The sequence below is a fragment of the Chiloscyllium punctatum genome, chromosome 10, assembly GCF_047496795.1.
Source record: "Chiloscyllium punctatum isolate Juve2018m chromosome 10, sChiPun1.3, whole genome shotgun sequence".
NCBI classification, from domain to species: Eukaryota; Metazoa; Chordata; class Chondrichthyes; order Orectolobiformes; family Hemiscylliidae; genus Chiloscyllium; species Chiloscyllium punctatum.
The window spans coordinates 14,120,509-14,175,680 of NC_092748.1; the positions used below are offsets into that span (position 1 = coordinate 14,120,509).

The following is a 55,172-nucleotide window of genomic DNA, read 5'->3' on the forward strand; positions in this document are numbered from 1 at the left end:
AACCAAACTGGAGTTTTGAAGATGGTTAGTGTTAACTAAAGTCTGAAACATCTCTCTACCCATCAGTATGTTGGCATTCCTCACTTGTGAAATACAAGGCACAAATATGCAGTGTTTCTTAAATCTACTTTATAAAAGAAAATTTCTTCACAGACCCTTAAATGCTTAACATGTACTGTCCCTGTTTTTCCCTTCATCAAACCTGGCAAAAAAAAATCTCCACTCAAAGTGGAAACCATCTTTTCTTTTCCCAATGCTGTCACATTTCTCTATTTTCATCATTTTCTGATTTCAGTTCAGAGCTTCAGGGTTAAGTTTTTATTCCTTATTTCATCAAATTCCATACCTCAGCTGTAAAAATCTCATATATAAAAGTGGCATTTAAACATCTCTCAATTTCCTCAGAAACTTTTCACCTAACCTCCTAGGAATGATAACTCAGGCTAAGTACAAGTCCGATGGCAGTTGACTTCAGTTGGAAGAAGAGGAGAGGTAGAAGAGGTAAGCGGGGTAGGTCAGAGCATCACAGAGCTGCTGTTGCCTTAAATATTCTGAGGAGTAGTGCGATCAGAAACTTCACTTCTTCAGAAGACCCCTTTCCAGGGAGGTGATCAAAGAAAGGTTAGTCAGTCTGTAGATAATGTCTTCTTCAAGCTGGTTACTAAGACCATAAATCATAGATGAAGTAGGCCATTCAGCCCATCAAGTCTGATCTGCCATTCGAAGAGATTATGTTTGATCTGATAACCCTCAACTCCACTTTCCTACCTCTTCCCCATAACCCTTGATTCCTTTACTGGTTAAAAATCTCAGCCTTATATATACTTAATGACCCAACTGCAACAGCACTCTGCGGTAAAGAACACTACAAATTTACTGGCCGCTGACAAAAGAATGTCCTCACCTTTCTCTTAATGTTGTGGCTCCTCATTCTGAGATGATGCCCCTCTGGTCCTGGACTCTCCCAAAAGGGGAACCCACCTTTCTGCATCTACCCTGTCAAACCCCATAAGAATCTTGTTTCAATAGGGTTGCGTCACATTCTTCCATACTTCAATGAGTATTGGTCCATCCTACTCAAGCTTTCCCTACAGGACAGCACCTGATATCAACAAGTCAACCATTTCTGAATGGCCTCCAAAGCCGTACCTTAGATAATAGACCCAAAGCTGTTCACATGTGGTCAGACTCGTGCCTTGTATAGTTTTAGGAAAACCTCACTACTTTTATATTCTATTCCCTATGAAATAAAGGCCACCATTCCATTTGCCTTTCCTATTACCCACTGAACTTTGCTTGCTAGCTTTTTGCGATTCATGCACAAATATTCGTGAATCCAATGAAGGGTCATGTAAAGTTGGAACGTTAGCTTGCTCTCTCTTTCCATGGATGCTGCCTGACCTGCTGTGATCTCCAGCATTTCTTGTTTCCAGTACAGATTCCAGCCTCTGCAGTAATTTGCTCCTACTCCTGAATCCCTCCATCCTGTAGCTTTCTGCAGAGTTTTGCCATTTAAATAATATTCAGCTCCTCCTGCCAAAGGGAATTACCTCATGTGCACCCACATTACATTCTATTTGCCAAATTTTTGTCCACTCCCTTAACTGTTCTATACCCCTCTGCAGACTCTTTGTGTCATCCTCATCACTTGCCTTCCACCTAATTTTGTGTCATCCAAAATGCTTGAATGCATTCACTTTCCTCATCCAGGTCATTGATATATATTGGAGATAACACTGGCCCCAGCACTGGTCCCTGTGTCACACCACTAGTTACAGGCCAAAAAGCCTCCCCTCTCCCCCTCATCCCAACTCTCTATCTTCTATTAGTTAGCCAATTCATTATCCATTCTAATGTACAAACTCAAACATGGTGGGCCCTTACCTCAGTAGCCTATTGTGCGGTACCTTATCAAATGCAGACATCCTATGAAAATCCAAAAATATTACACCCGCGGCTACCAGTTTATCTATCCTGCTCGTTACCTCCTCGGAGAATTCTGGCAAGTTTGTCAGGCATGGTTTCTCGTCCATGAAGCCATGCTAACTCTGCTTGGTCATACTATGTAGAGGCCCAATGCTGGCAAATGGGACTACATTGATTTAGGGTATCTGGTTGGTGTGGACAATTTTAACCGATGGGTCAGTTTCTGTGCTATACATCTTTATGACTGTGTGACTATGTATTTCTAAGTGGTCTATTATTACATGTTTTGTAATGGACACTAACACTTTCCCAATAAAAGACATCAAGCCAACTTGTCAATAGTTAGCTTCTGTTTGTTTTTTTTAACCTCCTATTTTAGATAAAGGTGTTACATGGCAGTTTTTCAATCTTCTGGGACTTTTTAAAATCCAAGGATTCTTGAAAGATTACTCTGAGGGTGTCTACTCTCTCTGTAGTTACTTCCTTTAATATCCAGGGATGCATCCCATTGGGTCCAGGACACTGATCAGGTTGTAGCCCCATTACCTTCGTTTGCATTTTTTCTCTACTTGTTTCCTCTCCTGTTAATTATTTAGTAATTTTAGAATGTTTTTAGTGTCTTCTACTGTGAAGACTGACACAGAGTATTAATTAAACTACTTTGCCATTTCCTGGTTTCCCATATTATTATCACCATATTATTCCCCATATTATCCGCTCCACCCTCCTCTCCGACTTGTCACTATCACCCCCACCCCCCATCTACATCTACCTATCGCCTTCCCGCCTACCTTCCCCCAACCCAATCCCCACCCTCCTATTTATCGCTCAGCCCCCTTGACCCCACTCCACCACATTCCTGATGAGGGGCTTATGCCCGGAACGTTGATTCCCCTGCTCCTCGGATGCTGCCTGACCTGCTGTGCTTTTCCAGCTTTTCACCTCTGATCTCCAACATCTGCAGTCCTCACTTTCCTCATATTATTTCCCCAATCTCATTCTTCAATATTCACTGATGTTCGCTTTGTCTTCTCTCTCATTTGTTTGGATAATTATATATGTTTATCTTCTCTGTATTATCATTTTGTCATCTTTTGCTGATTTTTAAAACTTTACGAATCCTTTTGACTCCCCACAATCTATTTTTGCTTCGATGCTATGCTTAACTGTGATTGGCTTATCCCGTTCCTAGAATTCTTCATCCTCAGGGGATATCCTATTTTGCTAGATCAATGTAATAACTTCTCCTATGGCCACCAGCAGACAAAGGAAGTTGTGGAAGGCCCTATAGGCTGTTGCTATAGCATGCATCTCACAGGTTCGGGTTCTGATTCACTTCACTCATGTAATACTTGAGTAATAAGCCAGTAACTTTCCTGTGCCCAAAAGGCTAGTGTAGTGACTGTAATGAGGTCCGCCAGATGTACCTCGGAGAATATCGGTTCCCTGATTGGGGCTGTTAACAGGGAGCTCTGGCTGACAGATATAAACAGGAGTGTCAGAGGTTCTGTTCACTCTGACAGCTGTCTCTGAGGGAGCTGGATCAGTGTCAAAGTCTCTCTGTGTGCAAATGAAGGGTGGCTTGGTGATGGAATACTGGTCTCTGTGGAGTTATTTCAGCAGTGATGAGAGTGGGATTAATGATGTAACCGTACAAAAGCACCTACTAGCTGAAGCCCAGCTGGACTTCAAACAGGCACTACAATTGGCTTTATCATGGGAAAATGGGAAAAGTGGAGCTAATGAGTTGCAGGGTGTTCCAATGGGAGTGGACACCCTCACCAGTCCGACAGAGCTTGGGGAGCACCACTTGGGTAAGGGCAATTGCATAGCCTCACTCAGGATATATCCTGAGCAGAGGGACTCTAGGTCAGCCCGCAGCAAAACCCCAAAACAAAGCCAAACCTCAGCCAAACAGTTAAAATGTTTTCAGGATCTGGGACAGCAGGCCATCATAGTTGCTGCTGGAATGCAGACCCTAGACAGCAAAAGAGTCCCATAAGCTCTAAATTGAGTAAGAGAACACATAGGCCAGGAGAGTGCACAGCCTGGAAAGCCCACCTACATTTGGTTTGGAACAGTTAAATTGCTTAGCAACATGCAAACAGAACTAATCACAATAAACATCTAGTTCGATGATTCTAATGGAGATCGATACATGTATAGCTGTTTCAGTGATTGCAAAACCTGTCTTTATAACAAAATTCACTTTGGACTCTAACCTTTCAAGTTTGCGCAAGACCTCAGCCAGACTGAGAACCTACATTGGGGAACCCTTAAGCGTACAACTTTGGTTCCAGTCTCATATGAGAAGCAGCTGGTTACCACTGATTGCAGCAAAAAGGCTTGGACCCAGCTTTATGGGGTTTTTCAGGAAGGTCTCAGGACTATCAGGGGAGCCAAGGCCACCTTGCATGTTGGCAGGAAGCAATTCCATGATTCTGTAAGGCCCGCCCAGTGCCATTTACTTTACGGACAAAACCAGGGGCAGAAATCAGGAGGCGGGGAAGCAGAAGAATGATCAAACCCTGTCCAGTTTGTGCATTGGGCAGCACCAGTCGTACTGAACGTGAAGCCTTTGTGGGGATTTGAAACAAACTGTAAACTGCTTTTCACAGCTGGATAAATACCCAGTCCCTCACATGGAGGATTTGGGGGGGGGCGGGGGTGGGGTCACAAAGCTGAACATGACCCATGCATATGGCAATTGCAGATAGATGAGGATTCCCAGAGGTATATTATAATTAATATCCATTAGGGTTTGTGCCAATATAGTAGACCGCCATTTGGGGTATCATCAGTCTGTGCAATTTTTCAGTGGACAATGGAGAACATTTTACAAGGTCTATCCCAGGTTGCCATTTATCTGGATGACCTGATTGGTAAAACCAATCAGGAGAGCATAGAGAACTTGGACATAGTTCATAGACCTTAGGGGTACACCTTAGAAGGGAGAAGTGTGTGTTCCAGGCACCCCAAGTGACCGAGTTGAGCTGCAGCGTCGACAACACCGGGTTACACCCCTGTTGGAAGATAAAGTGAGGGTGATCAAAAGTGCCCAACTCCCACGTCTGAACTGGACAGCTTAGGCATTCCTTGGGCTGGTGAATTAGTGTGGAAGGTTCATACAAAATTGCCTACTCATGGTTTCCCTTGAGAAGGTGATGGTGAACTGTCTTCTTCAAATGTGACAGTTGATTTGCCTTAGGTACACCCACGCTGCCAAGAATGGGCAGATAAGCATTCAGGACTTAGAATGTTTCAAGCAGGAGATGAAGTATTGTTCTGATTGCCCAGACGGGTAGATCAGTGGCAGATAGGATGTAACCGTGATAAATGAGAGGGAAAAATAACAAGGGAGTACTCAATGAATGGCACGACATTAGGAAGCTCAGAGGAATAGGGTGCTTGTCCTCAGATCCCTGAAGATGGCAAGGCAGGTTAATAGGATAGTTAAGAATGCATACAGGGCACTTGCCTTCATCAGTAATAGCATAGATTATAGAGCAGTGAGGTCCTGTTGGAACTGTACAGAACTTTGGTCAGGCCACAACTGGAGTACATGTGCAGTTGTAGACACTGTACTATAGGAAGGATATGATTGTACTGGAGGGAGCACAGTGGAGATTCACATGGATGGAGCAGTTTGGCTCGGAAGAGAGGCTGGATAAGCTCAGTTTGTTTTCTTTGGAGCAGAGAAGGTTGGGTTGGGGGACATGATAAAGGGGTATAAAATTATGAGGGGCATGGACAGGGCGCATAGAAAGCAGCTGCCGCCCTTAGTTGAAGGGTCAGTAACAAGCATAACGTCAAAGTGAAAGGAAGCAGGTTCAGAAAGGATTTGAGGAAAAGCTTTCTCACTAGAGGGTGGTGAGGGTCTGGAATGCACTGCCTTGGAGAGTAGTTGAGGCAGGCAACCTCACAACCTCTAAAAAGTATTTGGATGAGCAGTTGAAGTGCCATAACATTTAAGGCTATGGGAGTGTATGTTTGGCAGTTTCCATCTGATGGGCCGAAGGCCCTCTACTGCATCTGTTTCTATGAGGGATCTTGTGAGACTACTTCAGAAGCTAATGTTATCAGTAACTATATACATGATGTACACCATTAGCTGGTCATGATATGGGCACTGGGGAGTCACTCCCAATAAAATAGTATTCTTATCAATTGAGTCCAGGTGGAATCAGAGATTCATGTAGACAATCATTTGACTTCTGTTTTATTCAATCGTAGATGACAGCGTTGCTGGGTGAGTCAGTGTTTATTGCCCATGCCTAGTAGTGCTTGAGATGACAAGGTTAGGTCACTTTCTTGAATCCCTGTAGTCCACTTAGTGTAGGTAGACCCATAATGCCACGTATCTGCTCCCCTGTCCCTCTAGTTCCTAGTGGCCATGGGTTTTGAAGGTACTGCCAAAGGAGCTTTGGTGAATTTCTGTAGTGTATCTTGTAGACCGTACACACTGCTGCAACTGAGTGTTGGTGGCGGAGGGAGTGGATGTTTGTGGATATGGTGCCAATCAAGCAGACTGCTTTGTCCTGGATGGTGTCAAGCTTCTTGAGTGTTGTTAGAGCTGCACTCATCCAAACAAGTGGGAAGTATTCCATCACTCCTGACTTGTGCCTTGTGGATGATGGACAGGATTTGGAGAGTCAGCAGTGAGTTACTGCAGTATTCCTAGCTTTTGACCTGTTTTGGTAGTCGCAATAATATATGAATAGTCCAGTTCAGTTTCTGATCAATTGTAGCTACCAGAATGTTGATAGTGGGGGAATTCGATGATATTGATACCATTGAATATCCACAGATAATGGTTAGATTGTGTCTTGTTTCTGAGAAATTCCTGCAGAGATATCCTAGAGCTGATATTCTTGATCTCTAACGACTATCTTCCTCAGTTCTGAAGAAGGGTTACAATATCCAAAACATTAACTCTGACTTCTCTCCACAGATGCTGCCAGACCTGCTGAGATTTTCCAGCAATTTTTGTTTTTGTTAACACAGCAGATGTTGTTTACTTGGACTTTGGCAAAGCCTTTCGAAGGTTCCGCATGGTGGACTAATTCGTAAAGTTAGATCACATGGGATTCAGAGTGAGCTTGGCAATTGGATGCAAAATTGGCTTCACAGTCGGAGACAGAGGATGGTGGCAGACGGTTGTTTCTCATACTGGAGGCCTGTGACCAGTGGTGTTTCACAAAGATCAGTACAGGGTCCACTTTTGTTTGTCACTTATATAAATTATTTGGAGAAGAATATTTGCATGAGGCATGGTTAGTAAATTCGCAGATGAGACCAAAATTGATGGACAGTAAAGAAGGTTAACTAAGATGATAAAGAAATCTTGATCAATTGGGTCAGTGGGCTGAGGACTTACACAGTTAAAAGTAGGACCTTGGGTAGTGTTGTAGAACAGAGAGACGTAGAGTTTCAGGTGCATCATTCTTTGAAATTTACATCACAGCTAGACAGAGTGGTTAAGGCATCGTTTAGCTCACTTGCCTTCATTACTCAAACCCTTGAGTATAGGGGTTGGGATATCATGTTGAGGTTGTAAAGGATGTTGACGAGGCCTCTTCTGGAGCACTGTGTCCAGTTCAGATTGCCCTGTTATAGAAAGGATGTTATTAAGTTGGAGAGGGTTCGGAAAAGATTGGCCAGGATGTTGCTGAGATTGGACGGTTTGAGTATTTAAAACAATAGGCTGGGATCATCTTCTGTAGGAGGCTGAGGGCTGACTTTATAGAGGTTTTTAAAATCATGAGGGACCTAGATAAGGTGAATAGCGGAGGTCTTTTCCTTAAGGTAGGAGAGTTCAAAACTAGGGGGCATATTTTTAAGGTGAGAGGGGAAAGAGATTTAACAAGGCCATGAGGGGCAACATTTTACACAGAAAGTGGCTCGTGGGTGGATTGAACTCCCAGAGCAAGCGGTGGATGCAGGTACAGATACAACATTTAAAAGACATTTGGATAAGTACATGAATAGGAAAGGTTTGGAGGGATAGGGGCCAAGCGTAGGCAAGGTGGGACTAGTTTAGTTTGGGAACATGGTCGGTGTGGACTGGTTGGACCAATGGATCCGTTTCTGTGCTGTATGGCTCTGTGGTGGAGGTGTCATGTACAGGGGGAGATTGTTAGACTGAGGTCCTGTCTGCCTTTAGTTACAAGACTCCATGGAACTATTTCAAAGGAGAATGGGAGAGTTCTCTTCATGGTCGTGATTTTTTTTTATCCTTCAGCCAGAATCCCTATAAGACAGGTCATCATCACATTACTGTTTGTGGAAACCTTGCTCACAGGATCAGATTTACGAGAGATGAAAAACCAACAGTCAACTTCCTGGAGGTGATAGTAGAAAGAACACAGAATGGTGAATGAACCACAAAAATGTACAGAACAACCACACACACCGACCAGATCCTGGACTACAAGAGCAACCACCCGAACACACACAAGAGAAGCTGCATGAGGACCCTGTTCAAAAGGGTCAAGAGTGTGGTGGTGAAAAGGCACAGCAGGTCAGGCAGCATCCGAGGAGCAGGAGAATCGACATTTCAGCCAAGAGCTCTTCATCAGGAAGGTTCTTTCCTGATGAAGGGCTCTTGCCTGAAACATCGATTCTCCTGCTCCTCGGATGCTGCCTGACCTGCTGTGCCTTTTCCAGCACCACACTCTTGACTCTGATCTCCAGCATCTGCAGTCCTCACTTTCTCCCTGTTCAAAAGGGTCCTAATGCAGCACACTGCAGCACTGCCGACCTGTGAAGAGAAGAAGACGAACAGCTCTACAGAGTCTTCGCCAAGAACGGATATCCCCGCAACTTCATCCGCAGATACTGAGCAGACAAACAGCATGACGAGGACATGCCTCGACCCAACTCACTGGCCATGCTAATTTGTCTAAAAATTGTCTCGGAACTGATGGCCAGACTTCTCTAACCACATGGATTCATGACAGCCCTTAAACCGACAGGTATGCTCAGACAACAACTCACCAGGACAAAAGACCTGATACCCATCTTGTGTAAGACTAACGTAATTTGCAGGATTACATGCAAAGACTGCATAAAACACTATCTAGGATAAACAGGCAGAAGTCTAGCAATCTGTATCCATGAACACCCACCGGCCACTAAACCCCATGACCAGCTGTCCCTGGTAGCCCCACACGCAGATGACAAGGACCACAAATTCAACTGGGACAACACAACGATCATAGGACGAGCTAAACAGAGGACAGCCGGAGAATTTCTAGAAGCATGGCACTCAGCCACGGACTCCATCAACAAAGTCACAGACCTAGACCTAATATTCCGGCCACTACAACGAACAACCGGAACCGGCAACTGGAAGCAGCAGGAATGGACCCAAATGAATTCCAGAAAACACAGCAGCGCCTCACAGGAGGTTCCAAAGCACTGAAAATGTCATCTAGACAGGGGATGAAGCATCTGCAAATCAACTTCCCAGCTCAGTGAACATACCCACAACTACTGCAAACTTGCTGTGCGTAAATTGGCTACAGCATTTACAACCGTAAAGTATTTTGCAGAATCCTGAGTCTACGAAAGGTGCTATACAAATTCGGGTTAGTGTGGAGACAACTCTGATATTCTCCTCCCTATCCAAATACATTAACTTGTTCCTGTACATTAAGGAGGTCCACTTGGTTGATTCTGGAGTTGAGGGGATTGTCTTATGAGGAAAAACTGAGGAGACTGGGATTATATTCATTGGAATTTAGAAAAATGAGGGGGATCTTACAGAAATGTATAAAATGATGAAGGGAATAACTCGGAAGACATGGAGAGGAAGTTTCAACTGGCAGTTGAAACATGAATAGAGGGCATAGCCTCAAAATTAGGGGGATCTAATTCAGAAGGAATTCTCAGAAAGGGAGGCATCGAGGAGGGTTTGTCTACAGAGTCATTATGGGGGTGCAAGTCAGAAACAGGAAAGGAGCAGTCTATTGGGAGCTTTCTATGGACGCCCCAACATCAACAGAGACATGGAGGAACAGATTGGGAGGCAGATTTTGGAAAGGTGCAGAAGTGACAGGGCTGTTGTAATAGGTGACTTTAACTTCCCTAATATTGATTGGAACATCCTTAGTGCAAATAGTTTGGATGGAGTAGACTTTGTCAGCTGTGTCCAGGAAGGAGACCTGACGCAATATGTAGATAGGCCAACTGGAGGGGAGGCAATATCGGATTTGGTGCTTGGCAATGAACCATGCCAGTTCTAGATTAGAGATTAGATTCCCTACATTATGGAAAAAGGCCCCTTGGCCCAACAGGTCAACACCAACCCTACGAAGAGTAACCCACCTAGACCCATTCCCCTACATTTACACCTGACTAATGCACTGAACACTGGGCAACTGAACATGGCCAATTCACCTAACCTGCACATCTTTAGATTGTGGGAGGAAACCGGAACAAACCCACACAGACACAGGGAGAATGTGCAAACTCTACACAGTCACCCAAGGCGGGAATCAAACTCATGTCCCTGGCGCTGAGAGGCTGCAGTGTTAACCATTGAGCCACCGTGTCACCCAACTGGTACTGCTATTCCATTTTGCCCCTCAAGACATCCCCACCATTTAAGATATATCCCAATAACCCTCAATTCCCCTACCCAGCAAGAGTCCATCTAGTTAATGACCCTTTCTCCACGACCTTCTTAGGTAGAGTGTTTCAAGAACACACTTTGGAAAAGAAAATTTCCCAGCATGTGTCTTGGAACAATGGCCCCCAATTTTTAAACTATGCCCTCTAGTTCCAGGCTGCCCCACAAGAGGAACCATTCTTTCGACATCCACCTTAAGAGCAACCAAGATCTTCTGCACTTCAAATCAAGACAACCCAGTCTTTTAAATCCTTGTGGGGAAGAGCCCAGTCAGTCAGATGATTGCTCAGGATATAAACAATGGAAGAGAATGAGGAAAACCTTAAATCAGAAGGGCAGAGACTTCAGAATGAGAGGAAGAAGCTAGTTTGGAATGTAAAAATGCATTGCAAGAGATACTATTAATATGTTTAAAAAAGGAAGAGAGTAAATAAAGTAAGTTTGTTCCTTTTAAAGGGTGTCAGATCTCTCGGTAGGAGAGCATTTTAGTGATAGTGATACAACTCCCTGATGTTTACCATAGTCATGGAAAGGAATAGGAGCAGACAGTATGAGAAAGTATTTAATTAGAGGAGGGGGAATGACAGTGCTATTAGGTAGGAACTGGGGCACCTAAATTGGAAATAGATGTTCTCAGAGAAATGTAGAACAGAAATATTGGAAGATGATAGTGGTGGACAGGTTTGTCTCACTGAAGCAAATGGTAGGGTGAAGGAACCTTGGATGACAAGGGATGTGGAACATCTAGTCAAGAGAAAGAAGGAAGCTTACTTAAGGTTGAGGAGGCAAGAATCAGACAGGGCTGTAGAGGGTTACAAGGTAGCCAGGAAGGAACTGAAGAATGGACTTAGGAGAGCTAGAAGGGGGCATGAAAAAGCTGCAGTGGGTAGGAATAAGAAAGCCCCAAGGCGTTCCACACTCATGTGAGGAGCAAGAGGATGGCCAGAGTGAGGGTAGGGCTGATCAGGGATAGTGTAGGGAACTTATGCTTGGAGTCAGAGGAGGTAGGGGAGGCCCTTAATGAATACATTTCTTCAGTATTTACTACTGAAAGGGACGTTTGTGAGGAGAGCATGAAACAAGCTTTTATGTTCAAACAGGTTGAGATTAAGAAGGAGATGTTCTGAAAATTTTGAAAAACGTAAGGATAAATAAGTCCTCTTGGCCAGATGGGATATACCCAAGGTTACTGTGGGAAATGAGGGAAGGGATTGCTGTACCTTTGGCGATGATCTTTCCATCCTCACTGTCCACTGGAGTAGTGCCAGATGATTGGAGGGTGGCAAATGTTATTCCCTTGTTCAAGAAAGATAAAAGGGATAATCCTGGGAATTATAGACCAGTCAGTCTTACATCTGTGGTGGGCAAATTATTGGAGAGGATTCTGAGAGACAAGATTTATAATTATTTGGAAAAGCATAGTTTGATTAGAGATAGTCAGCATGGCTTTGTGATGGGCAGGTCTTACTGAATTCTTTGAGGATGTGATGAAGGTAGAGCAGTGGATGTGGTGTATATGGATTTTAGCAAGGCATTTGATAAGGTTCCCCATGGTGGACTCATTCAGAAAGTAAGGAAGCGTGGAATACAGCGATATCTGGCTGTCTAAATACAGAATTGGCTGGCTCATAGAAGACAGAGGGTGGTAGATGGAAAGTATTTAGCCTGGAGCTCAATGAGCAGTGGTGTTCCGCAGGGATCTGTTCTGGGACCTCTGCTTTTTGTGATTTTTATAAATGACTTGGATGAGGAAGTGGAAGGGTGGGTTAGTAAGTTTGCTGCTGTCACGATGGTGGATTGATGGGTAGTATAGAGGGCTGTTGTAGGTTGCAATGGGACATTGACACAATGCAGAGCTGGGCTGATCAGTGGCAGATGGAATTCAACTTGGAAAAGTGTGAAGTCATTCACTTTGGAAAATTGAATTTGGATGCAGAATACAGGGTTAAAGGCAAGGTTCTTGGCAGTGTGGAGGAACAGAGGGATCTTGGGGTACATGTCCATAGATCCCTCAAAGTTGCCACCGCATGTGAATGATTTATTAATGTACTTACTCACAGAAGGCGTCATCACCACTGTGAAGATAGAAGGTGTCCTGTTAAAATCAACATTGCCTTTGTGTTGTCAAGCAAGTGCTCACTTACCTGTGAGTGGAGCTGGTGAGTAAGTGGAACCGAGGCCACAAAAAAGATCAGCCATGATCTTATTGAATGGTGGAGCAGGCTGGAAGGGCCGGGTGGCCTAGTCCTGCTCCTAGTTCTGATGTTCTTATGTTCTTGTGTTATGTAGTCTTATCACTAGCTATGATGTGCTGTGCCTTGCAGTTCACATTTCATATTAAGAAATATTAAGTATTAAAAAAGCAAACATATCCAGGAAAATGCAGCTAAGAAATGTGAACTGCAAGACACAGCTCATGGTAGCGACAGTAATAACACTCCATAACATAAGAACGTAAGATCTCATAGGGCCATCCGACTCTTTGAGCCTGCTCAACCATTCAATAAGATCATGGCTGATCTTTTCATGGCTTCAGCTCCACTTACTTGATAGGTTTGTTTAGAAGGTGACTGGCGTGTTGGCTTTCATTAACAGGGGGATTGAGTTTCAGAGCCGCGAGGTTATGCTGCAGCTCTATAAAGCCCTGGTTCGATCACACTTGGAATATTGTGTTCAGTTCTGGTCCCCTCATTAGAGGAAAGATGTGGAAGCTTTTAAGAGGTTGCAGAGGAGATTTACCAAGATGCTGCCTGAACTGGAGGGCATGCCTTATGAGAAAGGTTGGGGGAGCTAGGACTTTTCTCATTGGAGCGAAGAAGGATGAGAGGTGACTAGATAGAGGTGTACAAGATGATGAGAGGCATAGATAGAGTGGATAGCCAGAGACTTTTTTCCCAGGATGGAACTATCATGAGGGGGCATAATTTTAAGGTGATTGAAGGAAGGTTTAGAGGAGATACCAGAGGTAGGTTCTTTACATAGAGAGTGATGGGTGCATGGAATGCACTGGTAGTGGAGTCCAATATATTAGGGACATTTAAACGACATTTGGATAAGCACACAGATGGGAGTAAATTGAAGGGTCTGTAGGTTAGTTTGATCTGAGAGCAGGATAAAAGGTCGGCACAACATCAAGGGCCGAAGGGCCTGTACTGTGCTGTACTGTTCTATGTTTTATGAACCTCTTCACCCAGAGGTTTGTGAGTCTATGGAATTCCCTGCCCAGTGAAGTCATTGAGGCTTCCTCAGTAAATGTTTTTAAAGCTAAGATAGATAACTTTTTAAACAGTAAAGGAATTAAAGGTTACGGCAAGAGGGCAGGTAAGTGGAGCTGAGGCCATGAAAAGATCAGCCATGATCTTATTGAATGGTGGAGCAGGCTCAAAGGGCCAGATGGACTAGTCCTGCTCCTAGTTCTGATGTTCTTATGTTTTTAAATTCTTATGTTATGTAGTCTTATCATTGTAGCTACGATGAGCTGTGCCTTGCAGTTCACATTTCTTAGTTGCATTTCCTTGCTTCTTTAATACTTATTATTTCTTTAGAAATTACAACAGGTAAGTGAGCACTTGCTTGACAACACAAGGGCAATGTCAATTTTAACAGGACGCCTTCTATCTTCCACAGTGGTGATGACGTCTTCTGTGAGTAAGTACCTTAATAAATCATTCACATCGAGTTACACATGCCTGAACTATTATCGGGCTGTGGTGTTAAAGGGTAAACAGTTTGTAGATACCTTGCTGCTGTCTCACCCTTAATCCACATGGCGAGAGATAACACATTTAGTGTGAAACTGAGAGAGCCACATAATGACGACAGGAGTCCTCAGGAACTGAAGTTAATCACCATCGGCCCTGTGAGCAGCCCACACAGAAGTGAAAAAACAATTGATTATTTTTCATTATCTTTGATTCTTTATTGAATCTACCATTCATTAGTTGTAAAGAAAAACATTGGATTCGCATTAGGAAGGTTGTCTGGCCGGTGAGGCGGGAGATAATGTAATGGAAAACACCCACAAATGGACCCACCCAGAATTGCTGCTTTTCCAGTGGGTTTGAATTTACTGATCTGTTCCCATGTCCACATGTGTGTACATGGACATACCAAAAAAAACCATCAAATTAGCCATGGCTGCTGAGAAGCGAAAAAGAATGCACTGTTCTGTTATGATGTAGCGATGCTGGTGTTGGACTGGGGGTGGACAAAGTTGAAAATCACACAACACTAGATAATAATCCCGTTGGACTACAGCCTGGTGTTGTACGATTTTCAACTCTGTTCTGTTATAGGAGTGATAGAGTTTCTCATGAAGGACCCATTGCTTGCTGGTCTTCCCAACTATCCCCAAGTTTGGAAGAGGACAGCAAGATATCAGAGCGCATCTCCCACGTTCCAGATTCTTAGTGATGTGACTCCTCTGCACACTTTCACCACCCCCAACTTGTTTCTTATCAGTTTATGTAATCATTTTAAGCTCCAGTGTCAATCTGTCAAGTCTGTGCCATGCCTTGTCCAAGGTTATTATACTCTTGGAGTAGGCACAATAACGAAGGATATGGACCCATCTTCCACCGATGGTGATTGAGTTATAAACACGACTCTGCTCCTAAATGAGGTGGCGGTTGAGCCTGGGATCTTTCTGTTCTCTGTTCCCTCTTCAGCACTGTATCTCTGTCATGTCTTATAGACCAGTGTCTTCAATCCCTCTAACTCCAATAACAGTTTCTATCTCTGTAACTTCCTCCCGTCCCTACAATCCCTCTGTACATTTGAAACCTACTCCCATCCCTACAACACTCCCTGTCTCTGTAACATCCTTCAGACACAGCAACCTTCCTCCTTTCTGAATCCTCCTTGAACCATTAAAAGGCTCAGTTTCTATCAAACCTCCTTCAGTCCTACTCCCCTCCCATCTCAATAACATGCCCTATATCAGTAACACCCTCCTCTACTCCCTGGTCTGTGTAGACCACTCCCATCCCAGCCAATATGCTTATCTCTGTGAACTGTTTCAGCCCTCCAAATCTCCCTATCTCCATGAACTGCTGCAACCCCTACAGCTCTCCATATCTCTGTAACCTCCACATGTCTCTCCTAAACCTGCTCCAGTCGCTACAGACCTCCCTATCTGTCGGTCGGAGGAATTGTAAAACCTGCAGGATGTCACTGAGGTAGAAAGGGTTGTGAAATCTGTAGGATGTTACAATTTTCTTACTTTGTGGATGGGGAGTTGAATTATGGATCTTCCCAATCAGACCACGGGATTCTAAAGCAGCTGCACAAGCCTGGGATCATGCTCGGTTTTGAAGATCATTTCTCGAAGCACAGCTTCAGGTTCTCAGGCGGGGAGGTGTGAGTTCAGATGTGAATCTGTTTGCCCATTTTGTCTGTGTGCCTGACACTGACCTGGTGCTGCTCTGGGGAAAAAAGCACCCTCCGTGCATCTGATGAACTCCAGATCTACAAGACTGACCAGAGTTCGGCTCGTCAAATACTTCGTTTGGAATACGTTTTTTTTCTCCCCCTAGTAGTTTGGGAGAAGCAAGAATTAATTTCCAAGTGGAGGCAATGAAATCTTTATCACTGACCCTGCCCCATGTGGAGGGGTTTCATGGTTTCTGTTGGTTTCTACAGAATGTCAGTAATAGGATTGTGTAAGCAGGGCATCTGAGTATGGATTTTCTTTGCTTGGTAGAGTTAATTATCATGTGAATTTTATATTTTTGCCCTCTGCTAGGACACAGTATTCCTGGTCAGTCTGTACCAGATTAAATACCTATACAACTGGTTCAGAGTTACTGCATTGGGGCCTGAGCAACAGGAACTGGGAAACCTCACGTTCCTTGTTTGTGGGACTTGGCACCAGATCTCAACAAGACCAGCTTACTGAGTAAATGACAGGTTGGAAGCTTGGGATCTTCCTGTTCTTGTGTAGCCCTGTGCCATGGAGTTATCTACCTCTCATTAAGTGAGCCTGTTAGATCCTGCAGTCCTTACGATACACCCTCACTGTAAGCTCCTCCAGCTGCTGAACATCTATCTAACCACCTCCAGCCCGTACAGTGAGAGGGAAGAGGGCATTGAAGAGGGGTTTATTGTTTGACAAACGCTGAAAAGAAAAGTCCCACAAACCCCTCTTCGAAATCAGTCATCCCAATGTGATTGTTCCAGACTATGTGAAGATTGAACTCTCCACAATTATCACAGTGTCTTTGATACAAGTTCCAATGATTTCCTGTCTAATGTAGTGCCTAATAACGCAGTGCTGTTAGGGGCCTAACTGCAGTCCCACTTGGGTTTTCTAACACTTCTTACTGCTAATTTGCATTCATACTGATCCTGCTTCATAATCTAAGACCAAATCCTTCCTGGGTAATGTCTTTATTATCCCTAGCTATTACGTTTATCCCTCCTGTTTTCCCACACAGCCCCTACAATGTTGTGTGGTCCCATGTTGATGTCCAATCTTTTCTTCACCCTGTACACACCCGCGTCTCCCTGATGATGATTTTCTCGTAATCATTTACCCATCTGTGTCACAAGTATACCTTTCATATTACAGCTGCTTGTTCGTTCTAGTAAAGAACATAATAGTTTAATTTTGACCCCATTTTCCTGTCACAAACTTATTTGTTGATTTGCTGATGTAGAAGTTTAATTAAGCTCTGTGCTTGTCCTCACCCACATCAACATGCTGTTCTAATGATTCAACCTAATGCTTTGGATTTGGAAATCTTGTTTCACCTGAACCCTATCCCCCCTTCCTCTCTGTCAATTTAAAACCCCATCCTTCAACCCACTTATGTGACGGCCAGGTCACCTGTCCCAGCTGTGTCCTGCAACACGGTTTCATCCTGAAATCTTCCTGCATTCTGGATGAAGTGGTAAATTTTGATTTTGATTAGCTTTGGTTTGATTTATTATTGTCACATGTACCCAGGTACAGTGAAACATTTTGTTTCGCTTGCAGTTCAGGTAGGTCATACCATACAAAGTGCATCAAGGTAATAGATCAGAGTGAAGATTGCAATGTTACGGCTGCAGAAAGAGTGAGATCAACATTACGTTTGAAATTTGAGCGGTCCGTTCAGAAGTCTGTCCTTGAATCTGTTGGTACGTGTGTTTAAGCTTTTGTATCTTCTGCCTAATGGAAGAGATTATAACTGGGGTGGGAGGGGTCCTTTGATGATGTCGCTGCCTTCCTGAGGCAGCAAGGAGTGTAGATGGAGCCAATGGATGGAGGGTTGGCTTGTGTGATGGACTGGGCCGTGTTCACAACTCTCTGTAGTTTCTTATGGTCCTGGGCAGAGCAATTGCCGCACCAGGCCGTGTTGTATCTGGATAGATTGCTTTCAATGGTGCATCTATAAGAGTCTTGGTAAGAGTCTTGGTAAGATTGGGGTACAGTTTCAACACTTGAAAGACATTTGGAAAGGTGCATGAATAAGAAAGGTTTAGAGGGAAGTGGCACCAATTTAGTTTGGGAAATTGGTCAGCACGGCCATGTTGGACCAAAGGGTCTGTTGACTGTATGACTGCTTTGTAACACCTTTGCTCTGTCCATAGGAATGACCCTGACCTTCCAGTTGCTTGTCATTTCAATAAAACTACCATTTTTGTACAAAACTCAGCACAAGCTGGATGAGCAATGCTTCATTCTCTGTTTCAGGATTTTACAGCATTGAGGACCCAATGCAGAGTTCCACAACTTCACGGCATTGACTCTTTACACACTCCACTCTTTTCCCTCCCAATCCTTGACTCCCCCCCCCTCCCCCGCCCCACTCTTTGCTGGTGTATCTTGTTGACTCTGCTAGCCGTAGAGTGGATCCATTTTCTCTTTTCACACCATTTTGCATCTCCATCGCTCCTATCCCATGTTGGCTTTCACTTTCTGCCTTTAGCTTTTGCCCTGGCTATCCTCAGCATCTATTTCACTTGCTGATGCCACACCCCCTGCCAAAAGCACTTTCTAACCCCTTTCAGTTCTGAAGGAGTCAGGCTGGACTTTGAAACGTAAACTCTATTCCTTGTTCCACAGATGCTTCCAAATCTGTTGAGTTTCTGCAGCATTTTCAGTTTCTATTCATGCTCCCTAAATGATCCAGTTAAGCATATAAACTTTTTGTTTCAAATGGATCCCATTCCACCCATTTCTTGCTAACTCTTCATAAAAAGAAGCATTCAAAGACACTAGCTGAGCTTTCTTCTATTATTTGTAGATAAGTTTTAGCCACATTCCTTTACTCGACTTTGAAATAATGTCTCGGGATCTTTTACATCCATCAGGGACAGCACAGTGGCTCAGTGGTTACCACTGCTGCCTCACAGTACCAGGGACCTGGGTTCGATTCCTGTCTCAGCTGACTGACTGTGTGGAGTCTTCACATTCTCCCCGTGTTTGCTTGGGTTTCCTGTGGGTGCCCTGGTTTCCTCCCATAGTCTGAAGGTGTGCAGGTTGGGTGGATTGGGTCATGCTTAATTGCCCATAGTGTTCAAGGATGTGCAGGCTAGGTTGGTTAGCCATGGGACAGACAGGATTACATGGTTAGATTAAGGAGGTGGATCTGTGGTGATGCTCTTCGGAGAGTCAGTATGGGCTGAATGGCCTGCTTCCACACTGTAGGGAACCTATGATTTTACGTGAGAGGACAGAGGGGGCCTCCACCAAAGGTAATTCTTTCAAATATGGCAGCACTCCCTCGATGTTTCAGTTTTATTGTTTCATCTCTAGAGTGGTGAGCATGGAGGTTGATGAGAAGACAAGAAATGTGGAGAGTATAGAGCTTTGATTTATTTCTGACACTTTGAACCAAGTACTGTATTACAAGAGTCCCCTGACTGTAAACCCTGTTTAAGAACAGCTGGAGCTATTGATCAGAGCTGCACAACATTCGTGTGGGATAACAACAGCAACGTTATTGATAGATTTATTGTTGTCACATGTACCGGGATACAGTGAAAAGTGTTGTTTTGCTATACAGGCAGATTGTACCACACAAAGTGCGTCAGGCTAGCAGAGCAGAGTGCAGAATACAGTGTTACAGCCACAGAGAAGGCACAGAAAGAGAGAGAAAGAGATCAGAGTTAATGTTTGAGAGGTCTGTTCAAAAGTCTGATAACAGTGGGGAAGAAGCTGTTCTTGAATCTATTCACACATGTATATAAACTTCTGTACCTTCTGACTGATGCAAGAGGGTGGAAGAGAGTATAACCAGGGCGGGAAAGGTCTTTGATTATGTTGGTTGCTTTCCAGGGCAGTGGGAAATATAGATAGAGTTAATAAACCTCCCGAGATGCATCACAGGAGCGTTATAAAACAAAATTTGGTAAAAAACCTGAAATTGAGACATTAGACACAGGGAACAAAAACACTTGACACAACGGACTGTCTTAAATTGAGAGGTAGAGACGGAAATGTGGAAAAGTTTAAGCAGGACAGTCTGCCCATTGGAAAGGTTTAGATAATTTGACTGAAACTAAGGACACTTAAACTAATTAACATACGAAACAATTGCTTACAGGGCTACTTACCCATGAAGACTCCTGTGAGAGGCCACCAATTATGGGTAACTCGACAAGTAAATTTAACAATATCAACATCTCTTGAACAAAGGCCCTAGACAGTCAAAATGAGGTCAAAACAAATAACCATCCAGGAATTTATGTACCGTGGGTGTTAAATGAAATTGGAGACTAAATCGACTGAGTGCTGATGGTTATCAGGAACGAGTCAGTGCAGACAAGGGAGATCAAATGAATCCTATCTTTTTTTGAAAAAATGGTGACGAGAAAAGCCTAGTTAACTACAGCTCCCAGAATATTGATTATGTTTCTCAAACATTGATGGTTGTTATAAAAGCTGTGGCAGTATAAGTTTTACAAATAGTGGCTTAAAATACAAAGTAACGAGATAGTGATAAAGGTGCAGGCTGTAGCTAAGTAGGTAGTGCTCCTATCAGTTTGTCCGAAGGCTGAGTTCAAACCTCACTGCAGAAACCTGACGGTAAAGTCTATGCTGACACTCCCAGTGCAGTAGCTGTGCTTCAGGTGGGATAGGAAACCAAGAGCCAGTCTAACCTCTCAGAACCTCCCAGTTGTCTATTTCAAAAAAGGCCACAAGAGTTCTCTCTAGTGTCCTTCATTATGTGTCCCACAAACAACATCAGGAAAGGTGTGAAGGTGCCTGTGTTGGACTGGGGCAGACATAGATAAAAAATCACATAACACCAGATTATAGTCCAACAGTACATCCAAATAAACCTGATGGGCTTTAATCTGGGGTCGTGTGATTTTTATCAACACCAGTAAAGTTCTGCGATAGCAGTGTTTCTTTAATGTGAATTGGCTTTAACACGATTGAAGAATTTAGACTTTTATTTGCAAAACCCAACTTTTCCTTACCTGTATTGGCTATAATGCCATTCTGGCTCATTAGTCTGGCTATTGTGTGATATTCTTATAATGTGAGATTGCACAAGAAGGGAACTAACTATCGCATTCTATCAGAACTGACTGTATCTGCTCAAGAGTATATTGCTGTTTGCCTGAGCATAAAGCATGGAAACAGACCCTTCAGTCCAACCGGTCCATGCTGACCATGTTCCCAAACTAATCTAGTCCCGCCTGTCTGCGTTTTGCCCATATCCCTCCAAACCTTTCCTATTCATGTACTTGCCTAAGTATCTTTTAAATGTAACTGTACTCTTTTAACTGTACCCAAATCCACCACTTCATCTGGCAGTTCATTTCACATGAGAACCATTCTCTGTGTAAAAAGGTTTCCCCTTCAGGTCCCTTTTAAATCTTTCTCCCCTCACCTTCAAAATCTAGCCCCTAGTTTTGAACTCCCCCACCCTAGGGAAAAGACTCTGCTATTCACCTTTTCTCTGCCCCTCATGATTTAAAAAAAGCTTTATAAAGTCACCTGTTGTGAGAAACGAAGCTCACTGTTTATTAATTTCAGTCTGAGTCAAATTCTGAAGCAGTCTTTATTCATATGTTCTTGCAAGCCAGGTGACCATAAAGCAGGCACCTCAATCAAGAGGTTACATTACAATTTATACAGTTCAGTTGAATCTCTCGATACTCCCCCTTTAACTTCATATCTGATAGTTGTATTGCTCCGTGCAGTTGCTAATCTAATCGGCTTACCACATCTGTCTGTGGTCTGTTGTTGGTGTGCAACTACCCCCCCCACCCGCCTTGATAGCTGGGTCTTGTTACTTTTGCTGACACAACACTGGGTCTTATTTGGTTATCTTGTTCATACTAACTCCCTATGTGCATGACAATTGCAACTGTCATGTCAATACATCTGTTTCTATCAGTCGACCACCTCCCTTTTTGGTTAGTTATTTCTTGGTATATACTCTCATGATTCCACCTTGTGATTTTTGCAGAAGCAAGATACAGTTACTTGTAACTGCTTGCAAGTATATCTAGCTTAACATATACCCCCCACCCCATGACTCAGTCTTATGATTTTTGCAGAAACAACAACCATTGCAAGGGCCGCTCACACCCGTCGACCTCCTACCCTCCAGTGAAAAACACCCCAGCCAATCCAACCTTTCTTTTATAACTCAAACCCTCCATTCTCAGTAACACGCTAGTAAATCTTTTCTGAACCTTCTCTAGTTTAATAATGTCCTCTTAATAACAGCGCAATCAAAACTGTACATAGTACTCCAGAACGGTAGGCACAGTGGCTCAGTGGTTAGCACTGCTGCCTCACAGCACCAGGAACCCAGGTTCGATTCCAGACTCGGGAAACTGTCTGTGTGGAGTTTGCACATTCTCCCCATGTCTGCATGGGTTTCCTCCGAGTGTCCGGTTTCCTCCCACAGTCCAAAGATGTGCAGGTTAGGTGCTAAATGCTAAATTGCCTGTAGAGTTAGGCGCGTTAGGGGGAATGGGTCTGGGTGGGTTACTCTTCAGAGGGTCAGTATAGGCTAGTTGGCTCAAAGGGCCTGTTTCCACACTGTAGGGAATCTAATCTCATCTAATCTAATAGGCTTCACCAGCATTCTGTACAACCTCAACATGACATTCCAACTCCTACACTCAAAAGGTCTGAGCAAAGAAGGCTAGCGTGCTAAACACCTCTTAACCACCCTGCTTACCTGTGACATAAATTTCAAAAAAGTGCGTACCTGAACACCTAGGTCTTGCTCATCAACAACACTATCCAGGGCCCTACTAGTAAATGTATAAGTCCTGCTCTCGTTTGTTTTACCAAAATGCAATACCTCACATTTATCCAGATTAAACTCCTCAGGCCATTGCCACAACTGATCAACATCACTTTGCAATCTTAGATAACCTTCTTCACCATCCACTATGCCACCAATTTTGGTGTCTTCTGCAAACTTACGAACCATGTCTGCAATATTTGCATCCAAATTGTTTATATACGTGTAAATGACAAACAAAAGTGGAACAAGTACTGATCCCTGTGGAACACCACTGGTAACAGGCCTCCAGTCCAAAAAACAGCCCTCCACCTTTTCCTGTGCAGGATAATGCATATCCAAAGTAATTCATGGGCGGCACGGTGGCACAGTGGTTAGCACTGTTGCCTCACAGTGCCAGAGACCTGGGTTCAATTCCCGCCTCAGGCGACTGACTGTGTGGAGTTTGCACGTTCTCCCCGTGTCTGCGTGGGTTTCCTCCGGGTGCTCCGGTTTCCTCCCACAGTCCAAAGATGTGCAGGTTAGATGAATTGGCCATGCTGAATTGCCCGTAGTGTTAGGTAAGGGATAGATGTCGGGGTATGGGTGGGTTGCGCTTCGGCGGGGCGGTGTGGACTTGTTGGGCCAAAGGGCCTGTTTCCACACTGTAAGTAATCTAATCTAAAAAAAAGGCAATATAAAATGCTGTTTTTCCCACCATGTAAGTTTTGAGTAATAAATGAGTAGAAATAGCAGTTTTACTTCAGAAAGAAGCATTTAGCCAGAGGAAACTCCAGAACCTGTCACTCACAACGACTGTGGAAATGAAAGGTCAATATGATGTCATCTCTCCTGTAAACTGACCGCTAATGACGGTAAGTTTTACCACTAAAGAGTTTTACTTTTCATGGTCAGTCCAGTCGATGTTTTCAGGATGTTGTTAAACTTGAGAGGGTACAGAAAAATATTTACAAGGATGTTGCCTGGACTGGAGAGTTTGAGTTATAAGGAGAGACTGACTAGACTGGGGCTTTTCTCCCTGGAATATAGGAAGCTGAGGAGCGATCTTGTAAACATTTATAAAGTCATGAGTGGCGTGGATAGGGTGTATAGACAAGGTCTTTTCCCCAAGCAGGGAAGTCCAAAACCGGAGGATATAGGTTTAGGGTGAGAGGGGAAAGATTTAAAAGGGACCGGGGGGAATCTTTTTCACACAGAGGGTGGTGCATGTATGGGATGAGCTGCCAGAGGAAGTGGTGGAGGCTGGTACGATTGCAACATTTAAAAGGCACCTGGATGGGTATATGAATGGGATATGGGCCAAATGCTCACAAATGGCATTTTTGATAAGGGAAAGCATTACAGCTGTACAGATGGAGGATATTCCTAGAAATACATCCAGGGAGGTTACTTGGGTGGAACTGAGAAATAAGAAAGGGATGATCACCTTATTGGGATTGTATTAAAGACCCCTTAATAGTCAGCGGGAAATTGAGAAAGAAATTTGTAAGGCAATCTCAGCTATCTGTAAGAATAAAGGATGGTTATGGGAGAGAGGTTTTTAACTTTCCAAACATAGACTGGGACTGCCATAGTGTTAAGGGTTTAGATTAGATTAGATTAGATTAGATTACTTACATGTGGAAACAGGCCCTTCGGCCCAACAAGTCCACACCGCCCCGCCGAAGCGCAACCCACCCATACCCCTACATCTACCCCTTACCTAACACTACGGGCAATTTAGTATGGCCAATTCAGGTGGAGAGGAATTTGTTAAGTGCATACAAGAAAAGTTTATGATTCAGTATGTGGATGTACCTACTAGAGAAGGTGCAAAACTTGACTTACTCTTAGAAGTAAGGCAGGGCAGGTGACTGAGGTGTTAGTGAGGGAGCACTTTGGGGCCAGCGACCAAAGTTCTATTAGTTTTAAAATAATGATGGAAAAGGATGGACCAGATTAGAAAGTTGAAGTTCTAAATTGGAGAAAGGTCAATTTTGACGGTATTAGGCAAGAACTTTTAAAAGCTGATTGTGGGCAGGCTAGGGATATTTTCCCTGGAGCATCGGAGGCTGAGGGGGTGATCTTATAGAGGTTTACAAAATCATGAGGGGTATGGATAGGGTAAATAGATAAGGTCTATTCCCTGGGGTGGGAGAGTCCAGAACTAGAGGGCATAGGTTTAGGGTGAGAGGGGAAAGATATAAAAGAGACCTAAGGGGCAACTCTTTCACACAGAGGGTGGTATGTGTATGGAATGAGCTGCCAGAGGAAGTAGTGGAGGCTGGTACAATTGCAACATTTAAAAGGCATTTGGATGGGTATCTGAATAGGAAGGGTTTGGAGAGATATGGGCAAGGTGCTGGCAGGTGGGACTAGATTGGGTTGGGATATCTGGTCAGCATGGACGGGGTTGGACCGAAGGGTCTGTTTCTGTACACCTCTATGACTCTAAATGCAACTAGGTCAGATTGGGATGTCTGGTCGGTGCGGACAGAAAGGTCTGTTACCATGCTGTACATCTCTGTGACTCTATAACTATTTACAGGTTACATGAATATAACCTACAATAAACTTATCTGTCCCCAGCCAGAGCTGACTTTACTATGACCAAGACTCCATGGTATCATCACAGTGGTTGGTGCTTTCTTGTTTTTTATTAATTTGTAGGACTTGGGCATCACTGGCTGGGCTGACATTGATAGCCCGTCCCTATTTGCCCTTGAGAAGGTGCTGGTGAGCTGCCTTCTTGAATCGCTGCAATCCACTTGCTGTGGGTTGACCCACAATGCCGGTAAGGAGGGAATCCCAGGAATTTGACCCAATGACTGTGAAGGAACAGCTTTATATTTCCAAGTCAGGGTGCTGAATGGGTTGGAGGGGAACTTACAGGTGGTGGTGCTCCAAAGTACCTATTGCCCTTGTCCTTCGAGGTGGAAGTGGTCGTGGGTTTGGAAGGTGCTGTCTCAGGATCTTTGGTGAATTTCTGCAGCAGTGCATCTTGTAGATAGTATACACTGCTGCCACTGACTGCTGGTGGTAGAGGGATTGAATGTTTGTAGATGTGATGCCAATCAAGCGGGTTGCTTTGTCCTGGATGGTGTCAAGTTTCCTGAGTGTTGTTGGAGCTGCACCCATCCAGGCAAGTGGGGAGTACTCCATTGCACTCCTTACTTGTGCCTTGGTAAATGGTGGATAGACTTTGGGGTGTCAGGAGGTGAGTTACTCGCCACAGTATCCCTAGTGCCTGACCTGCTCTTGTAGCCACTGTGTTTATGTGGTGAGTTCAGTTGAGTTTCTGGTCAATGGTAACCCCGAGGATGTTGACAGTGGGGGATTCAGTGATGGTAATACTGTTGAATATCAAGGGGCGGTGGTTAGAGTATCTCTTAGTGGTGATGGTCATTGTCTGGCATTTGTGTAGTGCGAAGATTACTTGCCACTTGTCGACCCATTTAAACACAGACTGCTTCAGTATCTGAGGAGTCATGAATGGTGCTGAACACTGTGTATTCATCAGCAAATGTCTCCACTTCTGACCTTATGACAGAGGGAAGGCCAGTGATGAAGCAGCTGAAGATTGTTGGGCCTAGGAAACTCCCCTGAGGGACTCCTGCAGAGATGTTCTGGCGCTGAGATGATTGATCCTCCACAACCACAATCATCTTCCTTTGTGCCAGGACTCTAACCAGCAGAATCCATTGATTCCAGGGGTCCTTGGTCAAATACTCGGTCAAATGTGGCCTTAATGGCAAAGGCTGTCACTCTTACCTCACCTCTGGAATTCAGCTCTTTTTGTCCATGTTTGAACCAAGGCTGTAATGAGGTCAGGAGCTGAGTGACCCTGGTAGAACCCAAACTGGGTGTCACTGAGCAGATTATTGCTGAGCAGGTGCTGCTTGATAGCACTGTTGATGACCCCTTCCACCTCTTTACTGATGGTCGAGAGTAGACTGATTGGGCGGTAATTGGTCAGGTTGGATTTGTCCTGCTTTTTTGTGTACAAGACTTACCTGGGCAATTTTCCACACTGTGTGGTAGATGCCACTGTGTTGTAACTGGACTGGAACAGCTTGGCTAAGGGAGCAGCACGTTCTGGAGCACACATCTTCAGTACTATTGCCGGAATGTTGTCAGGGCCCATTGCCTTTGCAGTATCCAGTGTCTCCAGCCTTTTCTTGATATCACATGAAGCGAATCAAACTGGCTGGAGACTGGTATCTGTGATGCTGGGAACCACTGGAGGACCCCAAGATGGATCATCCACTCGGCACCGAAGGCTGATGTATTCGCAACAATCTTACCTTTTGCACTGATGTGCTGGGCTCCTCCATTATTGAGAATGGGGATAGCTGTGGAGCTGTGAGTTGTTTCATTGTCCACCTCCATTCACGACTGGATGTGGCAGGACTGCAGAGCTTAGATCTGATCCGTTGGGTGTGGGATCGCTTAGCTCTGTCTATTACTTGCTGTTTATGCAAATGGGCATGCAAGCAGTCCTGTTTGGTAGCTTCACCAGGTTGACACGTCATCATGGGGTATCCCTGGTGCTGCTCCTGGCATGACCTCCAGCACTCTCCATTGAATCAATCTGCACTCAATCAAGTATTATCCCTTTCAGACATTTTCATGCCCATATGATACATCTCCCCCAGAGATTGTTTACCCTCACACTACTATTATTTTACATTTATTCATATATTTACATTTACAACAGTCCCATCCTTTTCACTCCCTCACGTCAAGTCTTTATAAATCCAAAGTCAGAAGTCACGTGACACCAGGTTATAGTCCAACTGGTTTAGTTGAAATCACGAGCTTTTGGAACCTTGCCTGTCAGGTTATGTGATTTACAAATCCAAACAATCTGGATGTTAAACCATTCGCCCCAAACGTCTTCTTCAGACTTGGAAAATGCCAATTTGTTGGGTAAAATATTTTGATTCTGACTGACTTGCAGACACTGTCCAGTCTGTGTTCCTCTGTTGAACTGGACAGTCTTTAATCGCTGAGGAGAAAGTGAGGACTGCAGATGCTGGAGATCAGAGCTGAAAAATGTGGTGCTGGAAAAGTGCAGCAGGCCAGGCAGCATCAAAGGAGAAGGAGAATCGACGTTTCAGGAAGGGCTGATGCCCGAAACGTCGATTCTCCTGTACCTTGGATGCTGCCTGACCTGCTGCGCTTTTCCAGCAACACATTTTCAGCTCAGTCTTTAATCGCTGGTCTTTCTTTCATGGAGGACTCAATGATACACGTCTGTTCCTTATTGCTGTCGGTGTGCTCCCTGCTATAACAGGTGCTTTTCCTTCTTTGCAGTATTTGGATCTTTCTACCCTGTCTCTTCTTCACAACATCTTCCCTGAAGTTGTGTGCACCACCTCCTTAAATAATTTGTTTCTCATTCTGCCTTGATATCTGTGTTAAAGTAGATAGAGTTATAACGTTCAACCTATTTCATCAACACTGAAAATATTGGGTGTTTCCTTCCCTCTCTGTGTTTGAATTATTGGTAAAACCAGCTGCTCACTACCTCAACTGGCGTTTCATTCTTACCTGGTATGATATAATGTACAGTTTCTTCTTTGGAAAGTACGTAAGTCTAAAATGTTAGTTGAACTTGCCCCCTCCTATCCCCTCTCCAAATAATGCCAGTGATGAAGTTGCCATCAATAGTTCTTCACCGTGCTGTGTCGCAGACTGACTGTATTCAATTGCAGACATTTCCATACTCACAGGCATATACTGTTCAGTTGTTGTCTCTTCATATGCATTTGGTTTTAAGCTTTGTTGCAACTTGCTATTTGAACACTCTTCCAGCTTTTGGTCAAACCAGTATGGTCACAGCTTTCTATCTCTTTGATGGTATGAAACAAAATCTTCACTCCAACATAACTAACCTCAGGGGATTCCATGTTTTATTTAATTCCTGACACACGTTTCTCCTTCCAGCTTTTCAGTAATTTTTTTTTTGCTGAACATCGTCTTGCCTTCAGAATGACATTGAGGTCAATATATCTCCTTTCACTCCAGAGTGAAAAATTCTTGGTTGGGAAGTACATATGGGTTTTGTAATATTTGGTGTGTTGGAGCAAACTTTTAGCATATCTTTTACATTCAATGTAATGACCTCCCCAGACCACGTCGATTAAATCATTCCTATCAGATGTTGTGAATCGTGAAAGGGTTTAGAAAAGATTTATAAGGCTGTTGCCAATGTTGGAGGGCTTGAGCTATAGGGAGAGGCTGAATAGGCTGGCGCTGTTTTCCCTGGAGCATTGGAGGCTGATGGGTGACCTTATAGAGGTTTATAAAATCATGAGGGGCATAGATAGGTCTTTTCCCTGGGGCGGGGGAGTCCAGAACTAGAGGGCATAAGCTTAGGGTGAGAGGGGAAAATATAAAAGGGACCTAAGGGGCAACTTTTTCACATAGAGGGTGGTGTGTATATGGAATGAGCTGCCAGAGGAGGCTGGTATGGTTGCAATATTTAAAAGGCATCTGGATGGGTATATGAATAGGAAGGGTTTGGAGGGATATGGGCCGGGTGCTGACAGGTGCAACTAGATTGGGTTGGGATGTTTGGTCGACATGGACGGGTTGGACCTAAGGGTCTGCTTCTGTGCTGTATATCTCCACGATTAACTCTATGATTTCAGTGTTCTAACCAAATATTTCTGGTCTGGAACTTTCAAACCAAAACTCTTACACTGATTTATCAAATTTCCTAATTTTTATAAGCTTCTCTAGGAGAAAGGGTTTCATGCATCTAATTTCATCGAGGATTACTGCAAGCTGAAACTAAAAGTGTCCAAGCTAAAATTTAGAGACCATTCTACACATCAAAATTCTTTTCTCAAAGCTGCAGTTTAGCTCATCTCTGGCATTAACACTTCCTGGTAATACTATTTCTGATGTCATTGCTGCCTATTGTGATGAGCTACAATGGTCTGGATCTACCAAAGGCCAAACAGTCATTATTCAATTGTTGATGGGAGTTTTGCATAGGGATCCTGTGGAATCCCCACTGAAGTACTCTCTGAAGAAATTTCCCAGGAAATTATCCCTTCCACTGGGCAATTCATCTATACCTAAAACCTTACAAAAGTCCTCATTTAAATGGGCAATTAAGTAAATAGTTACTCAGGAAAAGTTAGGCTTTTTTTTTGAGAAGATTTGTGGCAGTTTGATACAAAGTCTGAGTAACTGTTCAATTGATTCCATACTTGCTTCATACACACAGCCAACTACACCTCCCCCAGATACCTTACATCCCCCAGATCCTGACCCAACACCCCCGAGGTTCTGACTCCACTCTTGACCTGACCCCCTTCCAACACCAACACCAGACCCAACTCAATGCCTCTTCCCCTGCCACACCTTCCAGCTTTCCCTGCTCTGTACCTGACCCACTCACCCACATTACTGAATGCTGAATCTGATAATACCCCCCTTCAGATTTCTCCCACCCCCACTCCAACTTACACTGCATCACTTATCTAGTCCCCTTGTCGCCTTGTACCCTGGCACCTTAATCCCTTCCCATTGGGGAATCTTTTACCCTATTCCTGTCTGCTACTCAATTGGCATCCTATACTGTGGGACCGTACTCCCTCCACAGCTGGCACTATAATTATCTGGCACATTGACACTCTACTCACCTGGCATTCAACCCCCAGCACGCTAGCCCTACCCACATGACACCTCACTTATGTGGCAACCTATCTCCCTTTACCCATCTGGTACCCTACCTTCACACAAATCTTACTTAACCACTGTTTGCCAGCAGCTGTTAACGTGGCTGCCTGGGATTTCGATCTTTCAAATGTCAAAATAGAGCAGCTGACAGCCGTGGAGAGAAGATGGGTGAGCTTCACCTCCCTCTGGCTCTGAAAACTGTCAGAGTGGAAGTACGGCTCCACATTCCTGAGAGAGCCCTGATAAAAATCTCCTCTCGGAGAGACAGAGCTTCCTTTGTGAAGGAGCAGGCCTGGACTGACAGGCTGCATGAGACTGCCACTCCCTGGAATGTCCAGCCCTTTATCTTCTCTTATCTGCTTTAATTATCATGATCAGCAATTTCCCGGTTCACCACGCCCTGAATAAATGAGCTTTCCCTCATGGTCCTCTTAGTTTTGTTTCTCCAGCCCTGTTTTATGGCAGATGATAACCAATCAGAGCTGCAGCTTCATCTTTTCAATGATTCCCTTTTCAGCTTGAATTACTGTGTACAGTAAAGGTTTTCCCCAGGTGTACAAGGGACCTTTGACTTGAAATTAAGCAATCCTTGATGAATGTTTGGCTTTATGTTCGACTCTGATCAGAGCCTCTCCCACAGTCCATTGCCTCATGATACTGGCTGCACCTCTGCTTTGGAGCTGCAGATACCTTCTGTCAGGCCTGAAGTGCTTTCTGTGTTGTTGTGTGGGCCTCACTGTCATCAGCAATCAGTGGTATCCATTTGTCTTGAAATCTTTTGGGTCAGCAGCATGCTTTTTTCCTGTTTTTTTTGCCTCTGAAGACCCAAAATCTAATTTATCTTAGTTGGCAGCATGTGGAAGATATCGCCAGTGTCTGCAGCCTCACTCAGTTGTGGGAGTGGTCATCATTGTCACCACATCGTGTGTGTCTGTGTGTGTGTGTGTAAATTTCTGTGTGTGTATGCCTGTTTTTTTTGCATGTGTTTGTTTCTCTGTGTGTTTGTGTCTGCCTGTGCGTTTGTATCTGCATGTGTGTTTGTATCTACCTGTGTGTTTGTGTCTGCCTGTGCATTTATATCTGCCTGTGCGTTTGTATCTGCCTGTGCATTTATATCTGCCTGTGCATTTGTGTCTGCCTGTACGTTTGTGTCTGCCTGTGCGTTTGTGTCTGCCTGTATTTGTATCTGCCTATGTTTGTATCTGCCTGTGTGTTTGTATCTGCCTGTGTGTTTGTATCTGCCTGTGCATTTGTGTCTGCCTGTGCATTTGTGTCTGCCTGTGTTTGTATCTGCCTATGTTTGTATCTGCCTATGTTTGTATCTGCCTGTGTGTTTGTATCTGCCTGTGCGTTTGTGTCTCCCTGTGAGTTTGTGTCTGCCTGTGCGTTTGTGTCTACCTGTGAGTTTGTGTCTCATTGTGTGTTTGTATCTGCCTGTGCGTTTGTGTGTCCCTGTGTGTGTGTGTGTGTGTGTTTTCTTTCAAGAGTGGTGTGGGGTGGATGAGAATAGCCACTGCAAAAGTCTTCTTGAGTTAAAAAAAATGATATTGCACAACTGCAGCAATTTACAGATTACACAGCATTACAGCAGACATTCCAAGGAGCACACTAGCCGGAGGTCTGTCTCTTCCCAGCTTCCTTTTTGCTCGTTACTTTATTTCTTTAGTCCTTACTATAGTTCTTTCTTGACTTTAGTCCTCACTGCCATCATCACAGCAGACGGTGTTCACTGCACTTAATCTGCCCTTTTGTGGGCCTTCCAGACCCATCCCCAACAGAGGGTAAGGAAGTCCCTGGTGTTATTGGACTTCCATAAGTTTGCGGTAGCGTTCCACCTGAAAGGCACCTACACAATGTGACAGTGAGGTTGGGGGTAGGAAATTAGTTGAAAGTGAACTGAAACTGTCTTTAGGACAGTGATACCTACACGGAAGAGCTTCAGAAAGGAAAACTGCCATTTATATGGCCCCTAGCACAAACTCCATACTTTTCTTTGCACTTTCCACACAATCAGATATTTTTGGAAGTGCAGCAAGTCCTCATAAGGGGAATGTGATCGTGGTCAGATATTGTTTTTGCTATTGTTGGTTGTAAACCAGGGAGATCTGCCCTGCCCTTCATTGAAACATCACCATGGGATCCTTCACATCCACCAGAGAGAGCAGATGGGACATTACGATGACACCTCTGACAGTGTAGGCTTTTCTTTAGCACTGGAATATCAGCCGAGGTTTATGTACTCTCATCACTGAGTGGGATTGGAACCCAGGCAATCGTCACTGGCTGGTCAACATTTGTTGCATGTTGTTAGTTTCAGGGAATCAGAACTGGAACTCTCTGTGCTTCTCTGTGGGTGGCACGGTGGCTCAGGGGTTAGCACTGCTGCCTCACAGTGCCAGGGTCCCAGGTTCGATTCCAGCCTTGGGTGTCTGTCTGTGTGGAGTTTGCACATTCTTTCCGTGTCTGCGTGGGTTTCCTCCGGGTGCTCCAGTTTCCTCCCACAGTCCAAAAATGTGCAGGCCAGATGAACTGGCCATGATAAGTTGCCCATAGTGTCAGGGGAATGGGTCCAGGTGGGTTACTCTTCGGAGAGCCAGTGTGGACTTCTCGGGCCGAATGGACTGTTTCCACGCTGTAGGGGATCTAATCTCGATCATGCACTAGGGGATCATACTGTATTCTTAACTTACATCAATAACCTGATTCAAAGTGGCGATGGAAATCAGCTAGGGATCTAAAAACCCATAGACTGTGCAACATCGTCAGATTGTGTGCAGCTTAATTCAGCTTCAGCATGGAGATTCTTCATGTATACCTGGTTAGTCTATACTACTGGATGCTGCCCCCAAGGTGGCTATGAGAGGGGTTGAGACTGTCACACATCTCCTTCTGGAATGTGCCTTTGCAAAGGAAGTTTGGAGAAAGATGCAGTGGTTTGTGTCTAGGTTCATCCCAAGCAGTGCCCTGACACAGGACTCCATGCTCGAAGGTCTGTTCCTGGGACGCACATCGGGACAAACATCAACGGTGCCTGGAGGACCATCAACTCAGTGAAAGATGCCCTTTGTCTGCCCGAAACTTGGAGTTGACGTCGACTGAGTAGTGCGGACTGGCACATTCCAAGCTCCAGGACCATGTGCACTAAAGCTTGGGGCAGCTGCTGCTAAGGCAGTGGGAAAAGGTCTGAGGTTTTTCTGCTGAAGTTAAATGGGGGGTCTGTTCAGTTCTTAGACCCTCCTAGGGCCTCAATGCATGCGAATATAGTCTTGTATGTGTGAGAGATGTTAGTTTGCTTCAACAAAGTCAAACTTCAATATTTGTTTGTTTCCTTGATATGCTACTGTATAGAACTGAACTGCATTTGGGACTATGTATTTTTAATGAATAGAGTACATTTTTGAAATTAAAAAAACACTCTTTCCATGTTTATAGAACAGGCACAAGCCTGATCCTTGGAAGAGAGAATTTTAACCTAACTTACTGAATAAGGATTCCATGGGTCAAGTTGGAACCTTAGTTTCGCATCTGGTCTGATTTTACTCTCCATGAGAAGACATGCATTTAAATAGCACTTTTCAGGACATCTAAACAGCCAATTAAGTACCATTTGAAGTGTAGTCAATTTGTAATATGGCCATCGATTTGTACAATGCAGGTTTCTGCAAAAAGCAATGTGATCATTTGTTTTTGAGATGCCTGGTAACTGTTGGTTATGATGATGGAAGAGCTCCCGTGCTCTTCATCTACAAAGTTCAATGAAGAGTGAAATTGGGTGTCTTGTAAAAGCAATGCTGCTCTCATACTTAACAGTCTTTGGACTGATTGGTTTGATTAAAATTGCCCTGGTTTCAGAGACCTGAACTAAGTTGATTGGTTTGAAAAGCACTCAACTCTTCAGCTTTGAATAGAAGCAACTGAGAGAAGGACTTACTGAAGTGTGTGTCAGATTATAGATAGATTGGAAATGCGAATTGCATTCACCCCTTTTAAAGTTAGACCTTGATTGCAAGCTGAGGAGCTTCAGGTATAAACAGGCAAGTTCAGGACCACTATCGGGAAGTCTCCTTCACAGACAGCGACTGGCAGAGTGAGGAAATCGCATGTCTCTGTGGACATATGGGCTCAATCATCCGGACCTTGTGCTAATCCTATGAAAGGGTGAAGTCAACTCCTTCGCACTGTTCTGAGAGATTTGGCAGTATCCTGAGTGCAGACTGGTAGGGTTAACCCAGCCCACAGTGCCATACCGAGAGATTCCAGGGCACTGCATGCTGACTGTCTGGTAAAAGAGTTACATGAGCTGTTACTTTTAGCAGAGACAAACAGTGGGCAACTCTAATGTTTTGTTCTCGCTGCCAGCCTGTGCTATTATCGACTTATTGTTTCATGTGCCTCTTCCTCTGAAAGCAACTTATTTTAGAGGATGAATCATAATTCCTGAAGCCATAGAAACACTTTGGAGAAACACCCTGACCTCTTCAAGGCTGAGTAAACACACATTTGTTATATTACCAAAGACGTTTATTTGCCGAACATTTCCTACATCAAGAGAGGGTGCAGTGCAGTAAAGATGGCCGTTTGTCTTTCTTTGCGCCACCTTACTGTGTCAGAGTAACTCGCTATCTGATTTTTCATATGAAAATTTGCATGATTGGTGAGTATACCTAAACTGGGTGCAAGATGAGATCAATATTGCTGATCCCAAGTTTAACACTTATAAAATAGCTCTCACACCACTTGCTGCTGCTGGTGCACTTTGCACTGAGGGCAGCTTCTCCCAGTTTTTGATCACACCCACAGGCACAATCCCTGGGCACTCAGAAGGCTAAATCATACTTCCAATATGAAAAATGACTAACGTGCAACAACTTGTTAGCCAAAGAGAACATGTGGTTCAGTCAGTAACACTCTCTCGCTCGGAGTTGTGGGGGTGAGTACCACTGCGGGGCTTTGACTACAAAATCCAGTCTTGCTGCTCCAATGCAGTAGAGAAGGAGTGCTGCATTGTCAGAGGTACCGTCTCTCAGATGAACTGCTCGATCAAGGTCCTGTATTGTTCTTTCTGAAGAAGTGACGAAGGACTCTCACTGGCGTCCAATATAGAGCACAAATAATCTGCTCAGTATCACCTTGCAGCAGTTGGATCTTGCTGTGCACATGTTGGCTGCCACATTTCCCTTCATTGCCACAGTGACTACGCTTCAAATGTTTCTTGTTAACTTTAAAGTGTCCTGAGGCATGATAAAAATAGAAAAGGGGGCAAGGAAATCAGCCAGGGTGGCTACTCATGATAATTGGTATGTAATAGGCAACAGTATTCTAGTTGGTCAGCTAGACCTGCAGGCATTGGGTGTGCCGCCCCACTTTGTTGAATAGCCTGCCGACATTCACAGCTATTCATTCAGAGAATTGGAGGGTTCCCAGATCTCCTGTTTACCATGCCGCTACATAAACTACCATTTTTAGGCAATGAAGGGCCAGGGTAGTGCTGTAACATGAAGATAGGTGACAGCAGAAACCTGGCTTTGGAAAACAGAAGCATCGTAGGGAGGGCTGGTTCAGTCCACAGAACATTTTGGCTCCCTCCCAAATTCGATGAATGCTTAACCTGACTAACTACCAGTTCTGAAAATGTACATTGTACCTTTCTTGAAAGTAAGTGCCAGTAGCAAATATATCAACAGGAGAGCAATGTACAGACTCTAGCCCTGATAAGTCAGTTTGTTGCTCGAAACATTTCAGCTACAACAATAATGTGCATATTTGCCTTTCCTATCGAAAAGTGTCCCAACATTTTTCTTTAGCAATGCATGATCAGATAAACCCTAATCCAAACGAGATACTGAGAGGGGTGGCTAAGACTTTAGTCAAAATGGTACATTTTAAGAGGACTTTAATGGCAAGAGGTAGGTTGAGGAAGAGAATTCTGGAGCTTAGAGGCTGACCAGCTAAAGGCATAGTGTGATGAAGGAAATGGTGGTGTGTGTGTGTGTGTGTGTGTGTGTGTGTATACAGAGTTGTAAGAATGCAGAAATATTAGAGTATTGTAAGGCTAGCAAAACACAAGGGTAGTCATTGACCCACACTGGCTCTCGATTCAGCAACACTCTACATTTAAAATTTTTATCCTATCTCTCCGTGCCTTGGCCACTTCCTGATCTCTGCAGCCTCCTCCAGTTGAGCAGCCCCTCTGAGACCTCTGCACTCCTCCACTCATGACTTCATGCTCCTCTCTGAATTGTATCACTCCACCCAGTGTCATTGAGTAATACAGCACAGGAATAGACCCTTCAGTCCAACTGGCCCGCACCAACCAAATATCCTAAACTGATTTTATCCCATTTGGCCAATAGCCCTCTAAACCTTATCCATGACACAAAATTATGAAATCCACAGCACTTTAAAAACTGTCGGGAAGATTAAACATGGGAAACAGTAAAAACAACTAGCTCCATGTTCTTTGGTTACTTAAAGATGGAAATTAAGTAAAAATTTATCCAGATTTATATTTCTTAATGTTTTATTTATCCTTAATTCAATTGACCAATCAAGTTTTGTAAATGTCTCTCTTTCAGGTAAATTATTGCATTTCAGTGATGGCTCAGTATTACTTCCAGACGATTAGTGCTTTAAAACTATTCCAGACCTACTTAGTTCAGCCAATATATTTAAATTCACCCAAGCCTACCTCCCAATTTTAAATTCTTTGCGAACCCTATTAATAACAAATGACTCAAATTCAGCAGCACCCTACAAAAAAAAGTAACAAATATCGTGAAGATGCCAAAGGATTTCCCATGCCAATAAACTATTGTGTGATCTGTTTTTAGTTGAATATAATGTATTTTGGACAAAACCACACCTCAATGTAAAATACCACACCTTGGGAGCATCATTCACATCAGAGGTACATTTGTTATTTTGTGTTTGGTATCTGCTGCCTTTGCACAGTTATGGCCTGCACAAATTTGCCTTTTTTGTTGATTGACTTATACTCCTATGAATAGGTAACTAAAAGAGCTAAAGAGATTTGTTTTTTGAAATGAATCTTCCAGTTGTGGGACAATTCTTTTACACATCTGTAACATCCAGACCCTCTTTAAACCCCTCAGCAATGGGGATAAGGCATTAGCCTTTTGAATGTCCACCTACAAAGATGTTTCCAAAACAAATCTCCTATGTGTCAAAGCTGGTTGTCCTTTATAGAGTCACAGAGTCACACAGCACGGAAGCAGACTTTCAGACCAACTCGACAATGCCGACTAGATATCCCAATCCAATCTAGTCCCACCTGCCAGCACCCGGCCCATATCCCTCCAAACCCTTCCTATTCATATACCCATCCAAATGCCTCTTAAATGTTGCAATTGTACCAGCCTCCACCACTTCCTCTGGCAGCTCATTCCATACATGTACCACCCTCTGTGTGAAAAAGTTGCCCCTTAGGTCACTTTTATATCTTTCCCCTCTCATCCTAAACCTATGCCCTCTAGTTCTGGACTCCCCAACCCCAGGGAAAAGACTTTGCCTATTTACCCTATCCAAACCCCTCATAATTTTATAAACCTCTTTAAGGTCACCCCTCAGCCTCCGACACTCCAGGAAAAACAGCCCCAGCCTGTTCAGCCTCTCCCTGTAGCTCAAGTCTTCCAAACCTGGCAACATCCTTGTAAATCTTTTCTGAACCCTTTCAAGTTTCACAACATCTTTCCGATAGGAAGGAGACCAGAATTGCACACAATATTCCAAAAGTGGCCTAACCAATGTCCCGTACAGCCGCAACATGACCTCCCAACCCCTGTACTCAATACTCTGACCAATAAAGGAAAGCATACCAAATGCCTTCTTCACTATCCTATCTACCTGTGACTCCACTTTCAAGGAGCTATGAACCCATACTCTCAGGTCTCATTGTTCAGCAACACTCCCTAGGACCTTACCATTAAGTGTATAAGTCCTGCTGAGATTTGCCTTCCCAAAATGCAAGAGTCATGGAGTCATACAGCACGAAAACAGACCCTTCGGTCCAACCAGTCCATGCCGACCTTAATCGCAAACTAATCTAGTCCCATCTGCCTGCGCTTGGCCCATATCCCTCCAAACCTGTCTTATTCATGTAGTTAACCGAATCTCTTTTAAATGTTGTAACTGTACCTGCAATCACCACTTCCACTGCAAGTTCCTCCCACATAGGAACCACTCTGTGTTAATTGCCCCCATGTTATTTTAAAATCTTTCTCCCCTTCAAATTATGCCCCCTAGTCTTGAATTCCCCCCACTCTAGGGAAAACGCACCTGCCACCCACCTTATCCACGTCCCCTCATGGTTTCATAAACCTCTATAAGGTCACCCCCCCGACCTCCTACTCTCCAGAGAGAAATGTTTCACTCTGCCCCGCCTCGCCTTATATTTCAAACATTTCCCGGCCGTCTCCCTCAACATTCGGCTACTCGCATTTCAACCAGACAGTAGCTTTTTCCTGTCTGTAGCAGAAATGTCTCACCCCTACAATAGCCACCAACACCACACCTTGCCCCCCCCTCCTCTCTCTCTCTCTCTCTCTGTCTCTCTCTCTGTCTGTCTGTCTGTCTATCTATCTATCTATCTATCTATCTATCTATCTATCTATCTATCTATCTATCTATCTATCTATCTATCTATCTATCTATCTATCTATCTATCTCCCTTGCATAAACTCCCCTGCATAATGGACCAGAGACGTTACTACTTTCCCCAAGTCCTACCCCTCTTCAGCTCGAGTGATTGTGAATATAATCCTCGCTCCATCCTCGCTAGTTTACGAAAAGACGAAATTACCCGGCGACAGCGGTGTGGGCAGTGTTAATAAACAGTAGACACTGTGATAGCCGGGCTCTTCCAGGGAAAACGGGACACAGCAGCTACACCCGGAAGACCATTGGTTTTAGGGGAGTTAGGGCTAAGGAGGGACAGTACCATCAGTGCTGATGTTCAGGTGTCCTTCCCCATTTTCAAACGATTCATTTGATCTGGTTTTCTTCTTCCGGTTTCAAGGGGGGGTAGAAATGTCTCTCTAAAGCCAATACAACTGGCTCTTTGAGGCGACTCGAGTAAAAAGGATTGTGCAGCCTTGAATGCAAATGACAGTGTTTGAAGGTGTTGCTTACAATTTTTACTAATGTCCTCATTCTGCAGCTCGGAGAGTATTTTTCTCTTCGGGGATTTATCAGGGTAAATGAGGAAAGCTTATTTCCCTTTGCGGGGGGTGGGGGTGCAGTCTAGGACCAAAGGACGTAATCTCAGAATAAAGGGGGTCGCAGACTAAAGGCTGAAGAGATGAGGGGTTTTGTTTTGTCTCTCAGAGGGTATCTGTGGAATTCTTTATCACGGTGGGCTGTCGTGGGCATCTTCATAGGTTTCTAATCAGTTCGGGAATGAAGTTACAGGGAAAGGGCAGAAAATGATGTAGAGAATTATTAGATCAGCCATGGTCTCAATGATTAAGCTTGCAGACTCGTTGGGCTAAAAATCACACAACACCAGGTTATAGTCCACCAAGTTTATTTGGAGCACTAGCTTTCGGAGCGCTGCTCCTTCATCAGGTAGTTGTGACTTCATCAGGTAGACAACCACCTGATAAAGGAGCAGCGCTCCGAAAGTCAGTGCTCCCAAATAAACCTGTTGGACCATAACTTGGTGTTGTGTGATTTTTAACTTTATCCACCCCAGTCCGACACGGCATCTCCAAATCAAGTCTACTTCTGCTCCCACGTTTCATGGTCGCACCCGCCAGTAGTGGTGCCATGGGTAAATGTTCGCCTGTTGAAAGGCTCTGCATAAATGCAGGTTGTTGTTAGTGCATGGGTTAAAGATACTCGTCCCCGTGTATCCCAGCGGTGCCGCGCACCTGCCCAGCCGCACTAGGGGCGTTTGACTGTGAGCCAGATAAACGGACCTAACTGGGAGCGGAGTGCGTGAACCTTTCGTCATCAATTTCCAAAGATTGCTCTGTACAAGATTGGGAGGAAGGGAGGGGCTGCGAGGGGGGTGGCGGTGGCAAGAAATGGGACTTTTCGCTCTGATGTTGGAATTAGCTGTGGAGATGTGAACCATCGGCCGTTTTAGGGAGTGTAAACCAAAATCACAGTTGCCGTCTCAGGTTAGCGAGGGGAAAAGAGGCAGACTTCTATTTAAAAATCCAGACTACTGATGTCCGGTTTAGAGTTTCAAAGTTTCCAGACAGCGGACTTAAAACCTGTACCAGTGCCAACCCCTGACTGTCACTCCAACTGGATTGAAATGCGTTCTGGAGTTGTTTAGTCTCTTGCAAACCCGAGTACTATTCTAAAAGCTCAATGCTGCTGTGTGGAGGGGAGCGAGTCTTATTGCTAATGTGTAACTTTAACACTCCCTTCAAGTCTCACACAAACTCAAATGTGAGTAATGTCTCTTTAAAATTGCAAAACAAACGATTGCTACCGTCCACAGGTACCTTTCATTGATTGGCCCAAAAGGTAATGAGCGGGTCTTTGGTCAGACCATTTGACTGGACCAAAAGGAGGCGGGCGGGAACAGGGAAGCGGCATCTGTTCAATGATTGGCCTGAACACGCTTGGAGGCGGGGGTCTGACTCTGCCTGGCCAGTCGAGGGTTGTGAATGGGCAGCGCGCCCAGAGCCTGGATCGTGATTGGTGGGGTGAAAGACAATGGGAGGCGGGGCTGTCGTCACACCGCGGCTCCCGATTGGACCAAACGGGGTGATTGGCAGGCCGGGCGGAGCCAGCCCTTGGCTACATTGTGTTTGAAACAAAAGTAACAATGTGATCGCGGAGCCGCGAGTGGAGTGGAGCGGAGCGCAAGGAATCGGCAGGAAGGGAAGGAGCTGGATCCCGGCTCACACAGCAGCTGGAACCTAACCAGCGGCACGTACAGATAGGGTAAGGGAAGGGGCAGGAGAGGAAAGAGAAACTGCGAGAGCAAAAGCCACGAAGGGCGTACGCACGGCGTTGTTCGGGGAGGAGAGCTGCAGAGCTTACCTGGGCTCTGAATCTGCTCCATGCGATTTGTGTCCGTTTTGGAGGAGGAGGAGAGTCGAGGGTGCCGAGAGGGCAAGCGGTCAGGACCCTCCTCCGGGCCTGGAGACTACTTTCGGAGAAGTTAAACATCGGAAGATCTCTGAAAGTTTTATAACCTGGAGCCCCCCTGGTTCGCTGGTGCGGTGTCGGCGATTCAGCACCTTCACGAGTGGAGAAGAGGGAGAGCCGGAGCTTATCGGAGCGGAGGAGCCCCTGAAGATCACTCCGGACTGCAGCAACATAGCTGAAAGTTACCAGTTCAAAGACAGAGCGTGGAGAAACCGCCCGGGGTCGACAGAAAGACCGCGGGAAGAGTGTCAGAGAGGTTATTGAGAGAATCACTGGGAGTGCTTTCATGGCTCGTGTGTCAATGCTGCATTTCCAAGGCGGCTTCTTCGCGCTGCAGTAGAGTGGAGCTGGCCCGATTCCTTTCAGTTTCCCTGGTGCGACTGGGGCGACCTCTCTCCCAGTTGCAGCCAGTTATGGTCTGAGTCTGGCACCAGGAGTCTGACTGCGGTGTGCCCTAAGGGATTGTGGGACTGGAGGAGGAGGCGGGGGTCAAGGATGGTAGCTGGGGGGCTGTGAAGATCCGGTGCAGGTGGGGTCTGTAAGTGATCGGAGGCGTTCACTTGTGACTGTTCCCCTGTGCCCACTTGGCCAAACCAGTGACCATGCTGCGGGCACATTGCTTCCTCCTGCTAGCACTGGCGGGGGTCGCTGCCTGCGCCTCCAAGGCCATGGTTTGCCAGGTGATCACGGTGCCCATGTGCAGGGGAATCGGCTACAACTTCACCTACATGCCCAACCAGTTCAACCACGACTCGCAGGACGAGGCCGGACTGGAGGTCCACCAGTTCTGGCCCCTGGTGGAGATCCAGTGCTCGCCTGACCTGCGGTTCTTCCTGTGCAGCGTCTACACCCCGATCTGCCTGGCGGACTACAAGAAGCCCCTGCCGCCGTGCCGCTCGGTCTGCGAGAGGGCCAAGGCCGGCTGCTCACCCCTCATGCGGCAGTACGGCTTCGCCTGGCCTGAGCGGATGAGCTGCGCCAAGCTGCCCGTCCTGGGAGATCCTCTTAACCTGTGCATGGACTACAACCGCAGCGAAACCACCACTCCGTTGCCCGCCTTCCGCAAACCCACCCTTGTGCCCAACAAGCCGCCCTCCTGGCCCCGCCCCGGGCACCAGCCGAGCGAATGCCGCGGCAAGTGCCGGTGCAGGGAGCCTCTGGTTCAGATCTCCAAAGAGAGTCACCCCCTCTACAACAAGATCAAGACCGGCCAGGTGCCCAACTGTGCCATCCCGTGCTACGAGCCCTACTTCAGTGAGGATGAGAGGACATTTGCCACCTTCTGGATCGGGCTGTGGTGCATCCTGTGCTTCCTGTCCACCTTCACCACCGTCTGCACCTTCCTGATCGACATGGAGCGCTTCAAGTACCCAGAGAGGCCCATCATCTTCCTGTCAGCCTGCTACCTCTTCGTGTCGGTGGGCTACATCGTGCGGCTGGTAGCCGGCCACGCCAACGTAGCCTGCAACAAGGAGTACCACCACATTCACTACGAGACAACCGGGCCCGCCCTGTGCACCCTGGTATTCCTGCTCATCTACTTCTTCGGCATGGCCAGCTCCATCTGGTGGGTCATCCTGTCCTTCACCTGGTTCCTGGCGGCGGGCATGAAGTGGGGCAATGAGGCCATCGCCGGCTATTCCCAGTACTTCCACATGGGGGCCTGGCTGATTCCCAGTGTCAAGTCCATCGCCGTGCTAGCGCTGAGCTCCGTGGACGGGGACCCGGTGGCAGGCATCTGCTACGTCGGCAATCAGAACCTGGACAACCTGCGCGGCTTTGTGCTGGCGCCCCTGGTGGTGTACCTCTTTACCGGCAGCATGTTCCTCCTGGCCGGCTTTGTCTCGCTCTTCCGGATCCGCAGCGTCATCAAGCAAGGGGGCACCAAGACGGACAAGCTGGAGAAGCTGATGATCCGGATCGGCATCTTCACGGTGCTCTACACCGTGCCCGCTGCCATCGTGGTGGCGTGCTTTGTCTATGAGGAGCATTACCGGGAGCGTTGGGAGAGGGCGCTGAGCTGCTCCTGCCCGGGAGGCCAGCCCCAGCCTCGGCCTGAGTATGCCATCTTCATGCTGAAGTACTTCATGTGCCTGGTGGTGGGTATCACCTCCGGCGTCTGGATCTGGTCCGGGAAGACTCTGGAATCCTGGAAGCGCTTTAGCAGTCGGTGTTGCCGGGCGAGGAAGCTGGCCAACGAAGCTGTGTACAACGAGACCAGTGCAGCCCTGACGGCAAGGACAGGAGTCACTGGCTCTGCTTCCTATCACAAACACGTGCCGATGTCACATGTTTAACCCTCCCTGCTCAAAGGGTTCGTTTATATTGTAAATAGATATATATATACATATACATATATATATATAATGAAAAAGTGCACCGAGGTATTGTTGCCTCTTAGCTCATGAGTCTTTTACACTGTCAACTTGGGGATTTGAATGATTGTACAATGCGCTATTTTGTGGTAAGTGCAGAGTTGGTCACGTGTTGCTGTGCCAAGAGTGGCTGGGATCTGGTCCATTTCAAACCACAAACAGGAGGGAACAGGTCAACTCCCTGCCTACGTAAGAGAGGTGCACATGTTGCAAGGGTTACATTTTCTTTTTGCGATGCTCGTTTTTATTGGGAAGGTGTCTCTTTTGTGCGCACAGTTTCCAAAGCCCCGGGGAGCTGTGTTACTCAACAGGACGTGAGGGGAGGCGCAGTGAAATAGTAACAAGCAATACCAGCGCGGTTCATAGCTGCTGTACTCTCCCTATCACCCTGTTTTTCTCTCTCTGTCCTGTGCTCTGTGGTTTGTTTGATAGGCCAGCACCACGTTGTCTAGTCCATTTCAAATATTAACCCAGTGTTGTTAAGATTGTAGATTGGATAGAAGGAATAATTTTCTCCCTGGGCTGTTTGACAGACTCTTGCTACTAGCAACTGGGTGAGGCTCTCTTTCTGCCTGCCCAAGGACATAGCTATATAAGTCCCTTCCTCTGTGCTTTGTGTCGAAAAGTAATCTGTTCGAGCCACTGTCAAAGTCAATACTGGTGCCATTAATACATCAAGGTACTGAATGATTTTACACAGTTTTAGATCCCGATATCACTTAAATCACACTGCAGATGGGAGTGTTGATGAGCTTTTCCACCTCTCCATTCCCTGTTTTAAACCTTGGTCCTTATTTAGGGAGAGTGGTTTGCATCAGGATTTAGTGTGTGAACCTAAGTACTCTGCATTTGCATACTGTTCTTGAAGGCATTCCCCAGTCAGTGTCTGGATTAAGGGTGGGCGATGTGTGAATCCAGGCAGTGAGTGGTCATTGAGTGTGAAGGCATTACTCATTCAGGCTTGGTGAATACGTGCACTGATTATAACAGTAAGGTAGACTTCTGCTGTCTAATCGATGAATCTGGAGAGAGAGGGAGCCTAGGGTGGGGGTCATCCTTAACTGATGGCAAACGTGTGTCTGGCATTGAAAATTGTGTGATTTACAATCAAAACCATAGCAGAGACCAGTGTATCTACCAGTGGTTGCACCTCTCTGCTGTGTTTTTTAAGAAAACTCATTAATGTGCACTGCCAGGTTTAATGCATTAATTCACTCCCACCTTGAATTATTGGTCTTGGATTAAGAAGAGTGGGCAATGTGGAACTTAGCACTGCAGCCCAGGAAGGAGCCAGCTTCCCAGTTAGTGTTGTATCAATTAAGGAAAGGACAGGCTTCTTGACTGTGATACCCCCCCCCCCCCCCCCCCCGCTCCCAGTTGCCGCCTGTAGGTACACACCTGGGCAGCTTTCCCTCTGCTTGGAGAACAGGACTGTGAGGTCAAATCCACTGAATTCTATCATCCATGTGCTTACTGATCTCCAGTGTCCCCAGACTATCAGTGTCTTAGTTTTGAGATTCTTGCCTCTGTGCTCATATCCCTTCAGAGCCCCCACCACCCCCACCCGTCTTTGTAGCCCCTTCCAGCCCAACAATCCTCTGCCTCTGTGCTGCTTCAAATGTGGTCTCTTGCACATCCCTAATTTTCCATTGTTCACTGTTGGCAAACGCACCTTCAATAGACTGGACAACAAGCTGTAGAATTCTGTTGCACCTCTTTGTAGATATTCCTTGAAACATGATTTATTTTAACCACTTGTTCTAAGATCTTTTTTATGTGGCTCAGTATTGAATGTGTGTCTGATTAATCTCCCGTGAAATACCTTGAAGTGTCATATTGTCTGTAAATGCAAATTATTGCATAGCATCAGTGGGTGAGGGAGCAGGGGGTAGCCTAGGTCTGTTTTGCCCAGTTTTAATGATTATTGCTGCTAATTCAGTTCTGCGTTCTGCCTTCCTCATTGAATCTGCCTTAATGAAAAAGTCTAGAATGTTGGGATACGTACAGCAGGGTGTCTTGAACTTTCCGCCCACTAGTGTACAATTACATACTAATTTTTAAAGAGAAAGGCCAATGATTCCTAAAAAACAGAACAAAAGGTCAGACACTGGAAAATACACAGCCGTAGTCAACTGCTCAGTGATGCTCAATTTGGTCTCCACTAGGGCCACTCAGCTCCTGACCTCATTACAGCCTTGGTTCAAACATGATGAAAGAGCTGAATTCCAGAGGTGAGGTGCCCTTGACGTCAAAGCCACATTTAACTGAGTGTGGCATCAAGGAGTCTTAACAAACCTGGAATCAATAGGTATTTGGTCAAAGTCTCTGCTGGCTGGAGTCATATCTAGCACATAGGAGGATGGTTGTAGTTCCTGGAGTTTAGTCATCTCAGTTCCAGGAATTCTTCAGGATAGTGTCCTACACTCTACCATCTTCAACTGCTTCATCATTGACCTTCACTCCATCATAAGGTCAGAAGTGGGGATGTTCACCGATGATTGCGCAGTGTTCAGCCCCATTCGTGACTCCTCAGGTATTGAAGTAAGTCTGTGTCCATAAGCAACCAGATCTGAGTAACATCCAGGCTTAAGCTGATCAGTGGCAAGTAACATTTGTGCCAATTAAGTACCAGGCAATGATCTTCACCTGACGAGAGAAGGTAACCATTGTACCTTGGTGTTCAATGGCTTTACTAAAGTCAGAAGTCAGATAACACTGGGTTATAGTCCAACAGGTTTATAAGGAATCACAAGACGTCACCTGACAAAGGGGCAACTCTCCAAAAGCTTGTGATTTCAAATACACCTGTTGGACTCTAGCCTGATGTCTGACTTCTGAGCTTGTTCACCCCTGTCCAGCACTGACACCTCCATGTCATATCTTTACCATCACCGAATATCCTAATATCAACATCATGGGAATTATCATTGACCAGAAGCTGACTGGACCAGCCAAAAAGATACAGTGGCTAGAAGAGCAGGTCAAAGGTTAGGAATACAGTAGTGAGTAACTTGCCTCATGTCTTGATGCCTGTCCACTATCTACATGCACAGGTCAGGAAGGTGATAGAGAGGTGGAGTGGAGAGTTAGCTTCAACTAAACGCAAGAAGCTTGATACCATCAAGGACAAAGTAGCCAACTTGACTAGCAACCCCATCCACCACTTTCAACATTCACCCCCTTCACCACTGATGCACAGTCTGCCAACCACAAAATGCACTGCAGTAATACAGCAACTTCCAAACTTACTATTACCATTTAGGAAGCTAAGGGCAGCAGATATATGGGAATGCCACCACCCATGAGTTCCCCTCCAAGCCCCTCACCATCCTGACTTTGAAATATATCACCGTTCCTTCACTGTTGCTGGTTCAAAATCCAGGAGCCCCTTCCTAGTAGCGCTATAATTGTCCCAACAGCCCAAGGGCTGCAGCGATTCAGGAAGGTGGCTCAACACTATCTTATCCAGGGCCATTAGTGATGGACAATAAATGTTGGCTCAGCCAACAGCACCCACATCCCATGAATGAGAAAAAAAAGAGTTAGATAAAATTTGGGGAGAGTGAAATTGACGTTTCAGGTCAATGACCTTGCCAGTCAGAGTTGGAAAGTATTGAGATGTGTCAGGTTTTACAGGCAGACAGAGGCTGGGAAGACATAAATGAAATGGATTAGAGTAATTTCTCCACTGAGGTATCAAATTTCAGCCAATTCATTGGGTATTTGTACTTCACAGTGTAACTTCAGGGTTCCTGTGTTGCTATCCCATTGCCCTATGCTCACTGGTATCGTACACAACAGTAGGAGGCCAATCAGTCCATTGTGACTGTGCTAGCTTTGTGACAGAGCCTGTCCCGATTGCCCCAGTCCACCTGTTCTTTGACTAAAGCCCTGAAAACATTTTTCCTTCAGCTATAAATCAGAACCAATATCTTATGCCTTAAGCAATGTTGCAAAAACAGGGTATCTTTTCAATATCATTCTGCCATTTGTGGGGGCTTGCTCTGTAGAGATTGCCGGCTGTATTACTGACATGACAATAGTGACTTTACTTCAGAAAGAAATACTCCATTGGTTGCAAAAAATCACTGAAGTCATTGAAAGACGTTATGTAAATGCACCTTGCAGTTTCTAAAGCTCGAGAGGGCTTTTGATGGAATTTCTAAGGATTTCTTTTTTTTTAAAAAAACGTTCCTGTGGCAACTGCGTCCACCATCGTTTCACGGGCTAGGGTGCAGATATGGTTTCATGAGTGAATGACCCCTGCCAGCCTTCCAGGTATTAGTGCCTGTGATTGGCGGCGTGTTGGGGTTAGTTTTGGGTCTGGATTAGTTGCAATGGCTTTGTCAGTTAATCAGGCCTCTCACTGGACTTTGCTCCAATCCATCTGGTGGCTGGGGGCTCGATACACACAGATCTGCTTGCAGTTTGTTTGCATGTGGATACTTTTAATGGTTCTCATTGGCCTCTGTGCTCTTTATTTGCGTAATTTGCACTTTAACCAACCTGCAGATAGTGACACTCCCTGAGAAATAGTTAGTTTGGTGCTTATTTTATTATCATTACTTTATCTTAGCTGGTGTAGAGGACACAGAGTGTTAGTGAAACTTGCACAGAGTTCCCACTTTTATACAGGGTTCCTTTGCAGCTGTTCCTTTACAGTTCCCTTGACAGAGGAATGAGAAAGGCTGAGAACCGAAACAATTGATGCTCTTAAAATCCTGAAGATCCCATAGACACAGTGAAGATGTCTCCACGTATAGGGGAGCCCAACATTTAAAGGTATTAGCGGATCTTTGAGAAGGTTTGTAGCTCAGGCTGATGATATGCATGTAAGTTAGCTCACTGAGATTGTTTTAGACGTTTCGTCACCATACTAGGTAACATCTCCGGTGAGTGCCACGTCCCGCCTCTCTATTTATAGGTCTTGGTTTCTTAAGGTGGATTACGTCATTTCCGGTTCTTTTTTGCCTTTTCAAGGGACGGTAGATAGGATCTAAATCGATGTGTTTGTTGATGGAGTTCTGGTTAGAATGCCATACCTCTAACAATTCTCAAGCGTGTCTTTGTTTCGCCTGTCCTAGGATGTGTGTGTTGTCCCAGTCAAAGTGGTGTCCTTCTTTGCCTGTATGTATGGAAACTAGTAGCGTGATGTGGCCATGTCTTTTGGTGGCCAGTTGGTGTTCTGGTGACAAGTTTCCTGCTAGTTTGACTGATGTAGTGTTTTTTTTATAGTTCTTGCATGGTATCTTATAAATGCAGCATAGGGAGTCATAGAACTACACAACACAGAAACAGACCCTTCAGTCCTACAGAAGACGCATACCAGATAACCTAAGCTGCTCCAGGCCCATTAGCCAGCATTTGGCTTGTATCCCTCTAACCCCTTCCTTTTCATGTACCCTACCAAATGCCTTTTAAATGGTGTAATTGTCCCAGCCTCCACCACTTCCTCTGGCTGCTCATTCCATACACGCACCACACTCTGCTTAGAAAAGTTATCCCTCCGGTCTGTTTTAAATCTTTCACCTTAAAGCCTCTAGGTTTGGACTCTCTATCCTGGGAAAAAGACCTTGAATATTCATCCTATTTTTTTCTCCCAGTGATTTTGTAAACCTCTATGAGATCAACCCTCAGCCTCCGACCTTCCAGCGAGAACAGCCCCAGCCTGTTCAAGCTTCTCCCTGTAGCTCAAACCCTCCAACCCTGGCAATGTGCTTGTAAATCTTTTCCCTTAAGCTTTCAAGTTTAACAACATCTTTCCTATATCAGGGAGACTACACAGCCCTATACAGCTGTGTTTTGTACAATGTCTTCAGAAAGCTGGAGCAGCAGTGCTTAGTACAACAGCAAGAATCAGAACCTCGAGGTGAAGAATTAGATCCTAACATGAGTTAACAAAAAAGGGGTGGCACAATCTAATCTTCAGAACCTCAAAAATCAGGAAGACGTAATACCTTTCACAACCTGAAGTGATTTATGGCCATGAGAATTTTCCTGTCATAAACTTACTGCTGTGCTATAGGAGACACAGGGGTAGATTTCTGCACAGCCAGCTTCCACAAACAGCAAGGTGACAATGACCAGGTAGCCTCTTTGATAGAGATGTTGGATGGCGGATAAATATTGACCGTGGCACCAAAAACTCCCATATTCTTCAAAATGTTGGCACAGGATCTTCTACATTTACTCAGGAGGCCAGACAGGATTGTGGTTTAATGACTGCAAAAGACGGCGCACTTGCTTTGCAGTACTCCCTCAGTACTGCACTAGATTCCATTCCATTCATTGAGTACAATCATAAGATAACCTAGTCAGTACTGCACTCGGTTCCATTCAGGTTTCTCGCATGGGACTTGAACTTAGACCCAAGAGTTATGAGTATTGAGCCATAGCTGCAATCTTGTACAATTTATTTGCTTTATAAATCAACGTACAATAAGGAAGACTATAATAAAGATACACGAGAATACACACAAGAAAGAGAAAGGAATAGTAAGAATGCTGGCAGGGTTAGATGTAGAAAGGCTTTTGTACAGATAGATCTGACAGAAATACCAGTGTTAGATTGACTCGGATGGTGTTCTCTTCAGAATTTGCACTTTGGTTCCATGATCCAGATGTGGGCTATTAATTGAGTATAGTAGTGAGATAACCTAGTCATTCCAAACTAATAATCTATTTGATCATCGGTTGATCCATTTGAGGCATTGAATTCAGTTTAAATTTTGAACTCAGAAATAAAAAAAACACAAACAGCTCAACTGGATGGCATGGTGGCTCAGTGGTTGGCACTGCTGCCTCACAGCGCCAGGAACCCGGGTTTGATTCCAGCCTCAGGCGACTGTCTGGGTGGAGTTTGCGCGTTCTCCCCATGTCTGTGGGGGTTTCCTACCACTATCCAAAGATGTGCAGGTTAGGTGGATTGGCCATGCTAAATTACCGTAGCGTTCAGGGACGAACAGGTTAGATGCATTAGTCAGGGGTAAATGTAGAGTGATAGGGTAGGGGAATGGGTCTGGGTGGGTTACTCTTTGGAGGGTTAGTGTGGACTTGTTGGGCCGAAGGGCCTGTTTCCATACTGTAGAGATTCTAGAACTGATCCATGCCTGTTTGGTTTGGGAAAACTATTGACTATCTAAGGTGCATGTGACTCCTGCCTCACAGTGGTGGAGTAAAGTGACCAGTGAGCCGCTCAGCAGTGTCAAACTGTTCAATCTGAAGGCTCAGCACCAGAGGCAGCCTTGTCAGTGGTCCCTACATCTTCAGAATGAATTTACCATCATTGACCACTATTGGCAACTTGTGTGCTGTTTGATCAAGGGATCCATGTAACACTGGATCCAAATTTTTTTTTTTAGATTAGATTACTTGCTTACAGTGTGGAAACAGGCCCTTCGGCCCAACAAGTCCACACCGACCCGCCGAAGCGCAACCCACCCAGACCCATTTACCTAAGTTTACCCCTTACCTAACACTATGGCCAATTCACCTGACCTGCACATTTTTGGACTGTGGGAGGAAACCGGAGCACCCGGAGGAAACCCACGCAGACACGGGGAGAACGTGCAAACTCCACACAGAGAGTCGCCTGAGGCGGGAATTGAACCTGGGTCTCTGGCGCTGTGAGGCAGCAGTGCTAACCACTGTGCCACCGTGCCACCCATAGAAACAAACTTAACTGAGAAGCCTTAGGATATCCCATTCTCTTTTAGCTCTCGCTTCTCAGTAAAAGTGTTGGCAAATCTGAAGCGTCGAGGCATCAAAAGAAGCCCAGACTGCAGTGACAGTGTTTTGCACCTAGATGTCGCCAGTGTGTCTTCTGAAATTCGAGTGATGTCTTGTGGCAGAATTTTGACAGATGCCTGTAGTCTTTGTAACATTCTCAAGAATCCCAGCTACACCGAGTCATAGATCTGTACAGCATGAACACAGACCCTTTGGTCCAACTCTTCCATGGTGACCAGATATCCTAAATTAATCCAGTCCCATTTGCCAACATTTGGCCCATATCCCTCTTCCTATTCATATACCCATCCAGATGCCTTTTAAATATTGTTAATTGTGTCAGTCTCCACCACTTTCTCTGGCAGCTCATTCCATACACACACCACCCTCTGCGTGAAAATGTTGCCTCCTTATATAAATCTTTCCCCCCTCACCTGAAACCTATACCCTCTAGTTTTGGACTGCCCAAGTCGGGGAAAAGGCTGTCCACTCTATCCATATGATATGAGGGTTAAGAGAAGCCTTTTAGTGTCTTCAAGTGTATTTTCCAACTAGTTCCTGGTCGTGCTAACTTCAGGGAAAGGCATTCCTCACCTCCTACAAAAACAGCTGCAGCCATTTTGCATGAAATCAAAGCTCAGAAGTTCTTTGTCAGCTCCCTAAGGCTGTGAACTTTATCATTTGCAGTGTAGGGCTGAGGGGAGTGCTGCATTGTCAGAGCTGCCATTTTTTGGCATGGTATTAAGCTGAGGCCACAGCTGCCCTGACATAACACAGATGAAGAATTCTCCCCAGTGTTTTGGGCCAATATTACCCTTCGTCCAGTATCGTTGAAACAGTTTCTTTGATCATTGTCGGATTGGGAGCTTGCTGTGTTTCAATGATAAGTAAAAGGGAAATTGTCAGATTTTGGCCTTAAGCTGTTATGGGGTCAGGATTTTGCAAGGAACTACAATTGAAATGGCAACATGATACAATACAGGGCCCACTTTATCATGAGACAAGGACTAGAGCCAAAAAGGATCCTATTTTGATTATTATTATTATTATGGGCCTTAGAATATGAATTTACATTTGTTTTTACATGTAGAAAAGTACACAGATATTTTAAGTGGAGCTTTGAACTTTTTTCCATGCAATGTGACAACATCTTGCTGAGGTTCAGTTCCACAGGTTCTGCCTTTTCCCTACGTAGACATTTGGAGGATCACTCATTAAGCCGCTACAAAGCAAACAGACGCAGGTGGAGCTTGCTCACAACAACAAAAGCCCAAATAATTCTTCACCTATTTCGCAAGAAACAGGCCCAAGTGCCTTCTCTGCATGTTCCAAGTGTTCCCAGACTGATTTCAGGCAGGTATCAAAGCATTGAGCACTGACATAGCAGAGGTTGTGTCGATGAAGAGGCTAGGCACTGAAATTTGTCTGTTATTCCTGATTTATGTTTGGAGGAACAGGTTGAACACACACACACACACACACACACACATATTAACTATTACACAAATGGGGAACAAGTACCTCTTGCTGAAAGTGGTCCATGCCGCCATGTTGATTCAGACTCACTGAATAAATTCAATTGGAGGCCCCAGATGTATAGTTCTTTGTTGCAGTTCCATTGCTGTTAACCTTGTTTGAAGAAGAGTGAATTTTAGGTCAGTTCTGAGGAAGGGTCACTGGACCCAAAATGTTAACTCTGATTTCTCTCCACAGGTGCTGCCAGACCTGCTGAGCTTTTCCAGCAAATTCTGAATTACAGCATCCGCAGTTCTCGGTTTTTATTTTTCAGTCAGCGTTCGCCTGTGATCTCCCCTGTAAAGGTCGAGTGTCTGACTGATCCCATCTGTAAATTAATTCTGCAGTCACCTTTACAAATGTTGATTTGAAATTCATTATAATTGGATGACTGCATTGCAGCTTTCAGAAGTTACTTTCATTAAGTAACCAATTGTTGATCTTTGTCCAATTGTTTTATCTCTCCCTCTCTCTCTGTATCACTTGTTCAGAGTCTGCTGGTGTGTGTGTGTGTGTCCCTCTGGCTGTTTTGTCCAGGTCTTCCCTGTGTGTATCTTTCTCTCTTTTATGTTGTGCCAGATTTCAAAGGTAGTCAGCGTCCTAGGAGTCTTCCTGTGCCATTAAGTTCCAGCTGTGGCTCGGCAGGTAGCCTCTTGAGTCAGAAGGTTGCAGCATGTAACGCCAGAGACCTGAAAGTACAGCTTAGACTGACAACTTTGAGGGCGGGGGTGGGGGGTAGAGTGCTGTTAGAAGTGGGTTTTGGGCAAGACTTTAAATCAAGGGCTGTCTTTTCAGGGGAAGGGGGGGGGAAGATCCCACAAAGGCATGTCAAAGAGGAGCAGAGATAATCCTCATGGTGTCCAGGCTGATTATTAATCCCTGAAATTTAAATGATCTTGCTGTATGTACTGTGTCCATGAAACAAATTTGAAGTGTAACTTTCAAGTCTAATTCATCCGAGGTCAGCTTGTTTTTGAGAGCCCAGTCACGAAAACAGACACAATAAGCACGTCACCTTTGTCAACACTGCCTTAAGTTAGTCTAACCGAGGACTTTCAGGCTGGAAGGCTGCAGTTTGATGTAACATTATTTTTCCCCCAAGGTATATCCTGTGCAGTGGTTTAAAATATCGTTTAAAAATAATGCCTCAAGGCAGGTCTATAAAAGGGCTGCGACCTGGACAAGTGCACTGAGTGCAGGTTGGATTAAGGGAGTGGGGAGGGAGGGAATAGGTGGAAGAGAAGCAACTTTTGTTTATGGCAAATGCTCGTTTCCAGTTTAATCCAAACTTGTCCCTCTTGCAGTGTATTGCACGGAAAGTCTTAAGGACTGACAAAATGTAAATAATTCTGAATAACAAATGTAAATAATTTTAAAGGATTCTTAGCTAAATACGGGTTTGTTGCAAGTCTATTTATACGTGGGTGCTCTCTAATTTCTAAATTCAAACTAGCAGATATGATGTAGCACCTGAAATTTGTCACATCTCCTTGAGGGAAGGATGTCAATTGACTTTGAACCCACCTCCCTCTCTCGCTGGAGTTATTTGACATAGTTGAACACTTTGTATGTATTATATTTTGGAAAGAAAGTCTTGAGATTTTATTAAAAAAAATGAAAAGTAGATATTTATGAAAAGGATTTCTGTTCTTTATTTTTTTGTTGTTGTTGTCACTGTCATTTGTTGGTTTTAATTTAGGGGAAAAAAATAAAGTTGGAGTTCGTGGACATTTGATCCAGCCTGGGTTTTGTCTCATTTTCTTCTTTGCATTTGAAGTAAAATCACTGAAAATGGCAGTAATGTGAGCTTAGATATTCCTGTTGACAATGGAGCCTACAACTCCAGTATATTAACCTGATATGAGACAATTTTCACAGATATTACCTCAGTTGTCGTAGAGTCATAGAGAAATACAGCACAAAAACAGCCTTTCGGTCTAACTCATCTTTTCCAACCAGATATCCTAAATTAATCTAGTCCCATTTGCCAACACTTGA

General features: G+C 44.9%; 1 protein-coding gene across 1 annotated transcript; it reads left to right on the forward strand.

The window, feature by feature from the left end:
• The first annotated feature begins 41,251 nt into the window (after positions 1 to 41,251).
• Positions 41,252 to 54,913, forward strand: LOC140481906 (frizzled-5-like). Its single transcript, XM_072578573.1, has one exon. It carries the CDS (start codon positions 42,159 to 42,161, stop codon positions 43,851 to 43,853), a length of 1,695 nt encoding a protein of 564 aa, XP_072434674.1. The 5' UTR covers positions 41,252 to 42,158; the 3' UTR covers positions 43,854 to 54,913.
• The last annotated feature ends 259 nt before the right edge of the window (positions 54,914 to 55,172 follow it).

What these genes read in the sequence shown, in the direction of transcription:
- LOC140481906 (XM_072578573.1), top strand. Translation starts at nt 42,159, where the DNA reads ATGCTGCGGGCACATTGCTTCCTCCTGCTAGCACTGGCGGGGGTCGCT.